General features: G+C 42.5%; 2 protein-coding genes and 1 long non-coding RNA gene across 6 annotated transcripts in view; 1 reads left to right on the forward strand and 2 right to left on the reverse strand.

Annotated features, from left to right (window-relative positions):
* Positions 1-9097: 9097 nt before the first annotated feature.
* LOC122463922 lies at positions 9098-20014 on the forward strand. Its single transcript, XR_006287682.1, has 3 exons — positions 9098-9177; positions 10990-11132; positions 19957-20014. It is a non-coding gene; the product is annotated as an uncharacterized LOC122463922 (long non-coding RNA).
* Positions 20015-41911: 21897 nt separating this feature from the next.
* SOST (sclerostin) lies at positions 41912-47421 on the reverse strand. The gene is made up of 2 exons (XM_007054754.4): positions 47135-47421; positions 41912-42826 (listed from the first exon to the last, which is right to left on the reverse strand). Exons 1-2 carry the CDS (start codon positions 47352-47354, stop codon positions 42405-42407), a joined length of 642 nt encoding a protein of 213 aa, XP_007054816.1. The 5' UTR covers positions 47355-47421; the 3' UTR covers positions 41912-42404.
* A 9990-nt stretch (positions 47422-57411) lies between these two features.
* Positions 57412-72089, reverse strand: part of DUSP3 (dual specificity phosphatase 3) — a 23842-nt gene continuing 9164 nt past the window's right edge. For 2 of the 4 annotated variants that reach the window (XM_037886633.2, XM_043536911.1), the window contains 3 exons: positions 69712-69831; positions 68074-68300; positions 57412-62714 (listed from right to left, as the gene is read on the reverse strand). In XM_037886633.2, the coding sequence (XP_037742561.1) occupies positions 62509-62714; positions 68074-68300; positions 69712-69831 (553 nt within the window). In that variant the 3' untranslated portion in view covers positions 57412-62508. Of the gene's footprint in view, positions 62715-62955; positions 63067-68073; positions 68301-69711; positions 69832-72089 lie in introns of all 4 variants that reach the window. The other 2 variants (XR_006287683.1, XM_007054755.4) reach the window with 2 other exon arrangements.

Genomic DNA, 72089 nt, shown 5'->3' on the forward strand with positions numbered 1-72089 from the left:
CATTGTACAGTGAAAGTGCTGCAAGATTTTAACTCTCTGAGAGAGACATGGGCATCATATTGCTGTTTTTATTACTATTAGATTTTCAGCCTAAAGGATTGGGAGTTTTGGGTAATGGTGGGATAGACACTACTGATAAAATTAATCCTTGCTATAATTTTACTGGACTCAATGGAATCACACTAGACATGAGTTAGGTGACAGTCCCATCTGTAAGAATGAGTCCTTCATTATTACACAAATTAAATTTTATTAATTATTATATGGAGTAAATTACCAAATATTTGCAAAGTCACCTCCATTTGGTCATTTTCTGGTACCTCTGGAGAAGAACAAGAGAGTATCTGTCATTAAAAAGAGGAACAAAGAGTCAGCCTAACTTCAATACATGGAAAGATACTGGAACAAATTATTAAATAATCAATTTGTAAGCACCTGGAGAATGATAGAGTTATAAGGAATAGCCAACATGGGTTTGTCAAGAACAAATCAGGCCAAACAACTTAATTTCCTTCTTTGACAGGGTTACTGGCCTAGTGGATGGGAGGAAGCAGCAGATGTGATATATGTTGATTTTAGTCAGGCTTCTGAAACAGTCCCACATGACATTCTCATAAGCAAACTAGGGACCTGTGCTCTAGATGAAATTATTATAAAATCAAATGCACATTCACAAAATGGGGGATATCTGGCCAGGTGGTAGTACTGCTAAAAAGGATCTGGGGGTTATAATGGATCACAAACTGAATATGAGTCAAGAATGTGATGCAGCTGCAAAAAAGATACTAATATCATATCAGGGTGTGTGTGTGTGTATTAACAGGAATGTCATATGTAAGGCACAGGAGGTAATTCTCCCACTCTACTCGGCACTGGTGAGCCTCTGCTGGAGTACTACGTCCAATTTTGGCCCCACATTTTTGGAAAGATGTGGACAAATTGGGGAGAGTCCAGAGGAGAGCAACAGAATGATAAAAGGGTTAGAAAACCTGACCTATGAGGAAAGGTTAAAAAACTGGGCACGTTTAGTCTTGAGAAAAGAAGACTGGGGGGTGGGGCTGCTAACACACTTCAAATATATTCAGGGCTGTTATAAAGAGGACAGTGATCAATTGTTCTCCATGTCTAATGAAGATAGGACAAGAAGTAATGGGCATAATCTGCAAGAAGGGAGATTTAGGTGAGATATTAGGAAAATCTTTCTAACTCTAATGATAGTTAAGCTCTGGAACAGGCTTCCAAGGAAGGTGGTAGAATCCCCATCACTGGAGATTTTTAAGAACAGGTTGGATGAACCTGTCAGGATAGTCTAGGTTTATTTGGCCCCGTCATGGTGCAGAGGGCTGGACTTGACGTCTTGAAGTCCCTTTTAGCCCTAAATTTCTATTATTCTGTGTTACAAATATTAAAATGTGTTGCGGCAAGAATTACCCCAGCTCCTCATAACAAAAACCATTTAATAAGGGATGAAATATGGTGATGACATAAACTCATGGCTCTGGCAGATGGATAAGTGAATAATGCTATTTGGGCTGTGAAAAGGGAGTCTATAGCAGAGAAGCTGGCATCCATGCATTCTTTTTTCCATAATAAAAGTCATTAAGGCAAATTCCCTACACTTACAAATTGACAAAACTCCCTTAAAGTCAGTGGAGCTGCACTAATTTACACTAGAAGAAGATCTGATCCATTACCTGTAAGGCTGGATATGGGTCATTTGGTTAAATTGTGTTTACTGCAGTGTAATTATTCTTAGACTCATGCAATATTCTAGCTGGATCTGCATGCCCTCTGTGCCCTTTCCTTGGCTCTGCTTATAACCACCTGGAGTTGTGCCTGTGCTTTATTTGCCTTTAAAGCTTGCCATTTTCTTCTGTCGTTAAGAAACTAATAGGAACACAAGAGAGAAAGTACGTTACCCCTGGCTTCAGATCCAGTGACTGCAGGAAGCAATTGTGTTCAACAGCATCAGTGGCTGGGAGCTAAGGGAACAAAGATCTCTGCTTACAAGTCTAGACACCATTTCTCACATTTTAACTTTGTCTCTATTATTTCAATTTCCTTTTGGATTTAAGGCCTACTACCTTGTAAAGATTAGGAATCCCCTTCCCCTGGAAGGCCATAATAGCAAGCCAAGTCTTGGTTTCACCTTTATTCTTAGAAGCAGGAGACCATTTGACAAACACATTTTATTGCAGCATATTGCAATCTACATTTACATTGTTTGTGCCAATAGAGACTGAGATTAAGAGCTGAACATCACTGAATATGGGTCCTGGTCAGGAGGCTCCTGAGTCTGTGTAGCAACAGGCACATTTTTAGGATCAGCAGATGAGGAGTTAAGCATTTACGGTGGGCAAATTTATTAAAAAATACAAAATTAGCTCAGCTTTTGGCAGATTTTAGTGCTCATCTGCTGTTTGCATCAGACCACACTAAAGAAACAGGAACCACAGCATCCCCAAGGAGCAGCTGGGAACAGAATGTTCAACCTCTTCAAGCCACTTTTTGTAGATTAACAAATCTACATCTATTTACACACATACAATACACACATATTTTGGGAAAGGGGGTGGCCATGCATTGCATGTGCATTTTGTGTGTATCTGCATGCAAAGAGAATGAAGCATCTTGGGGAAAAACGGGAAAAAATCAGTTTAGAGAAAAATCTGCCAACTGATGATCTCCTTGTCCTGTTTCATCCCCTCTTTTTTTAGTGCTAGAGATATTTGTATTTAATCAAGATCTGTATTTAAGAGCTCATCTGCTGCCATTATCCAACATAATCCTGTCTGCAGGAACTGGTTGAACTAAATGCAAATAAACATACATCCAGTAGGGATTTCCAGAGGAGCTAAAATTCAGCCTTTGCTGAGGGCTAAAAGAAGGAATATACACCACTGAAGTCCCTTAGACTTTGTGCTGCCCATCTGTATAATGGTGAATTTCACTCAAAATAATTAGTATATATTATTTCTCCAGAGTCACAAATGTGCCCCCAGGATCTTACATTTGAAGTAGAAATAAGAGGCACAAGGACTGTGGACAGCCACTGGAGCAGTGTTGCCATCTCATTTTATCATGAGTCTCACAATATTTGGTAGGTTTCAGAGTAACAGCCGTGTTAGTCTGTATTCGCAAAAAGAAAAGGAGTTCTTGTGGCACCTTAGAGACTAACCAATTTATTTGAGCATGAGCTTTCGTGAGCTACCGCTCACTTCATCGGATGCATAATGTCTTCTGCAGTTTCCACAGTATGCATCCGATGAAGTGAGCTGTAGCTCACGAAAGCTCATGCTCAAATAAATTGGTTAGTCTCTAAGGTGCCACAAGTACTCCATTTCTTTTTACAATATTTGGTGTTTTTCTTAAAGCCCAACCTCCTGGAGCCATACTAAATGATAATCTTGGCTTTCATTAAAAAAGTGTCGAGCCTTCATGGTTGCAGAGAAAAGCTGGAAAAAGTGACCCCCTAAAAGCTCAACAACCAGAAGGCAAATTAAAAGAAATAAAAATGAATTATTTTAAAAAATCTCATGATTTTTGTACTGTTGGGGTTGGCGATAGTATTGGGGTTAGCAGTACACCACTGAACTCCAAGCTCTGAGGCCAGCCCATATTTTGTATGTGTCATTGCTCTAAGAAACTCTGCTGAGAACACAAAGCTCATTTAATCTAAGAGCCACAGAGCCAGAGCAATAAGAATATAGTTCGGTCCTTTTACACCTACTTCTCCAGTGTTGCTGTAAAGGAACTGTGGTTTGTTAATAGAGAATTTACTCCCTCTACTGGCAGCATGTAGGAGTTCAATATCAGCGCGGTCCACACTGGTGGGCTCCATTCTACTAAAAATCAGAGAAACAATATTATCGGTAAAGTTGTAAAATGTCTCTCAACAAAACCAAACTAGCACTTGTAGCATAAGGGCTTTAATGCTGCTGCTGCTAAAGGATTTTATTCAAATAAAAAGGAGTAAAATCTCTGTTAGTTCTGTGTTTAAAATTGAAGGTCTTTGTTGTAATTTATAAACAGCTGATGCTCACATTCACAGCAGATGGGGCCAATTCAGGGATATTTGAGCTCACAACATACAATTTTTGTGATGTAGCATATAGTAATTTGGCTGAGACCTCCTGACCCATCTCTCTCTATCTGACACTCACATTCATACTCTTTCTCACACATTTCACAGACAAGGGTCCACTGAATGGACTCAATGGGGCACCTGGGGAATTCCATTCCCAGCCTCTTGGATCAAATTGCAAGGTGCTTGTTAGCAATAATAGCAGCCATGCAGCAAGTCAGGGGCTCGGAGGTGAGTTAAAGACTAGTGCTGCCAGCGAAGAAGAATGACTTTGGCCTGTCAGTGCCCCTCAAGCCAAAGAGCAGGCACAGCTCTCCTAGATAATATTTAGTCCTGCCTTGAGTGCAGGGCTCTGGACTAGAAGACCTCTAGAGGTCCCTTCCAGTCCTATGATTCTATGAATCTGTTGGCTGTGAACATTATTCCATTACTGTAAGAGCAGATGTTATTATGCACTGGTATCATGCTTGGATTGTTTTTTCAGGAGTTATAAGGCCATGCCATTATTAGCTATTATTGTGCCCTCAGTGAGGCTAGGTTCAGGTCAGCCTTCTAAACAAGTGAATTCTGGAGGAAACTTCCCATTTAGAAATTGTTCTTTTTTTTTTAAAGGGGATAAGAGTTGGATGAAAGTAGGGGAGATATTGTTATGGGCCCTCTTTTCCCCATCCCATTGTTGCATGGTGAGTTTATATGACAAAAGGACAGAAGATTGAGCAAGGTGGATTGAAAGAACCACGGAAACTAGAATTTTAAAGTCTTAGGTGTGAAATGGATCTTAATCCAAGAAAAAAAAAATCCTCGTGCACAAGGAGATAAGACCAGGTGAAATGAAGAAGAAATCTTTACACCATAAAACTAAATCTGATTAATGAGACATACGGGTCACTTACATTAAAGCTGCAACTGGCGATAAATCATTTTTGAAATGAAGATCTGAAATATTCGTGTATTCCTGGCAAAATAGGCAGATGGAATGAAATGTATAATACTAACCCATGAAGATTATTTATACAGCCACCTCTCATATAAATCTGCTTCACCTTGGCCCTCAACCCCACTGAAAATTATAACTATTATCAAGGGCCTCATTAGAACACAGCAGAAAGTGGCCAGAGGATGAGTGGATTTGAAAGGCTCTTTGCTGTTGTACGTGCTGTAGGAGCCTTGCTATACCAAGATTATGGATTCAGTATTTAACAGAGCAGATTCTAGAGGTAGGGTATGCAGGAAATGCCAACAGTCTTGTTGGTATTCCCCCAGCCAAGCATTCCCTTTGTGGGGTTAAGTGCCGCTGTGCTTTTTAACTCAAAATGAAGTTTGTCGTTAGAGCCAGGCCAGAATTTGAGTTATGGTGGCATCTTGCTAAGTGGCAAATTAAATTTTTTCAACTTTTTATTGGAAAACAAACAAACAGAAGCTGACAAATTTTTAACTGAAATTTTTCAGTTGCTGAAAAAAATTTGATTTTTGATGAAAACCTGAAAATTCTGGTGGAAAATTTTGTTGAAAAGATTTTTATTGAAATTTTCTATGGAAACAAAAGCCATTACCCAAGCAGCTCTAATAACTAGTACAGAAACTTGATAAAGATGGTAAGGTGTGAACCAAACAGTACAGTGACATGGTCAGATCAGCGAGCAAGGAAGGTAATTTTGTCAGGGCGTCTCTGGATGGTCTAGAGGGGGAGGGATAACGGATTTCAGAGAAGGCAAACTGGTCACAAACAAGGAGAGTTTGATGTTATCAGCATACCATCATGGAGGTTTATTCACAACACAAACACAGGGAATAGCAGAAGAGGCTGTAGTTGGGATTGAGGGGTATCAGCAGAGCTGTATGTAGGACCCCAAGGACTGGCTAGCAGTACCTAGCACAATGGAATCTTGGTTCAGCTACCTAAACTTTCCCCTGCAAGTTCAACCAGATACAGGATTCTTCTTCACCTTCTGTTCTAAATTATTGTGAGGTGTTACTATGCAGTATGCATTATTTAACAGCTTCTACCAGAGGTGGCTGCATTTCAGCAGTCAGACACATAATTCCTACATATACGGGCCTTGCTCCTAATTGTTTTGTGCAGGGATACCCTGGTGTCTGCATGGAGCCCCCAGTTCAGCACTGGGACCAAAGTTTGTAAATCAATTGGTAAAGTGCTTTGTGTCCTTCTGGATGCTGTAGCAGGGCTGGAAGTGGGGATTGAGCAGCATTGGCAGAGCCATATTTGGGAAGCTTGTGTGGCATCATGCCGAGTCTATCTAGACCTACTAGTCTCCTAAAACGTGCTCTGTTCAGAATTGTGCAAGGAAAATCCTGGTTGTTAGATTTTCCTAATGTTGGGCCAGTGATGTCTGTATTTTTGTTAAGGGTTAAAAAGCTCACATGGATCAATAAAAGCAATTAATAAATGTTGGTACCTAGAGGGTTGCAGATAAATCCATCCTATTCAATAAGTTCAGTGCCATAAAACAGCTTTTCTCTTTTAATTCTAGAGTTAGTTTGATAGAAAATGTGAAGAAATTAAAAAAAGGTGACTTACTAATTGCCTGTAAAATAAAAAGCAGATGGATTCTTTATTGCAGTTGAAGGAAGTTGGTAATATTAAGGTAAAATGTCAAATAACAATTGATTTTTCTCACACATAAAGGGGCGATTTATAGCTTCCTAGTTACTACAGGAGAAATTATCTGAAGTTCTAAAAAGTATAAGGCTAAATAAAGATGAAATCATAGGAATTTTTCTTCTGCAACTACAGGATGTGACTTACATACCATCAGGAGCAGCCTGTGCTCTACACTAGGACCCTCTGGATATGTCTACAAGCATTTTGCAGTGAGAGGGAACGAGTGTCCCAGCCCAGGTCAACAGACTTGAGGTAGTGGGCTCATGATAGCGCCCTAAAAATAGCTGTGTAGACAGTGATTAGAAGTTGTGGTTTAGGCTGGGATTCTGAAGCCTACGGCGCGAGGGTGGGTTTACATAGTAGGATACATAAAACCAGCTATTAAACAGTAAAAACAGTATAAAGGAGAAGTTACACATTCATTTGTAGATTCATTCCCCACAATCTCCAGCAGTTTTGATACTTAGCTTTACCAGCCAAATTCCAGTATCTTAAGATGAGCACTCAGATACAGCCTAGGGTTGCCAGGCATCTGGTTTTCGACCAGAACGCCCGGTCGAAAAGGGACTCTGGCGGCTCCGGTTGGCGGTAAACATCCAGTCGGCAGGCAGCAGGGACCAGGGGCTAAGGCAGACACCATGCCTTCCCTGGCTCTATGTGGCTCCCAGAAGCTGCCGCCAGGTCCCTGCAGCCCCTAGGTGCAAGGGAGGCACCGCGTACTGCCTGCACCCCAAGTGCCGGCTAAGTAGCTCCCACTGGCCAGGAACAGTGACCAATGGGAGCTGTGGAGGCGGCACTGTGGGTGCGAGGGCAGCGCATGGAGCCTCCCTGGCCACCCATGCTCCTAGGGGCTACAGGGACCTGGTGGTTGCTTCCTGGGAGCCATGGTAAGTGCTGCTGGGACCCTGCACCCCCTGCCGTACCCCAACCCCCTGACCCAGCCCAGAGTCCCCTCCCACACTCCAACCCCCGCTACAGCCTGGAGTCCCCTCCTGCACCCAAACTCTCTCCCAGAGCCCGCACCCTGCAACCCCCTCACACCCCAACCCCCTGCCCCAACCCAGAGCCCTCTCCCATACCCCAAACCCCTCATCCCCAGCCTCCTGCTAGAGCCCTCACACCCAGCTGGATCCCTCACCCATCTCCAGCACCCCAACCCCCTGCCCCAGCCCTGTGAAAGTGAGTGAGGGTGGGGAAGAGTGAGCAATGGAGGGAGGTGGGATGGAGTGAGCAGTGGCTGGGGTATCAGAGAAGGGGCAGGGCAGAAGCAGGGCCTTGGGAAAGGGTGGGGAAGGGTGTTTGATTTTGTGCAATTAGAAAGTTGGCAACCCTAATAGAGCCGTGTGTAAATTCAAAAGCGTGTCTCTTTCATGAACAGAAGTTGGTCCAATAAAAGATATTATCTCACCCATCTTGTCTCACTTAGGTACTGTGGTAGATGTCTTAGATCCAATAGATCAGAACTCGGAACTCTGGGCAGCCCCTAGGAAGGGTGATGTTAGCCTGTCTTGTCCTGTGGCCTTATGACAACAAATGACTGAATTGGTGCAGTGCCAGGCCACTTTCAGGAACAGATCTGACTAATAAGAAAGAGATTCAAATACATCATCATTCTAACGCACTTGATAGCATTTTGGATACACAAACCTTATCCTGAGCAAAATACTGTATTTGGCATCTACAATTTCACTTAACAAAACTGACAGTAATATTTACTACACAAAATAGATGGTAAATAGCAAGGATGTTGCCCTGGAAATGATACATTTGAAACATTAATGATAAGGGCACACAAAAGAAGCTTCCCTGTTCATACACTATCTGGGTAGCGAGCTCCTGGAGTGAGTGTGTGTGTGTCACCCTCTGATTTGCGTTTGATTAAAAAGCTCTGTTCTATATTGTCAGAGTCAGATTTATGATTCCACTTTTCTACATTTTCAGGGTTTGTCTGAGCAGAATTTTCAATGAGGCCACTAGGTTCAGCTGAGCTTTTCTGTGCCTGTCAAGTGAATCATGTATTTCTGGTTAAAATGACTGTAAAGTTAAACTCAGGCTCTTTTCTAAATAAGTGAGCAACAGGTACATGTAAAATGTACTGAGGATGGAACAGTATGCTCTCGGTAGTTTTATGAGTAAGTTTCTAGTAAATTCAGTGGAGATGCCCCAGGGGCTGGGAGTTCTGTACAGTTCTGACTGGCTAAGCTAGTGCGGCGGGGGCAGGAGATAGAAGTTCACAGGAACACGGAGATCTGGGTGAAGGGTCGGAATGTGGGGGGAACACATGGCTTGGATCAGGGTTACACAAAACCTGGTGCCCCAGTCACAAGACAGCAGTTAATAACCTTTGATACCAGTGGCTACTGTTAAAACATATCCTATCTGTCCTGGCTGAGAGCACCAAGTGTTACAATAAGTTATACCTGGATAGATTGCTACAGCTGAGAGTGTTGGAGAATCTGTCTCCTGACTGGTAAGTGTGATTCCTGGATTTTGTAGGATATCATAGATACAGCTGCTGACAATGTGTGTGGGCTGGAGTGTTAAGAAATTAAAAATCATGATGTTTTAAAAGCAGATATTTTGCTCAGATTTCCAAAGGAGATTTATTTAGAGACTGGGGACTTTGAACCAAACTTCACACTCTTATACAGCCTGATTTCTACTAGCTTTATGCAAAGAGCCACAAGAATGATTAAAGAATTGGAAAAGATGCCTTATAGTGAAAGACCCAAGGAGCTCAGTCTAGTTAGCTTAACGAAAACAAGGCTGAGGGGTGACTTGATCAGTCTACAAATAACTACATGAGAAACAGAAATTTGTTAATAGAGGGCTCTTCAAGCTAACTGACAAAGATGTAAAAAGATCCAACGGTTGGAAGCTGAAGCTAGGCAAATTCACCCTAGAAAGAAGTACAAATTTTTAACAGCAAGGGTAATGAATCATTGGAACAATTTACTAAGGATTAACCACCACTGGACATTTTTAAATCAAGATTGGATGCTTTGCTAAAAGATCTGTTCTAGTTCAAAAGGAAATAATTTAGGAAAGTCCAATGTCCTGTATTACACAGGAGGTCAGACTAAATGGTCACAGTGGTTCCTTCTGGCCTTATAATCTATTGATCTCAATGGTCAGAAGAGACCAAATTATAACTCACATTCATTTGACATTTGATGAAATGAGAACAATTTTTCCAAGTCCCATCTCTGTTATATCACAGAATGTTGAAGACTTGATGTTTCGTTAGGATTTCATGTGGAGTAGCATGGTAGGCATAGTGGCTGCATGCTCAATGCCGAGGCTAGCTCAAATTTTTTAGTATTTCTTTGCCATTAGTTCTCCATGTTCATGGCAACAAATGACAGAACAATCTTGTTATTTCAAGCCCCCTCCATCCAAAGTCTGGTTCTGTCACTCTGTCAGTGTGCACCTCTTACTGCAATGGCATTCATCCCACACTCCATCTATTCAAAGGTTTGATCCTGGCTATGTATATCTCAGATGGATGCTTACTTCTATGTGCATGTTTTTCAAAGCTTTTTGTCAGTAAGATATTTTTTTTTGTCTGAGATATTGTCTGTTACTAGTGTTCATTCCCTGCCCTCGTGACCATGGAGAGAACAGAAGTTCTGCATTGCCCCCAGCATACTCATAACACTTGTAGCTCTGCATTCAGACAAGGACTATAATCAAATCTCAGCTGGTCACCTACTGGAGTCAGAAAGGAATTTTTTTACTCAGTGCACAATTGGCCAGATGTATTCTGGGTTTCTTTCACCTTCCTCTGATGTATCAGTGATTGGCAAGAACTGGAGGTAGGACACTAGACAGGAGCTGGTTTGAAGTGGTACCAAGAATTCCCTTTCTTAGATCCCTGGCTGCTGTGTCTTGCTCATATGCTCAGGTCATAATGATTGCTAGATTTGAGGTTGGGAAGGAATTTTCCCTTAGATCAGATTGGGAGGAACCTTGGAGGTTTTTCACCTTCCTCTGCAGCCTGGAGCACAGATCAGCTGCCAGGTATATCTCACCTAAACAATCCCCTGTCGTTGCATGGGCCTTAAGCATTGGTGGCACCTCAGTCTCTCCTGTTCTCTGCCTGTAGCACACAACAGTTCCGTTTCAACACAGCTAATGTGGTGAAATTTAATGGCCTGTGATACACAGGAGTTCAGACTAGATGATATAATGAAAAGGGACAGAAGGTGGCTGAAATTTGAGAAGTGAATGGTTGAAAATGGCAGAATTTTGTGTGATCTGAAAGTTATCTTTGAAATGAAAGGGCCTGTGGCTATTGGATTATCCTTCTGAAGGAGATTCCATGATGAAGCAGTATTTCCCTGCTGTGAAACTGAAGGAGAGCACTTCACCCACCACCCTACACTGGAAGTAAAAATGAACTTTTCTTGTCTTTGTGTACTGCAAGTAAGTAAGAAAGCCCCTCCACTTTCTGCTGTGGCATTGGCGTAGAAGGGTAAAAGTATGTAGCTTGGAATAGAATAGAAGATGCTAGAGATTATTTATTATATCAAATTACATAGAATTATCCTAAATGATTATTGTGGAAGAAATAATGTTGTTAAAGTACAGAAACGTTTTAAACCAGTTTCTTGTATGTTTGGATGTTTGGTGTTATGAGGATATGGAGTGTGGGGGACTGGGCTTTGTGACAAACCATTTTTTGAAAATTCCCTTTTCCTCACAATATCTTCCTCCAGATGTGAACAAAGATCCACCCTCTACAGTTCATTGGAAACTAATTGTAAATAAGATAATAATGTGTTGCTGCTCTTGCAATGAATGTTCCCTTTAAGCACTCCTACTCATCACCACTAGATGGCAATATACACCAACAATTCCTGGTTAGAAGACAAAAAGAAAAGGAGTACTTGTGGCACCTTAGAGACTAACAAATTTATTTGAGCATAAGCTTTCGTGAGCTACAGCTCACTTGAACAGTGACATTACCAGCAGGGATTTATGCACATAAAGGGCCAGATTTTAAAAAACGGGCCTTCCGTTTTTTGCACTTGCATATAATTGTGGGTACAATTTTCATTTTCAAAGAGCTTTAACTTCTTGCATTATGTTTCACACTAAAAACATTTGTTGGGGTCCCCTGGCCTGGTACCCAGGATTTTTGTGCATGTCTTTCTCAAAGAGCACTGGTTATTTTTCCATGTAAACCAGAAGTGAGCTCCCCTTGGCCAAACTGGAAGGAGCTGTGCTAAGCAGGGTTCAGCTGACAATTGTGCTTTGCACCTTACCTAGGGAATCCGACCAGTCTGTGGGCCTAAGGCATGCCCTGGGTGAGCTGGCACCTCAGCTGTTAATATATTACCAACTCTTCTCTCTTCTCCGTTGGGGACTGGAGCTGAGAAGAGAGCCCCAGTGCAGACTCTCAAAGGAAGAAGGGTCAGGCCCCAGTAATGACAATCTGAAGCTCCCCTCAATGAAAGGGACCAACCACAGGAGCTGCACTGAGGAAAGACCAAGGCATGAGTTTGAAATGGATAGTAATAAATTCCTCATGGTCTAATCACTGTTAAGGGTAAAGCACTGCCCTTTACTAAGCCAGCAAGGGAAAACATGAAACTCTAGCCAGACTCCCTGCACTGGATCTAATCCCCAAGTTTTGAGGGGAATTATGAACTTGAACAGCCACAGCAACATGGTGTCCCTCAGCCTGAAAATTGTCCTGAGCTGCTTGAAAGAGGAGGGAGAAAAGAGGAGGGAGAAAAGATCATTTCAAATAGATAATACTTGGGCTACTCCAGCAAGCTGTAACCTTCTTGGTAACAAGATGGCTCAGTTTTAGCCCTTCCAGAGCCTAGCAGGATGAGGGTCACCCAGGAGCAGGCAAAGGGCGCAAAAATTTCCCCAAGACAAACTCTCTTCCTGTCACATTTACCTGAAAGACAGCGCAGGCCCCTCCACAGGACCAGTCACAGGTCCTTCTGCAGGCCTGTCAGCCATCGCTTCTAGAACACCAGACTGTCCACAGATCTGCGAAGCGCATGCTCCCTGTCCAGAGCTCCTTCCCTCCCCTCAAGGCTGCTGCCTCATTTGTTTTTGATTTCATGTTTACAGCTTATACATTCCAAGCTCCTTTCAGCAAATTACAAGTGTGTTCGCCAGCTTGTTGTCTGGGCCCAAGGGAAGAAGCTATTTATTCTCATTGCTGGACCCCTGCCATCATGGGACCAGCATGTCTGAAGGGCAGAAGCCTTCACAAGAAGCTGACAGGGACAGTTACTCCTGTGGTTCATGGCTCGAGGACAGCAAGGCACCACGGTTCCTGCTGTGACTCAGGACTCATTTGAAAATAGCGGAGATGCAAAGGTTAAGGTAGAAAAATGGAGCCGTCTCATTCTCAGGCCCAATCTCACTTGCCGTTTTTGTTTCCATATAAAAATAAAGGATTATAATGGATCCCTTCATGTCAGGGTACTGGGCAACTGCTTACTGAAGAGTCTTGTGGCTTTTAAGGTCAGGGCAACAGCATATGTTAACTGGTTTTACCTCAATCTAAACTCTCATGCACAGGGACTAGTGGGCCCTTCCCTCAGCGTTTGGAACCAGCTCCCTTGCCTTGTGAGGACTGTTGGTGGCTGGGAGAGGCACATTCAGTGCTGCTGCTCAGGGAAGCCAAGCTAAGGCCCAGTCAGGAGCAGTGACTGGGCATGTGCAGGTTTTGAGAGGCTGTGGAATAGATGGAAGAACCGGTACTAGGCCAATATAGGGCCTCCCCACAATAGTGGTCTTTGGGACAGAACAAAGAGAGACCTATGAGTAAGAGAGAATGGGACAATCAGCCATCAGTGCAAGGAGCCAGGAACCGAACCTTAGCTGTGGCAGAGTGAGGAGAGGCCCAGCTGACAGCATAGGGATCAGGCTCAAAATAATTCAGCAATTCCCAAACTTCTGAAGGTGTGAGCCTCGCTTCAGGAAAGTGAAACTAGTCACTGCCCCTCCCAAAGAGGCCTCGTCATCCCAATGTATACACCTTCACGCTCCTTGGCTAGTCTTCCACACACGGCATCCTGTACAGGGGAAATTCTGAGTTAGGCTTTGGGACCTGGGGAGGCTGCTGGATGGATGGAGAATTGGGGTGAAGCAAGTTAAAAGAGCCAAGATCCTAGTTTCTTATTGTTTGGGTAACATGGCAGCCATTGTATCATACTTTTGCAAGCAGATTTCATTGGCCGCTCCGAGGAAAGCACTGTGCGGGGCAGGTTTGCAATGAGACATTGGGCTTAGCCAGAGGCGAGGAATCATTCAGGTGATGGTAACTCTGTTTGTGTTTCTGGGGAGACTTGTGTCCTCTCCTGCCCACCTTCCCTGCACTGTCCCCTGGAGTTTGCAGAATTTTGTTCTGTGATCAAATCCCAGAACCAGGGGACCAGGAAATGGGACTTCCCCCTCCTGATTTAATCAGTTATGACTGTGACAATGCTCACCACCTGGAATGTGGTGAGGGGAGCCCCCGCCAGCCTCATCACGGTCTCCAGGCAGCCATGTCCCCCTTGGGAAATGCAGGTGCTAGGGGAATATATGTAGTTTGCCCACCGGGCCTGGCAGAAGGTTAATGATGCAGACTCACCTGCCCCATGTTTCATCTGCATCTGAGAGAGAAATAACTTTACCTAATTTGAGGGAAGTTGGTGCATCAGGAGGAGTGAAATGCTGTGTGTTTATGAGTGAAAGATGCGTGTTTTTCCATTCCAAAATGGCCTCATTTGAGAGCTGAGGAGAGGCCTTGCCAAGAGGCCTCTTTGCTTGCTCCACCCTCTAGGACAACATGCTTGGAATTTGGAGGAGCTACTTACAGAGCATTCAGAGTTAGGGTTTTTCCCACAGTGTCACTGACATTTGTTTTCAGCAAAAGTACAAAAATCACAGGGGCTGCAGATCTTTCCCCCGGTGCACAGGCCCTGTCAGCGGTAGTGAAGCCTGCCAGCCTCTATGAGCCTTAACCTGTTACCTCTTGGCTGAGACTGCCAACAAGAGGGCTAATGGCAGTGTTTATAGGGTTGTGATGTTAACAGCTTCCCACAAGGAACCAGGCTGAGACCAGCCAACCCATTTCCCACAGGTTGGTCAACAGCCGTTAGACAATAATCAGATCAGCTGCTACCAGCAGGAGCACTGAACCAGGTATCAAACCCATGAACCATCCACTTCTCTGACACTGAGCTTAGTAGCTCCCAATGTTTAAACTTAATTTTCTGTGCAGCATGAACCTGCTGTGCAGAATGAAGGCGGTCATGGGATGACAGCCACAACTAGAAATCCCAGCAACAAAAGGTTACACAACCCAGGCTGGTGCACTGAAAGCATTCCCTAATACAATGCGATGGATTCATGGGCAGGTCCCTTTCCCTCCATCCAGGAGGTTGAACCAGCAGCACTAACAATTAAAATCTGCAGGAAGGAAATCTGGGATGATAACAAGATGTGCTCGCAGCCTGTACTAGTGGAGAATGAAAATGCATCTGGTAGAAAGAGCTAAAGAGGGAACTTTTTTGAAATCTTACAGTGGAAATGGCTTGGTTTTATTTTCCTTAGAATTTTCCACAAACTGCATCAGATGTTGACAGAGTGCTCTCAGTTTAATACCATACGTAATGGTCCCTCAAGATGTGTCTTTGTTGGCAGCCATACACTTCTTGGGAAATCTCAGTTTGTTCTAATGCCAACTGCATTAGCATGGCCTTAAAGAGATGCAACATTAATGGCAGGGCCGTGCCTTTTGCCAGCAGGAGTTCTTGTAGGCCAATAATAGGCAAAAGACAGTCAGTCTGCTTCAAAAAGATGAGGTAGTCTTCATCCATGTGGAACTGGGCTGCTTATTTGTTCTTTGCCAATTGTTGGCAGCAGTCCTTTTCAGTCTCTATAACATGATCAGATATCAAGGGGATGGACATTAACATAAATAAATGAAATACCGTCTAAGGGGTAAGGGGAAAAAATCTCACTCTGCAGCCTTTTCAGGGCAATAAGGGACTTGCAGGAAGCCCATTCTCCCACATACAGTCTTCTGAAAATGGGCCTCTGCCATTTACTCTGCTGCTGTATGAAGACAACATGGGCCCTTTGGCCGTGTCTGTACTGGGCCTCTGCTAGTGATTGGCAGCCATGTTAAAACCCAGTTTCTAATGCTGTTGGGCTAGCCTGTGTAGACGGAGATAAATTATCTTAAAACAGTGTTCAAAACCATGCTCTATACCATAAGAACATAAGAACGGCCATACTGGGTCAGACCAAAGGTCCATCCAGCCCAGTATCCTGTCTGCCGACAGTGGCCAATGCCAGGTGCCCGAGCGGGACTTAACCTAACAGGTAATGAATAAGAACGTAAGAGAGGCCATACTGGGTCAAATCCCTAGGCATAAGAGCAATGCTTTCCTAAGAGTCCTGCTAGGCAACATCAACATTTTCAACTCCATTACCAAATCTGACCTCATATTCAAACAGTTTCCAAGCCTCCAAAAAGGGTTGTGTGTCCAGATGATCCATGGCTTTTACATTCAGATTATGGAACATTCATCAACCTGGTTTGTTTGATTCTTCAGAAATGTGTTTTGGAATTTGATCATCAACTGAGCAGCTCTTTCCTGAAGGACCAAGAGCAGAATCTGACCCCATGTATCTTTTTTTTTTTAAGTGTCCTGAAGGCAGTGATGCAGGCAGTGGGCACACGACCACAGAACTCTGCTTATGGTTTGATTGTGCAGGTGGTAGTGTGTGAAGTGGCCTAAGCAAGACAAATGTGTCCAAAACAGGGGAACTTCTCAGCATTGGTTCATGGAGAAGTGGTAGATGATTTTACTTGTACACACACCTCACTCTGGGCCCCTGCAGTGTCTATCAGAGCAGCTCCAGAAAGAGGATTTTCCAGAGGTACATCATCCATGAGCTTAAATGAACTTTGACCTCTGTGTTTCAGGGGATAATTTTTATAATAGTTACAAAAGAGGTGGGAGGGGGATATGGTCTCAGAAGTGATGAGCAGGAGATGTGGGGTGGGAATTTTCATCTGGTGAAGACATAAGAAACCTGAATGCACACACACAAAGCCAGTGGTCAGAAGCTGATTTGATAAGACCCTAATTCAGATCAGATCCTGGGGGTACATTTTCAGTAAGGTACATGACATTCTGTGAATGCCAGCAAGGCATTGGCTAAAACCACCACACGTGCACCTCGTTGCTGTTAGAGGAGCGTAGCAAGGCGCACTCATCCCTTTGAGGGATTCTCCTTCCCAAAGGACAAACCCAGGATGGGATTGGGCTGACCTGCTATATACACATGTGTTAGCAGAGGCACTAAGAAAACAGTTTGTAGGAGAATTAATGAAGGCATTTCCAGGTAAAGGAAAGCAGCAGATAGTGACTCCAGAAAGAACCATTCCCAGCAGTACCTGCCAGTAGTGACATCTGTACCCAGATTGCTTTTTCAGGAAATCTCCTCTTGTCCAGGTGCTTCTCTTCCAGAGAATGAATAGCTACAGTTGTCACTGCCTGCCTGTTGCCCTTGCCCTAGAATTCCCTCCAAGAGACTGTATCTCCTACAGTCTTCAGCACAATGGAAATGGGATCAGGCACGCTCAGTCAACAGGCTTTCTCTTACTCTGAAGCAGTTTTCTCCTTTTGGAATGGTCTCTGTGGTTGCCATGACAGTGGCCAGCTGGGTAGTAAGACAAAGGTGGGGAGCCTGTAGGTTTAAGGGAGACCCCTTTGTGGTGTTTGATTGACTGACTGAATCAGTGAGTTGTATCTGGGTAAGAAAGTATAGGAGCAGACCCCCTTTCTTCCCCTCACTGGGTTCCCAGGGCCCTGAGCCCTCCTGTAAATAAGGGAAGCATTTGCCCTGGGACTATGGGTACAGACACTCATGTAAAAAGGGAGATTCCTTGGTTTTATTTGTTAGGTCTCGAATGGTGGAATGAAAGAACTTAAAATGGGAGTAACTGGAACTGCCAATCTGCCCACTCCAAATCGTTCATTTTATTGAGAATATCCGCAGCTTGGAGTAAATATCATCACTGGCCACTGTGCCCTTTACCATACCCTCTGGCCCACTCTAACACTTGGCATTCCCTGTCCTTGCCATCTGCTTTAAGAAGCTCATGATGCAGAGGACAGTCTTAAACAGCTGCCTGAGGAGTGTGTTAGTAAGTTACAATAGGCTCCAGAGCAGATCAAGAACACACTTATTGAGCTGTGGTGGGAAGGGTGACTGTCCATGGTCAGGGAAAGGGAGTCTTGCAATTAAATGTCACTTTCCTTATTCATCCTAAGAGTAAACAGAGCTCCAGTTTGATGCCACAAGATAAAACTTTATCTGTAGCCTTTTAATTACTTAAATACTGGATGTTATTTCCATGCCTTGCATTGCTTCCTCCCTCACTCTGTTCTTCAGGGAACTGCTGAAATTGAAAGGTAATTGTGAACTTGCTGTAATTAGCAGTATTTGCTCCCAGTCATACATTGCACCTGAAAGGAAAAGCAAGTTCTACTAATTAGAAATGAAACTCTTAAATTAATCTATTATAATCTTGATAATGCAGTATAAATCTCAAATTAACTGAACAAATACATCATCCAAAAGTGACCCCTCTAGTGCATATTTCTAATGTACAATTTCCATACCAAATTATTGGAGTTTCTGGGCAAAAAGGAGGAAGAAAAGTTGGAAGAAAATGTTTATATAGCTTTCTTCAGTGCTTGCTAGAATATAGTTTTATCCTTGCAAATGGATTATCTAGAATTTAGGCCAGCAAACAGTGAGGAAAGAGGATTGTGGAAAATGGGTGAATATCATGTCTGTGATTAAATACATACAGTGTATATAACTACACTCATGGTATCAGCATCACCAGCACAGCACCTCTGTTGTACTTCATGTTAATCACAAATCATGGCTTCATAGCCGTGAATGGATGCACAAACAATGAAACCTGCAATTTTTGGTTTGGGAGGGAGTGTGGTTTGGTCATGAATGAATAGAGCAGGGGACTGGATGTCAGGAGTCTATTTTCAGCTCTGCTGTGGACTAGCTGTGTGGCCTTGGAAAATTCATTTAAGGCCAGATTTTCAAATGCTCAGTATCCACAATTGGGGCCAGATTTTCAAAAGAACTCAGCACCCAACATGCACTCAATGTGCTGAGCTTTTTTGAAAATTCTGGCCTAGGAGTTACTGAGTCTCATCTGAGACTGTTTTTTCCACAGGCTAATAGGCGAAGAATGCCTGGGGCCTGCCATGGAATGGAATAGCATAGACAAACTTTCACATTTAAAATAGTTTCCATCTTAAAATAATGTGAACCAGACTCAATTAGCAATTATCCCTTATTTATTATGAGCAAACAGAATTCTAATTAGCCTGATTCGTGCCTCAAACACCTCCTCAGATTGGCTTGGAAATTAAGATATCAGTTGTACTAGTAATTATGGTTTACCATCAAATTACCTCCCCCCAAAAAACTATTAAATTGGCCATGGCTGGGTTTATATTTGTCTCAAAACCATGTCCAATGAGGACTGTGCAAGTAAATACAAACAACCAGGAAACAACTCAGAATCCTGTGCCAAAACAGCAATTAGGGTTTGAGAGCTAAGAAGTTTTAGCTGGAGCTGAAGGGACCAGCTCACTGTGCAGGTGAAGTTTAATGTGCATTGAGTGGACACCTTGAAGTCGATGGGCATAATTCACTGTCCTGTGGCACAGCTGGTGCAAATGGACCAGGCAGGCAGGGGATCTGCCTCCCTCCCCGGAGATGCTTCTGATATAAGGGCTTCCCTGGCCGGGGCAGGACTGATACAGCAACCCTATTCCATCCCCTACAGGGAACACGGTCCAGGTGCGAGGGACTAGCAGTGTGCATGGAACACTGCTGGCTAGTCCCAGCAGTTGCAATGGCCCCTTGGGGCCATAGGCTGTTGGGCACAAGCTAGGCCAGCCCTAAGCTGATCTAACCTGTTCCAGGGGACAAAGTAGACCCAGCTGGACCAGGGAAGCAGAAAGGAGGTTAAGGATAACAAATAAATGTTGTTCCTAAACCAGTCCCTCCAATAGCTCTACCTTGTCCACTCTATGATGTATAAACTTCTGTCCTCACTTTCAACTTCCTGCCCCCACAGCCCCAATCTCAATCAGTCTAGTGACTATCCAAAGCTAATATTAATGCCTCCTGTATATTAAGTTACTAACTTCCAACCCTTTTTTGCTTTCTTTCCTTTCAGAACTGCATAAGAGCAACCAGCTCTTGGTCTAACAACAGAGATTGAGCACCATGGTACAATTAAACAATGATTTGTTCTTCAAAATGTTCTCTTAATTGCAGCACACTGATCCCTTCAGGCACCTGAACAGGAGGAATTAATTGTGAAAAAAATTGTTAAAATAAGACCAACACAATCCAGAATTCATATTTCCTTCATTGAAGCATAATTACCTTTTTCTGTAAATCGATTCTGTCTCAGTTTGGGTGGGCCTTTCCCGACAGAACTGGCTAGCCAAAATAGCCATTCCCTTTGTGTTAGGGGTACAAATACTACAAAGGAGAGAGAGTGTAACTTCCTTGAGATGCTATGTACAAATAAGTATGAGAAAGGCCTTATGAAAATGTATGCTCTAAAAAGCCTTTAATGGCTGTCCTAATGAGCATGCAAAGACAAGAAATACAAAAATAAAACTTTCCCCCTACAGCCTTAGCTCTGCCCCTTGTGTGTATGAATCACTACAATACAGTCTTTAAGGCTGTAGTTATATAAATTATTTGCATAATACATATGAGGTAATATAACTGCTCAGACACACAGGTCAACTTTCTTAGGTGTAATGCAGGGGCTGTTACAGTTAATTACAAAGTTAATTTAACTGCTGTGTATATGGGAAAGCTAACCAATTTCACTATTATACTTAATGTTCGGCTGCTGTTCCAATACAGTTTACTTCATGTACGATTAGTATAGAATTATGTACTGTATTGTAGTGCACACATACACACAGGGAGCACACGATTCTATATTTGCTTGACTTTTGAATCAGCAGCCCTGCCTCGCCCAGTGCACAAAGTCACTAAATATTTTATTATGTAGCTGATTTAGCCATCCATGCATGCACAGTGCAGCTGAATTTCCTTTGGGAGAGCATAGGTAAAGAGCAATGTGTTTTGTTGCTGTCTTTTGCAGGGAGGCTGTGATAAAATGTAACATTATTTGTGGTGCAGCTAGTAAGCAATTGCTGTGAGGTGATGACCTATCAGAATATACAGTTAGATATTATTTGCAAAGTAAAGCAACCCAAAAAGGTAAAAGAAAACACTGCCAAGACATTCTCCCTTGGCTGTCTGTCTCTGGAACATGCTTCCTTCCTTCTGAGGATTAGAAATTCACTAGAGACCACATCTAATATTGCACACAAATGTTTAGATCTCACAGTGGGATAAGCAGGTTCTGTTTCAAATAGACACCACACAATTGTGTCTTTAGATCCAGCATACAGACTGATTCAGACGTCACAATCCTAAAGTTTTATAGGTTTGAAAAACAAACAAAATGCTGGAAAAAATAAAATTCTTGTCTACCTTTTCTGACTCTGAATTAAAATCAGCACCAGCAAGAGAGGGGCCAGCTGTCTCCAGGCTGATCCGTCTCCTTTCTTTATGTTGATTGTGGAGCCTGGAGCCCAGCTCAGGAGGGGAAGTAATGGTGCAAAGGAAGCCTCTGTGTCCTCCTGAGGCTGAGATAGTCATGTGCCCGTCTGGTTCCTGGGCATAATTTAGATGTACATTTTGGAAAAATAAACATTTTTAAAAAGAAAAAAATGGCATTTTGTTGTACACATGTGCTTGAATGTAAAGAATTATCTGGGTGAATTTCTAGAGTGGAATCTTCCTAACGCAGATCGTTCTCAACATTCCAGATCCCCCTATACACAAATACACTGTTGGTCTCTCTACCTATTTCCCAGCAAAGATTTAATAGTAAGGACAGTACTATAGTGAGGAATTATAATACCAGCTTCAGTACCATTAAAGGATAGCTTGCCGAACATGTACTAGTACATTCTGAAGAGGTATCATCAATAATTAAAATTAAACTATAATTGTTAATAGGTATGACCACCATAAAACAGGAAGAGATTAAAGACAATAATAAATCAGCTTCATCAGACTTCCAGAATACATAATCCAAAATGTAATAGCCAAAAGGCAATTGTCAGTATAATAGCTTGTCCCACTGTCTGTAAAATGCATTGTGGTATTTCTTCCATTTCAGTAAGAAGAATCTAGGACACAGACAGCACAGAATAGAACATTTGTATTATAATAATTCAAACTACCTGTTTAAGTCTGTCACATGAAAAAATAGCTTTCCAGCCCCCACATTGTGGCCTGGCACAGGACCTCAGCCAAAGCAGCATTCAGTTGATGAGATTAAGTTGTTAGGCCCTCACTTATCACCTGCAGACTGAGGCTTTGTACATTATGAGATCATTTCCTGGTGCATGTACAACATGCTATTTCAGCTTGGCTCCATTCAAACAGGACAATTTACTGAGACCAAAAGGGGTCACAGTTACAATCATATCATAGAAAAATACCCGCCTAGCCAGGTCACCCATCTGACCCTTTGTATTGACTCTTTCAAAGGAACCAGTCAGAGAAGGTTGTAGCAGATATGGGGGGGAGAGGCTTTTTTGTTCAATTTCTATCCCATGCCCGTCACCATGGTCTGCAAGCTCTCCTTTAATGGTATTGTTGGGCTCAGGATAAGAACCTGCGAGGTCACAGGATCAGCATTTTCTTGTTTGCACTTACCCATGAATTGGAGCCTGTTCAGCCTCACTCTGCTCTTTATGTGGCCACAAGACACACTTTGGCTGTGGGAAAAAGTTACTGCTTTGCTAGAGGGCACAACTAGTATTCAGACCAGTCACTGAGCCCATCACAAAATAACTCTTCCCTCCTCCAAGGGCAACACCCCCATTGAAATACTGGAAGAAGGAGCAAAGCTTGGACATTGGATATGGCCACATTGTTTTGCCACGGCATTCTCAAACACATTTCCCAAGGAGAGGGAGGCTTGGGAGAGCAGGTCCATGGCTCTCGAGGAATGGTTTCGTGAGTAGAGACTTAACAAATGCTTCCTTAACGACAACCAGACCCCTACTTGAAGGAGGACCCTGACAGTCTTCACTGGGAACTGATCCAGTCCTTTCTGTTCCCTCCAGGAAGGATACAGCTTCTCCAGAAACTTAGTGAAGGACACCAGCCAAAACTGTAGCAAAGAAACCCCGTCATTTGTCTCTTGCAGACACTGCTCTGCTATCATAGGCATAGACAACACTTTCTGCATTCACAAATTAACACAAAAATTCCTCACACAGAGAAAAACTTGGCCGTTCGAGGGCCGAGACAGCCTGCATTAGCCAAGGTGGCCGCCACTGTGAGGGTATTTACACAGATTATGACAGAAGTGGCAGAAAGTTTCACTTAGGCCCAATCCAAAAACCCATCAAGATCAGTAGAAGTTTTTCCACTGAGCATAACAGACTTTGGATCAGGCCTTTGTACACTGTGTGCTGAGACCACTGCCATATCATGCTCCCTAGTCTGTCTATTGCCACCTGTTAGCTCTAGTCTTTTACTTGAATTGTAACCTCTTTGGGGCAGGAACTGTCTTTTTGACTGTATTTATACAATGCCTAGCACAATAGGGCCCTTACCTCTGAATGGTGTTCCTAGGTAATACTGAAATATAAATAATAATAATACATTAATATAATTAATAAAAATATTAAATTAATTAATAATGAAGAGTTTAAGGTCTTCTGGCAGAGTCCATCTGATTTGGAAGGAGACTTCCGTCACTGTTGCTCTAGCCTGTCCCCTCTCATGTCATCAGGTATTGGCCTTTTCTATAAAATATTCCTGCAAACCAGGGTTCAGAAGTTATGAGGGGAGTTTTACTTCTCAGTCATTAAAAAGTGAAAGTCACATAGGTATCTCAATTCCTTGGGGATTTGCGTATGAAAAAGTCAAAAGGGGATCTCAGGTTCAAACAAAGATGAAAAACATCATGTACGGTGAGCCACTGACATATACAGACAGATGATATAAAACAAGGGATTGACCTATAGCCATTAAAATCAGTGGAAAGGCTCCTGTCTACTTGACTTCAATGACCACTAGATTGGGCCTTTGTTGTTCAAGCAGCATTTTCCTGATATCTCAAGGATCTGTCCTATACATTTCTAAGCCCCAGAAACCTTCCTCCTTGATGGCTCATCAGCACATTTAAAATTTGACGGTAAACGGGCTTATGAAGTTGGTGAATATTATTACAGGGAGGCTTCATTTTTAATAACTATTCACCATGCTTTTATGGGTTTTTTTATTTCACGTTATACAAATAGCTGCCCAGCCCTGAGAATGAGATAAGGTCAGAGAATTGAATTGCAGGAAGAGCAAAGCTGGCTGATCGACAGCGAACCTGTAAGATTGATTGAGACAACTTCAATTTATTTGTACAGCATGCATTTGGAAGGGTCCCCACCTCCTGTTTTGCTAATGATAGATGATGAGATGTAGACAGTTATTAATTAAATTGCCTGCAGTAGCAATGTACCCAGCAATAAGGCCTAAGGAAGCGAAATATGTAGCATTCCTTCTACCCCGTTATGGGAATGGGGCCCCTACTCTGTTCTCTGGCACAGTGGGGATTAGACTAAAAGCATCAATATTCCTGCACAAGCTGGCTACCTAGTAACTGTCTGAACACAGGGCCCTAAAAATTGAAACCCTCCCACATGGGATGTGCAGTAATTAAACTTCAGCATTCTTTCTGCAGGAAATGTTTCTCTTGTGTTGTTCCCACAGATTGTGCTACAACAACAGTTTTAACCTCATGAACTATTAGCCGATTATGAAGGGATTTTCACAGTCAGCTTTAACTGTGGATCAAAAGCAAAAATGTCTCTGCATTGCCAGATATTTATAATTTAGGATGCAAAACATCAAGTATACACAGGCTTGAGAAACTCTGAGCAAGCAAAGCAGAAATCAGAACCAAACTGGGCCTGTAGGGCACTTTCCGTCTCTTTCACTTGTCTCACCAATAACCCCTCTGCTTCTCCTACTTGTAAATCTCCTCACCCGACACATGATATGCAGTTATCTTAATCCACTTTCTCTTGTATTTTTCATATCTTTATTTTCTTGCCTGGAGCTACCATCATCCTTGATTATTCAAAATCCACCACTTCCCATAATCTACCAGTGGATGGCCCACCAACCTGCCCACACCATCCTCAAAATCTAAACACATTTTTAAAAAGAGAGAGCACTTGCCTGGTGTGAAAAGAAAAAGCCTCCTGTGCTTACTATATGCAAATCTCCCTCATACCTTTGGTTGTTGTCATCTCCCCCTGTGATTTCTCACATAGATTGTAATGATTTTGTCTCCACTTGTTGTACAAAGCACTATGCACACAGATGGTGCCTCACATATTTGTTAACAATACACTACTGCTCTCCTTACAATGATATAATATTATAATCAGGAACTGCTGTTCCAAGATGAGCACTGTGGCCACTTGGAATTTCAGGTCTTCCTGCTCCATCATCATTGCTCCTGGCCACTTGAGAATGGAGAGTCTCCATTAGCGGTTCGCAGGATGGAGACTGTGACACACAGGCACACAATTCTGATTCCATCCAAGAGATAACGGTGATGACACAGACATGCCAGCCAGAAAATTACAAAGTGTTGACCCCAGGATAACTAACACCTAAAGTCATTTTTCCCAGGTGGTTGGAGAGAACGTGGCAACAGGAGCAGGATCCTTGGCATTCAGGCCTGTGACCATCCCATCTGGAGAGCAGGGAGTGGCATGGCTCTTGGTACTTGGATACAGGATTGGCATGCATCACTACCAAGAGCAGGTGCCTGGGAAGAGATGCACTGATTGGACTCATGCCCATCTCTACTGAAGGGCAGGGCAGAGAGGGTCACAGCTTCTGGTCTAAGGATCTGTGTTTATCTGTGAAAAACGAGACTGGAGGGGTAAAGTTCTTGGCATTTGGTCCTGGTAGGTCTCTCCACTGCCAGGGCAGGTGACTTCTAGCACTTGAATCTACACCCATCCCAGTCAGAGAGCTAGTGGTTGGAGATGAGATCAGGGATGCCCAGCTCCTGACACTCACAGCTTCATCTATCCCTGCTAGAGAGGGACTCTTAAATACCATGGGGTGCATTAGTAATACAGAAACAGGTGACACTTCCTTTCAGATGGTCAAAAAATTTTAGCAAAGCATTTTTTCAGTGAAAAATAGGGGCACACTGTTAACATTCTCAGGCAGGATGCATGCCTCTCCGTACGCTTCTCCAGGTGTGGCAAATGCTGTGAATTCTTGTCATGCCAAGGAAATATTTTCCTCTAACTGATTTGTTTTGGGGGACCACACATGCACAGAGCTGCCCTTGGCCTGGCTTTTGTGGCCACAAAGAAATATTCCAAACTAGAGGCATGTACATTTTAAATTGTTACATAACTAATTTTAGGCTTTCTGCAAACTATATGTTGAACCCAATTTTAGCTTATGAGAACTTTTTTTTTATATAAACTGAAGTTATAGGTAGAAAAGGCTGGCTGGTTCATTAGCTTTGTGGAGCATACAATTTACAGTCTCCTGGGATATTATTTAAGCTTATTTTTACATTCAAAACTCTGTCACCAGCCATTTACTGGGTTTGTTTTTAAGGCATGGGTGGGATTCACAAAGCCATTGAACCTGTTACCACGGGGAGTGACGGGGGCGGGGGGGGGGGTCTCCTTAAAAGCATGTGATTAGAGGCTTTAATATTGTAAGCCGTCGGGGACTAAGAATGTCCCTGATGATGAAGCACCCTAAGAGCCAAGCTGCCTTTTCGGAAGATTTGGTAAAGGAGCCTCTTTCTGGATTTACCCAGATTAACTCCCATGGAGTCTAAAACAAACCCAGGTCACAAGCATTATTCAGCACTGTGCAGCTCCTGCCCAGGTGTTTGGCACTGGCAGCAGCCCCCTAGCCAGTGCTAAACATGGTGTGGTTCTCAGATAGACTCCTTTGAGAGAGGGTTGATATCCCCTTACAATGACCGATCCCTGCCCATCTCCGCCAGTCACCCTGAGTGGAAACACACATTTCCCAGCCTGCATTCTGGGAAACACTCTTCTTTCTGGGTGTCCAAAACAAACTAAACTAAAAACTTAATAGTACATGCCTACAACACAGGTGCACACACACAAAGTGTGTCATGTGTGTTTGATGACTTTCACCTTTGGAGAGGGGTGCCTCACTGAGAGCAGTTTTAAGGGTCATTAACTGACTCTGAATGTACAATGGCAGAATGAAGAGCAGAATTTGGGCTGTAAAGTTTAGGAAACATTCTAACCAATGACCTGGCACTTGGAAACGGGATTGTGTCGGGTGCCAGCAGAGTTGGTGTGAGGTAGTTCCTAGAAGTCAGTTTGTACGTCCTATTCCCTCAGCACTTCCTCCTGCAGCACTTGGGCTTGGTGGTATGCTTTCCTGCATGATGCAGGCCACACGGAGGGTTAGCTCTTCTTCCTCCCCTAGTAAGGCAGGCGCTGCCAGCAAAAAATATTTTCTAAATTAACATTGGCGCTGCAGAGACTCTTCTTTTCCATAAACATATAGCAGCTATGAAATAAACCACATAGATCGCTGCGGTCTGAGGCAGCAGCCAGGAAACACAGGAGGAGCCACTTGTGGGGAAGCCTCAAAGCAGTTACCAAGAAGATTGTGCCGGAACATTTTCAAAGAGCCACGATGGAGTTAGCACCTCGAAGCACGCATTTCCAGTAGGAATAACGCACTGATTGTGAATGGAGGTTTGGAATCACTGTCACTGTACAGGGCGGGCTGTAAAATAAAACAAGATCTATTATAAATAGTACACAAAAATGTCAGGACAGCTAAGGCGCAGAGCAAGATGAGAGTGGCAGCTAAGAAATAAAGGGTGATTGTCTTCCCAGGCAGTCGCAATCTTTCCAAATCCACAATGCCTTTTGTCTCAATGGACTATGGGATTCATTAGAAATACAGAAGCAGATGACTCTTCCTTTCAGATGATCAAAAATGTTATCAAAACATTTTTTCAATTAAAATTGTTTGGATTTTTGGATGAAAAACTGGAAGCTGAAATTCATGGGAAATTTAAATATACACCAAAACAAACACAAAATAATTTGATGTTTGCCAATCATTTTTTTGCTGGATTGTCCAACCAGCTCTACTCTCCCTCCAGTCGCAGTCTCCTGGTTTGTAATTCATGCTACAATTAAAAGTGATAAAGCCCGAGTGCTGCAGCCAGCACATAAATAGCCTCAGTAAGGACCTTAGGTGCTTTTCATATTCTGAGACTTAGAAACTCCAGACTATTTAACCCGCTTAATTATTATTTTATTGTGGTGGTGCCTAAACACCCTTAGCTGGGTTGGGGCCCCATTGTGCAGGCACTGTACTAACATATAGTGAATGACAGGCCCTGCCCCCGAAAGTTTACAGTCTAAAAGGTTTTAGCTCTAACCTGCCCTTACCTGTCTTTATTTATTTTCTCCAAAACTTCCTCCTGGCTTTTAACTTCCTCTTTCGCTGGAATTTCCTTCAAGGTAGAAAGAAGAACTTTGCAAAGAGGAAAGGGAATGAGGAACAACCATATGTTACCTCCCCACCACCACAAAAAGAGGGGACTCCCAGCAGGAGGGGAATCTAAGGAGAGAACTTAATGCAGAAACTGTGTTGGGTTTAGAACCTTAATTCTTGCTTCTGTTTGTTTGTTTATTTATTGTAATTTTAACTGTGCAACTTCAATGTCTCTTTAATGTGAGGTACCTACTGAGAAGTTAAAGTTCTGCAAAGCTACAGTTCTCTACAGACGAATGCTGTGGGATCCATGATTCATAATCCATAATATGTCACAAATGGCTTCAGATTTATCAGATTTATTTTTCTTCTCAGAGTTAAAATGAACACATTGGCAGGAAGCAACATTTTGGTGGCCTGAATTACAAGAGGAGATTGCAAAAAAGTGATGAACAAACTATTCTAATTTTATATATACATATGGCCTAGCCTGCAGGTAACTCCTGTTGCTGTACTTGTTTATTCATTAAAGTGCATTTATTCAGGAAAATGGATTGAGACCTAAATTCTTGTTCACCCAAGCTCCCTGAAAGCAGTAGCAGAATATATGCATCTCAACCAAAACATTACCAAGTGACATGATCTAATGCTTGGAAATAGCCAAGTGAACCGAGCCACTGAGTTCAAACAGATTTTTGCAATAAGAAAACACAGCTCTATTTTATGGTTGTTGATACACAGCCTAACTTCCCCACATCCTCCCTGATTCTCACTGCTGGCATGAGAAGGTGCTATAAATTTCTTCCTGTGGGTTACAAGTGGAGAATGTGTCAGACAGCGGTCTGCAATATTTTTCTCTAGCAGAAAATGTAAAGTGTTAAGTGTTATACAATTATTAGTAAATAGGAAGATCAAACAAACAGTTCCTTCCTGCCTTGTTCCTACACATTAACATACACATTGAGAAACCCTGAAAGGGGACAGTAGTCTGGAAAGGTTGAGCACCACGGATGCAGAGAGTGGCCAAAAGGATGGCTGGATCTTCTCTTTTACAGTATATATCCTGGGTCAAATGTTCATCTGGTATGACTCCACTGAAGTCAAAGGAGCTTCATTGATTTAAACCAGCTGAAGAGCTCAAGAGCTGACCTCTTCTCAAGTGACCCATGTACAGGTTTCTACAGAGGGAACTAAATACATCCAGGTTTAATGCTTAACCTTGGCTCCTACTTGTCTGTCAAAATTCTTTTAAGACAAGAAATGTCACTGAGCATTCTCCCTTCTGGGCTCTTGGGACAGACTGACAATTGTTCTTGGAAAAGTGATGGAATGAAAGCAACTCTGATGTTTCAGGATGAGGGAAAGAATTAGTAATTCCGTGTCCAGTGAAATAGACACGCAGACCTTTCCAAAGAGAACACCACACAGCCAGGCCCACCTGACTCTAATGCAGACTTCCCTGTGTCCTTGAAATAATGGACATTGTAGATTTAATCCAGGCATTTTACTTTGGGGACTAGGCCATTAATAGCATTTCTCAATGCACTGTACAAGCTATACATATGCAAGAATTACTTCACTAAAAAGCAGCCACCTGCAGAGCAAAGGACAACAACTAGCAAGACAATCAGAAACAGGAGGAAGGCAGGACATTTTAGCCAAGGGAAACCCCAGCCTTGTGAAAAGTTCCACGTCATCTTTAATGTCTGCACAAAACAGATAGGACCCTGGATTTTAAATTCTCCCCTTAAAGATCCACAAACTACACTGCACAGAATTCCATCTACCTGACTTGGAAGGATAGACAACTGAGTGGAGAGGGCTGTGATGGAAGGCCAGAAGATCTTAGGAAAGCTGAGTTTAAAATGTGAGTCCACATCATAATTCTCATGTGGGTGGGGAAGGCATCATGCTGCTGAGAATCACTGTCACAGAATAAAAAGGGTTAAATCCAATTGCAATAGGAAACTGTTCTTTCTGACAACACCAGCATAGTAATGGCTTAGGAAGTTCCTCATTTCCTAAATATGCTGTAGGATTTTGGAATTTTCCTTGGGACCCTGTGATAATTACATGGGGTTTGAGTCCCATGGGACACTCCAGAAGCTCCTAGTTGAACATAGGTGTTTGGTATTTGGTTTGGTATTATAGCCAATGCTCATAGTTTATGCTGAAGTGGCAAGAGCTGCAGAGGTGACGAATCACTTGTGTTTATCACTGTGGGCCACTGTCTTTTAATATTTCATCTGATTGGCTACTCCCTCCTGCAGTGTCTTCTTCTCCTTTGGAATGAGACGCTGAAGCTGCAGATGTGGAGTACTAGACAGTACTTCTGCAAAATAAGTTGCTACAGCTCCGATGTCAAGCTCTAGGATAGTTTTATCCATAAATCTCATGCTCTCTATGCACTCCAGCCTCCTATCTGTGTCTTGGGAACTCTTTTGGAGCCACATATGGGTCAGAATCAGCTCCTCTGACTCCAGCTTGGCTGCAGTTTTCTCCTGGACACCATTTTCTATTTACAGTACTTAGATTTGGTTCCAGAGAATCTGTTTCCTGAACCAGCTCCTCATGAGACCCATGTGTGAGGTCTCTCTGAAGAGGCTGCTTCAAATATGTTTTAGTATAATCCTTAATGTTGCCCCAACGACCACCCACAAACATCCTATCTAAAGTCATGGGCCTCTTACATTAACTTTATTAGTCAAATATTGTCTCTACAGTTCTTGGGCTTTTATGAATCTTCCAGATCTGGTAACATTTTACATATAGTAAATTTTAGACATTTTCATTGTTGTTTGCAGGTACAAACAAATCGATACAGTGATTAAGATAATTTCTCTTAATAGTGTATTTCTGTAAACACATATATGGAGCACAATTCTCAAATGTCTCCTGCCTGTTTCAGTGAGGATTTTCATACAAGATACCATACCTGAATAACTTCTGCCAGTAGACTTTACCCCATGAAATCTGTTTTCATCAACATGCAAAGCTCTGTGTTTCTGGCACACACTCTAGAAGTGCAAGTCTAAAGAGGGGTGAAGGATGAGGAAATGGGAATGGAATGAGCAAAGAAATTACAGTTCATGTTTGGAAAACTTGGAGCAGAGGGTGGGTGGCAGCTTCAACACTGAATAAGAAACTGACTCTTTCCTACTATAATATCTTGACATGGGGAATCTCCACAGAAAATTCAGCTCTTCTTAAATATTTTCTCCAGTGTAATAAGTACAGAGATATTTTAATGCCAAACATGCTGCTTCTTCCACCTGTTTTCTCTGAACGAACATACTTATTACAACAAGTGGCATTTGTGTTTGATTTCTAGAAGGTTAACATAGAAATTAGGTCAGACCGTCTGCTACACTTACAGCATCTCTTGCTTTTATTATTTCAGATACCTAGAGCAGCTGGTTATGGTTAGTGACCTTATTAATGACTTTATGTTAGGAGCTAAAAATCTAGGGCATCTCTTGTCCCAGAGCAGCAGAGGCTGGAGAGGAAGCATCAACTTTAGTGACATAACAAGAGCAGACACTGCTGGAGTTGCTCATCCATTGGTTCTTGCCCATATGCAGTGATGAACCTCTAATCTTTGTTTCCACAGTAAGTGTCTAAAGACACGGGGACACCATACAGAAAGCATTCTATTCACAAGCAATTCTCCTTCAGGGTTCTGATATGTCAAAGAAGCTGCCAGATGAGCTAAGGAACAAGAACTCTGTAATCCCCATCTCTTAAATAATCACAGACAGGGAAATGCAGAAAATATATTTCAATAGAGGCACATTTCTTTTTGAACTGGTTTAATTTTTTTGCACAGGTTACGTCAGGTACATATTTGCCTCTGCCTTTTTTTTTAGGGTGATTGCACTAGTATGCGGCCAATGCTGGGAAGCAGCACATGTGCAGTGGATGAGCCTTGTTAGGGGGTGCAGAGAAAGGAGGTGGCTCTAAGGGGGTTGATGGAGATGGGTGAGCTAACAGCAATCCTTCCCATTCAGCTTTGCCGGAATATTTCACTGCTAATTAATCTTCATGGCTTTTTCAAAATAATGGATGCAACAAAATGCTCCCTATTCTGCAGCATCTTTCAAAGTATTCTGTGAGTCAGTGGAAACGTAAGTCTTGGGTTGACCCTTTTTAAACAGGAGGCATATCTTCCCTTTAACAATACAATCAATTCACAGGATTGAGGTTGGACAAACACATGGACATGGATTTTTGGAGGTTGCTTCTGTTGCCTACTGTACACCTGGTGCACCTGCCCTGTGCTGTGCAGGGAGAACACACGTGGGGACGAGTCCAGAAGATAGACCTGCCTTAGGTGTGAGTGCAGAACGTGTATCCAGAAAAGCAAGTGTGCGTGCCCTTTTACTAGTGCGGATGGTCAGCTGGGAGGAAAGTGGGTCCTTTTCTGATCTTCAAAGCTTGGGTTCAGGAACTGAGTGAGGTTTGTCACAATTCTTCTTCCCCTTAGGTTAGGACAGAAAATAACAGGTGGCAGAAACAAAGGGGTGAGAGGTGGAGGATGAGGGAGCAGTAAAACAAGCATGGTGTCAAACTGGTTCTACATCATGCCTGGTGAGATGAGTGGTGAAGGGCTAAGCAGGCAGGTGTCACTTCTGGGTGATGGGATCACTTGGCATGGGCACAGGTGAGCAACAAGGGTAGCATGTACCAGGATACCTTGAAAACAATCAGATATGAGAGATGGAGAGAATGAAAATGATAAACAGAGGCCAACAACTGAAGACCTCAAGTGGGGGAAAGGACTGTCACTGAATGAGCTCACCCTGTGAGAGCCATAGCACCAGGGAGCCAAGTTACCATTTTCACGATGGTTTGTGTAACTCTGTCTTTCTGGTGCTTCAACAGAAAGGGCCAGATTGAAAATCTGTCTTTGCACTAGCCTTTTCCAAATATTGTTCTGCAAAAAAAAAAAGAAAAGAAAAAGAAAGCTGCTACTCCTGGTTCTGCTAAATCTGTAACAAAACAAGCCGGCCAAAGTGCAATGGCAAAAACCTGCTTTATCATTGATAACCCTGTTGGCTCCTGGAGCTGGCTGCCACATTAGGGACATTCACACAACAAACATTGAGCTTAGAAAATGCAGCTTTTAAAAACATTCTGGCCTGCTTTTAGCTCCGGGGAGGACCCTTGAAGCCTGTGAGTTAAAGATGAACTAACTCACAGCACCAGTTTAATTCATAGGCAGCCTTAGACTGTATGCACAGACCTAGCTACATGAGAAGCCTCTGTACTGTCTCTGATCTGTCCCCAAACAACTGAATTCCTGAGAGGAACGTGCTGTCTGCTCAGCCAATTACATATCTTGAGCCTAATCCCTGTTCTGTGTTGCACATGGGAAAGGGGCACCAAGGGGCTCATGCAGCAGCAAGGTTAGACCACCCTTGTAAGCATACTATGTTGAAGCCTCTGTTCAGCACCAGCCACAGGGCCCAGCTGACATGTCCCTAGTATTCCAACACCCTTGGAAGTGTTCTGTTGTCTTGGGGTGTAGCTAGCAGCATGGCCCCCAGGGATATACTCTGTTCCTTTTGAAAGCACAGTTAGACATGCTACAGAGTCACTTCTCCCCTGTGCTAGTAGGGTGGCTCTTGGACTCACCATATGGCCAGCTCACTGCTGCTGCCCCACCTTTTCAAAATCAAACAGAGCCAGGACAGGATTTTGCCTAGGTCAGACCATCAGCAAGAAGGAGAAGAGAGTACATGTATTTTGTATAAATGTCGCTCTCATTTATTGGGATCCACCCCAGTGGGTGAAGCTAATTTTGGAGAAGCCACCAAAAGCTGATTGCCTGAGTTTCCCTTCTTATTCTCCATGCCACACTGCTCTTTCTCATAGCATCACAGCTTTCCAGGGCAGAAGAGGCCATTATGATAATTTAGTCTGACCTCCTCCAAGTCCTAGAATTTCACTGAGCAGTTCCCACCTCAAGCTAATAACACATTACTCATCCTCCTCCATCTGTCCCCCCAAAAAACTGATGGAGGAGGCAAGTTATAGGGCTGTCACTATTGGGGACACTTGTATGGATGTAGCTACACCAGTGCCGATTCCTAGGGTAAGTGCATCATACAAGCCCAAGTCCCATGTAATACATCAGTGTAGCTAAATCAGTACAGGTGTCCCTTGTACAGACTGGTCCATAGTTTCCCTGTTCCATTTAGTATTTGAACTATGATTTGTGAATGAACTCACCCTCTTGTAGTGGGTTACTTAACAAAGTCAGTATTGCTCCTAGATACCTACATATTTTTTTCTGAAAAGCTTCAGACTTTAAGCACCTCCCTGTCTCTGAAGAACAATTTTAGAACAAAACTGTCACTTTTAGAACCAACTTTTCCTGCTAATTTGACTAGAAAAAAAAAGTCCCTGCAAATAGCAAACCCCTCCAAATGGGAGAGTAATTATCTTAAATTGAGCTTTATTTCTGGTTTAAAAAAATACCCACCCAACCTGTAGAGCATGTGATGCAGGCTGGAAGCATTAGAGTTAAATACTGGCCTGTTTTACAGTGAAAGGGAAGGAAATAGACCAGAGGAAGGAAGGAAGGAAGAAGAGATTAGAGAATGTGACAGATGTAAATAGTCTCAGAGGAGCCACTGTGTCCCAGGGCCTCTCCCCAGGGGAGTTTTCACACCAAAGAATCTGGTAGCATGAATGAAGAACGACATCATTTATTTATTCAGCCAGCATTGAGCTGTTTTCTTAAGACATCGAAATAACCTCACACCACAAGCATTAAATTGTTGGCAACATGATAAAGATGTCTGTTTAATTTAGAGGCTTGATAACCCGCTAAGTAAATAAACTTTTATTCCCTGGTTTGTGAGTAGGCCTGAAAGTGCATGGAAGAGCTTGAATGAAAGGGTTTTGCAAGGGTTAGTCCTAAAAGCTGGGCCTGACAGACGTGGGAGTCTTTGAGAGAGGAGGTATATGACTTCTAGGTTTGGCGCTCAGTTGACTAGCTGGGAAGCAAATAGCTGGGGCCACTTCAGTCTGAGATTATTATCTGTAGCCTGGGCTCAGGGCTCCATTGTTCTAGATGTGGTAACAAACACATAACAAAGCCTCAAAGAGAGTTCCTGGCCCAAAGAGTCTGCAACCTAAGAATAAGATGAGAGACAACTGGTGGCTGCAACAAACAGACAAGGGGGAGCACATGGAAACAATGAGCTGCTACTGGTCAGTATGACAAACAGCAGAGACAGCAAACAGGCTGCCTACCCATTGTCGAGATTTTTGTTGACAGTTTTGGCACCCTGGCAGAGCAGAGTTCCAATGGGAGACTGATGCCTTCACTGAATAGCTAACAGAGAGTTTCAGAGTAACAGCCGTGTTAGTCTGTATTCGCAAAAAGAAAAGGAGTACTTGTGGCACCTTAGAGACTAACCAATTTATATGAGCATGAGCTTTCGTGAGCTACAGCTCACTTCATCGGATGCATCCGATGAAGTGAACTGTAGCTCACGGATGCATCCGATGAAGTGAACTGTAGCTCACGAAAGCTCATGCTCAAATAAATTGGTTAGTCTCTAAGGTGCCACAAGTACTCCTTTTCTTTTTGCTAATAGAGAGTGACAGTCATTCACATTACAAAAGTGACCCTCTCATTGTCAGTAGAGCAAAAGACTGTTGTACCAATGGAGACGTGTTAGCACATTCTAGCACCAGGGAAAAGGAAGGGCGGGGGTGGATTAGTGAGCTAGACACAAATGCCTGAAGCAAGCAAATTTTGCCCACAAGAGCCATATGAGATGTATTTCTCATGCCAATCCTGCAGATTTCTTCTTTCTTTCCGTCTGCAACTCCCTGGCCATGCCCAGCCCCAGCCCAGTCATGGCCAATACTTTCAAAAGGGGCTGGAGTGTTTGGGTGCCTCTGTTCTTGGGAGTTCTGTTTGAGCAAGCTTTAAGGGGCTTGATTTTCATGAACTGCTGAGCACCCACAACTGTAGCTGAGTGTGATGGGACTTGCCAGGTGTCTGTAAAGTAACCCAGCCTTGAGATGACGAAGGCATCAGTAACACTGCTGAGGCCCTCATCTGCGAGGAAGGGCCACAACCTTGTTCTGTCCAGCTACAGGTGGGAAAAGACACTAACACTAAAACAGCTGGAACAGCAAAGGAGCCGTTAGGGCTCTGAGTCCATGAAAAGGGTAGGACTGCATCCCCCCAGCCCCATTCCTTACAGGGAGACACAGTCTAGTGGTTTGAGCACAGGACTGGGAGCCAGAAACAATTTAGCTTTAATCCCATCTCAGACAATGCCGTCCCCTCTCCCCTGTGACCTTGGGCAAAGTCACCTGACTTCTCAGTGCCTTGGTTACCCCAGCTGTAAAATAGGGACCTTAATAATACCCCACCTTCTCGAGGGGCTGTGAAGAATAAGTAAAATGTTTTGGTGATTAAAAGAGCTACAAATCCTGGACATTATTATTCTGCTAGATGAATCCTTCTGACCCACCAGTGTGCTTTAATAGTAATGCAGCACCACAGGAGTGCCTGCCACTTTACAGACAAATTACCAACACTGGCTCTTTCCATAGGGTTTACAATGTAATTTACCCATGACATAGAGAGAGACGACATGAGACATGGGGGAGTGGAAAAGGCAAGTTAACACCCTGACATTCCTATGATGGTAATAATTTATATTGTTATTTTAATATGTAGCATGTTTCGTGCTTATGCGTTTTATCTTGACTCTGATCTTATTTTTTTAGTTTTGTTTTTTTCTTCATTTTATTATCGTTAATTGGCAGACGTGTGGGGTCATGGTGCACAAGATCAGGGCAGGTCATTCCAGGCATAGAGGGGGCCGCATTACTTCCTTCCCATGGGGGCTCAATTCCTGACCATTCACTCTGTTCCTTGGTGAACCCAAACCAAAGCTCGGCTCCAAGAATGCAGAGAAACGGCAGACTCTAGGGTCAGTGAAAAGGAGACAGAGCAGAGTGTCAGACCAAGCCATGGCACAGACTCCCCTAGCAGCTGCACAAAAGGCAGGACAAGGCGGAATCATGCAGCTTTCTGCATTTGCGAGCCCTTGGCCAGGAATTATGTTGCTCAACATTGCCATCTGAAATTGCTGAGAGACGAGCAGGGCCACCATCCTGTTGTGTCTGTGCACTGTGTACCTGGGTAACATCAGAAGGCTGTATATGCTGGGAGGACAGCAACATGAGCCAACCTTATTTTAAACTGTGGTTTAGTTTTAAAGTAGGAGGCATTACTTGCCTATTAAGGAGAGTCTCCATTTATTCAAATTTCAGGTTACAACTGTGCAACATACTCTATTTAAATTCAAACTACATATAAATATATTCTATGTTAATTTAAGCCTCCGGAGCATGTTCACCATAGAAAAGCTGTTCTAGATTCCTCTATACTGTACTACTTTGAGTGCAACAAGCTAATTATAAGTTGACATCATATTGCTAAAAACAAAATGCATGTTTGTTCCTTCTGCACTTCATGAGTTTTGAAACCTGGTTTGTAGAACTCATTAACGCTGAGCCCACTGGGCTGGGGACTTACTGGATAGAAACTACTGCATGTACTAAAGACGACAGTTTTAAAAAGGTGAATCATGCAAGACTCCTGGCACTGCCAGCAGAATGTTTGTGCCATCTGAATGTTCTTCTTTCACTGAACAATATAGTCACTGGAAAAATCTTACTTTTAATCAGCGCAAGAAATAAAATAGCAATAGTAATTAATGAATGTCAGGCAGAAAAGAGGAATCCAGGACTTTCCAGTGTTGGTGTGTGGGAGAATTCCCTTTGCTTCTGCGCTGCTGTGGATCATTATTTCCACACAAGGAAAAAAATGGGGAAAGTACAAAGTCTCAGGACTAACATCCCTGAAGGGTAACTGCTGCCTGAGTCAGGATTTTTAGACAGTGGCCATGATGTTTCTGTGAATTAGAACATTTTTCTCAAGACCCTTCACTGTGGTAGCACACTCCTTACTTTCCTGACGAGCTTGCCCTCTTAAGGAGATATCGTTTATTACAGCAGCATCCAGAAGCCCCAGTCAAGATCCGGGCCCATTGTACTGTGTAAACATATCTGAAAACGCAGTACTTGCCCCAAGGAGTTTATGGTTGTGAAGCAATAGATAATGCAAGAAAGGGAAGGAAATGGGGATGAGGGTACAATGAAATGTCATGTGGCTATTCAAGTTTCTCGTGCTCAGCAATTTAAATCAAAGAAATAAAATAGATCTTTTTTAGTGTTTAGTTTGACCTTTCACACCTGTATTCAGAGTTTAGCAATGCTATTGCTTTTGGCAATAAGAGGAGGCCATTAGATAGTGACATGAGAAGAGAACTGAAAGGTACCACTGTGCTACAACGAGCTATGCAAGCAATTCTTCCAACCCAAGACAAACCCCAAATCCATGAGTGGAGGGGGGAAGCTCTTTTTACTTAGTGTGCCCCTTTGCACTGCTGGGCTTATCCTGATCTGGGCAAACACTGGCATAGTGGAAGACTCTGTTAGGATAGGAAGCCTCCATAAATCCTCCTTCCTGTTCCAGAGGACTAGGACAGATATAAGAATTATATCCTAATCTCTTGCTTAAGCAGCAGAATGAAGAAATATAAGAGCAATGGCAGGAGGGGTCCCCTGCAAGCAGCTCACCAGGTGAGGTGAGGTGGGGGAGGGGGGAACGTTTTGTCACAGGAATCTGCAGCAGAAGCATCTCTGTAAAGGTCTCCAGTTTCGTCTTTTCCCAGCTGTTCACAAAAACAGTGCCAAGTCCTACCCCCTGTCCTGGTAACATGCCAGATGCCAAGATGTAGGTCAGAAGGAATTGATTCAGAAGCTCACAGGATAGCTGAATGCACCCACAAACTGCGTGCCCATTCCATTTGTCATAAAAAAAACAGCAAGAACTAGCCATGAGCAGGACAGACTGCTAGGAAATAGCATGCAAACAACCAGTTCCGTAAATGTACACAGGACTTGACAAAAAAATGTGCTCGGACACACAAATACAATACCCCAGCTCAGCTGCAGGAAGCCCTGGAGGCATCCTAGCTAAAGAGCTCAATGTGGAAGGTTTAATGAAAGGAGAAGAAAGTTTGGAACACAGGCAGTGAAGAGGCTGGCCCAGGCACAGCAAGTGTCATGAGCATCCCTTTTATTTTGTTTCAGCTTTTATTTGGTCCCATACTTTTAAGATGCATCTTCTGGGCTTTGAATCAGGTATGATGTTTCAGAAGAAATATCACCCAGACCCTGGGAGGCAAGTCTCTTTGCAACAGACTGGCAGGGCAAACATTTTTTAAAATGTCCACTACCTTTGGATGCCTCAGAGTTTGGGTGCCCAGCTTGAGACACCATGGGCCTGGTCTTCATAAGTGCTTAACGCCAGCAAGCTCCCATTGATTTCAGTTGCAATTGTAGGTGCTCATCTCTTCATAAAATTCGGCCTGAAGGGTCTCATGTTGGACACACAACAAATGAGAGACCTAAAATCAAAGATCACTTTTGAAAAATTTGGCTCAAGTATCCAGCAAAATCTGCATCCAGTTTCCATATCGAGGCTTTGAATTAGCAATAAGGAGCGGTATTCACTGGGCTACTGTGAAGGGCTGCCTTACCAGCTGGCTGCCCTAGCGCTGCACAGCACTATCTACTACATTGAAATTCACAGTGAATGGACATGCAAATCAGATGTACTCTAGACCTTCAGTTACCTGGATGCAACTCCCATATTCTTTAAGGGCAGAAGTGAGGGCAGACGTGAGCACACTGTATCCAGAAATATTGGAAAGCCAATTGCTGCTTGGTTACTTAAGCAAAGGGATTTCCCAATTTTCACAATGACAGAGTTTGGAACAACTTGAAAGCTCATGGCCTTACTGTTTTTTTGGTGGCTCTATCAGTTGGTGAATGTTTGAGCAAGGAGACACCATCCAGTTGGAGGGTGGTTGAATTCTGTAGAGCCTTTCCTTCCCTGAGGAGAAAGAGAATTAAAGTAGATTGAAACACCACTGAACTACTTCACTGCCCAGGTTGTGCTTCTCCATGAAATGTATGGTGTACTGGAGACAGCAGCTCAAGGACTCAATTCCTCTAGTGACCTAGGTCATGATGTGTGAGAGCAGAGTCAGGACCCTGATGCTCTAGGGCAGAGAAGTGTGTTCACTGGCTGGAGCCACACCCTATTCTGTGCTGTGAATTGTCAGAGGGAGCTGACTGAGGACTACAATGATAGAGAACTGTGCTGCACTAAATGGAGCACACATCGGCTTTGACACTCTTGGGAACTGAAGAATTTGCTTCTTAGATTGAAGAGTATTTTGGACCGGTAGTTTGTAATGGACTTCACTGCTGCTATGAGAACCAGATCCCAGTAGCTTTGCATCAGACTTTCTTTGCACTGTGACTTAAAAATTAACACAAGTCTTTCCTGTAATTACTCATTGTCACTACTTTATTAACAATATATTTAAAATCTGAAATAACAGACTAACATTTTGCAAGCAGTATTACTTCTCATTCTCTACAAGAAAAAACTTTGCATAAATAATTTACATGAGAAAATAAATATGTAATTTACTCTTTGAAACAATAGCTTTCACATTTAGATTCTGGTTCCACTTAAAATAGTTGCAAAATATACCAAAGTTGTAAACTCACATCTTAGAAGATTTTTACGTCAACTTTACACAGAAAATACGAACAGCAAGGAATTATATTCCATCCAGATTTTGGATTATGTGATACTACGGTTTGCAGTCCTACAGCATATGTACAGCATTTGAATATTAACTTTCCAATAATACTCTTTAATGTAAAAACACAAACACATGTATGAATGGTGTGAAGCTGTTTAAAAGGAAAGACACTGTCAAACTGAACTGCACATAGCCAAGACTTCTCAGAAGGAATTCACTGGTTTTCAAATGAGCATAGGCTCACGCCAATGTGGAACCAGCACCTTACCCTCAGAACCTGCCATGCCCAATCCAGCACAACAGAGCATACAGTCAGATGATCCAAACTTTGCAGAACAGAGAACAGAAGAAGCTGACATCTCAGCTTTGATGCTAAAGTCAATTTGCTTTTGGAGGAGTAAGGCAAATACTCAGTATCCTTCCTATTGGCCCTCACTGTAAATTACTGAACTGTGTTAGAAGTAGTTTTAAAAACTCTAGGAAAAATACGTATGGCCCTCCATATATCTGTTTAAAAGATGAACATCATAGAGTTATGGGGTTTGGGAGGGTCCTCCATGTGGCCATCTGCCTCACTCTCCAGCATCTGAGCAGGATTGGTTTCAATATCCCATAGTCATTTCTGATGGTGTCAAATCTCAACCTTAAATCTGTTGAGTCTTGTACTATAAGAGTAAAGATATGGAATGGCTCAGACTCACATTTATACTTGCACTTTGGGATCACAAATTTCATGTTTGACTCATGTTTCTCCTCATTTAAGGAAATTACTTGGGCATGCAGAAATCTGGCAGGACTGTATTCTTTTTCACTGAAACATTTGAATTTCCTTAGTCTGCTATTGCTACTTTCCTAAAATTCAGTCAAAGCTTGTTGACTCTTCTCCTGTTGTTTCCCTACTCTCATTCTTGTCCTGCCTGAAGTGGTTTTGAGAGGGCTTCCAAGATTCTGTTCAGACAAAGTAAGGACAATGACCTCTTGCAAAGTGTAATATATGGAACAGTCACCATAATACCTTTGCTTCCTCTGCCTTTCTCAGTGTGCACACCACAAAACCCTATGCAAATTCCCAGGCTAACTCTCCTTTCACATTGAATTTAGGTGCTGCTCCCACCAGCTCAATTTCTCTCTTTCATCAGACCACAGCTGTTAGAATCCGATAGGTTTTGACTATGCGAGCCCTTGACCTAGTGTTGCAGGAGGAATGGGATTCCACTGCATTCAAAACCTTACTCTGTGGCCTGTCTGTCTGCCATTTGATGAAATGCAAAATATCCAGAGCTGTTGGGCAGTACCTCTCAGAAGGGACCTTCTAATAGGCGTTTTCTAGCTCAGGCTGGTTGGATTTGCTGCCCCTTGCTCTGGAGAGACGAGGCTTTTTGTTTTTCTGAGGCCTGATGGTTTCCTTACCAAAGTCCTTCAGCTCAGACTGGTTGTGGTAGCGAGTGTAGCGCTTGCATTTACATGCGGTGACAGCTCGGATTTTGTAAGTCCGAGTCTCTTCCTGGGGGCAGGCCAGCTGGATGCGCTGAGTGCGAGCGTGCGCGGGAATGCAGCGGTAATCCAGGGCATTCTGGCGCCACCACTTTCCTCTGCCAATAGAGTTAGGGAGGAGGTGGGAGGGGAAACACTGGCCTGAGCAGACCAGCTCCTTTATGGGCTTGAAGCTGCGGCAGGGCCCATCAATGACATACCGGGTGGAGCGCAGCTCTCTGCAGCTGAAATCTGAGGCATCTGCAATGAAAAAACAAACTAGTTACAGGCATCTCCATCCCTTCATGTTCATCATGCCTCTAGCCTCATGCTGCAGCTGAAATCCAGCCCCAGGACCTTTAAACCAGCACATTTTTATCCAAAATTGTACTAATAAAGCCCACAAGGAGATGGTTAAAGTCAAGCAAGCATCACCTGGAAATTTCAGGTAAAGTTCTCTCCTACCCAGGAAGCTGCACACCAGGCAGGAGAAAGGCTGGTATTGGCATAAAGAAGAGTCTGCTTCTCTATCATTCAGAAATTGAACAATAAGAGCTGGCTCTGCACCAAACCCTGCATCCAAACACCCCCATACTGCAGACCATGTTGCAGCTCAGTATTTGTATAAATAAGAGATTAAAACCTGCAGGACCACGTAGGAAAAAGACATATCAGGTGCTACATGGGAAAACACGTGAGCTAAAAAGGAAGCAAATAGGATGTGCAGGAAGCTGAGGCAGGAATCAGAACAGCCCTAAGCATTGACCTCTCTGGGCAGAAATAAAGATGTTTAAGGGTTAAATTTTGCTCATTTCCACCTGCTTGATTCTGGAATAACACCACTGGAGACACTGGGGGTGAGCTGCAGGAGGGCAATGGAGGACCAACAGACTCAGATTCTGCCCCCTTCAAGCCACCTGTGGGCTAAAAACCTTCTCTCATTTACATTAGTTTAACTCAATTGATCTCAGTTGCTCACTTTGGACTTAAGCTGGAATAAGCAAGAGCAAAACTTGGCCCAAAGTTTTGGTGAAAATCAAAATCAAAATTCTTATAGCCAAATTCTGCCTGCACTTCTGCCACTCCACCCTCATTTAGCCGGCCTGCACAGGTGTGAACAAGTGCAGACTTTGTCCCTTCTATTTTCTGTAAAGGGCCACGGATCCCTGCAAAGGCTTCTGACCAGCATCAGACATGTTATAGGTCTCCTTGTTCTGATCTCCAGAGTCCCTTGTAGTGACACGTGACTAATAACAAGAACAATAAGGAAACTGGCAGATGGCAACTGTGACTAAGGATGGAGTTCCCACCTCTTGGAGAACCCATTAATTCACCACTCATTTGGCTTTCCAGCCCTCCCACTCTCTGTTCTAATCCCACATCATCCATGTCATTTCCTTCAGTCAGACAGAGGCATCTTCTGCCGAATTAGAAACCTTACCAGGCTTTTGCTTGTGCTTTAATAGATTGCCAGAGGCAAGGGATACAGTAGAAAATATGAGAGTTTCGCTCTAAGGATTTAGAAAAGCTCTTTTAATAGGCAAAGAACTTTCCATTTAAATAATTGATGCTTCAGATGCATTTATCATCAGAAAGGGGAAGAGCTCTGTCTCCATGAGGGTTTCTTTCTGTCTTTGCTCAATCAATGTCCTTAGCTACACATGTTTGAAATGTATGCAGATTGTGAAGACTGTTTAGCAAATAAGGTCTTGAACTTCATCTATCTGAACACACTTTATTCCTCTTGTCTAAGCAAAAGAAATACATGGAGCACAAACGAGAATTTAATTGTGACAAAAACCTACAAAGGTGGAAAACCAAAGAGAAGGCTGTTGTCATCCATTTTCCTTGCTGTGAAAAAGGCACATCTCTGCTACGGCCACTAAAGGAGACTAGTAGCTTGAATTCTGAATTTCTTAGTGGTATAATGTTTTTTAGACACACGTTTCTCTCAGTGAATTTTTAAGGATTTCCCCCTATGGTACAGAACCAGCATTTTTTTTTTAACCCAGCAGAGATCCGCTTTCTGGATATATGTCTATTCATTCAGACTTAGGCCGCAACCCTGTGAACACTTTGCACAAGATTAACTTTACACTCATGAGTAGTCCCATTGCATTTGGGAGGGGGTTATAGTCATGCAAATATAGATTTTGCCCCTTCATATTTTAGCAATGCTAAAGACTGCACTTACCAGATTAAACATTTTTTGGTCTAGTATTGTGGTTAACATGCTGATACTAAGACCCTGTATGATTTAGCCAGACAGGTTAATCAGATTTTTTATACTCACGCACTTCCTGAGCATTTAAGAAATTGAGTTTTGACTCGGGTAGCCTTAATGGTTCAGACTCTGGCCTTTTATGCCAGCTCAGCAATGGGGCACATACATACTGCTTGCTATATTAGACACCTTGGCACATGCCTCAGACATGTGCTGCTTCTGTTGGCACACATCCTTCCGTGTTACTTGCACGCTGATCCCACATGATACCACACAGGTGCTAGTCTCAGGTAGTTTCATTCCTGCTGGGGACAACATCTATTATACTGTGGCTCTGATTCCTACCCCCAGCCCACTCCACTAAATACACTGATGCAGCTATACAAATGCATGGCATTCCTCGAGAGAGCCCCACGTCTCTTTGAGGGGTCATGGAATAAAAATCCTCCCCCGCCCCGAGTCTTAAGTGTTCCCATAGAGTGGCAGGGAGGCAGATTGCACAACTCTAAGGTAAAAAGAAAAGGAGGACTTGTGGCACCTAAGAGACTAACAAAATTTATTTGAGCATAAGCTTTCGTGAGCTACAGATTCCACTGAATGCATCCGATGAAGTGAGCTGTAGCTCACGAAAGCTTATGCTCAAATAAATTCATTAGTCTCTAAGGTGCGACAAGTCCTCCTTTTCTTTTTGCAGGTACAGACTAACACAGCTGCTACTCTGGAACTCTAAGGTAGTGAGAGACACTCCCAACAATCAAACTTTCTTTCCAACAGCAAGACAGATTCCTCCTTTGAAGATATTGGATCTGCTATGGGGTCTGCTGCTAGGGAGGGCAGCCAATGCTGGGCCTGGGCAGGAGCATTCCATGGGACTGTGGCAGGGATGGGCTGGAAAGAGGGAATTGTGCCCTGTCATGATGCTGGGATGTTATTAAAACCTATGAATTTGACCCCCCTCAGAAAAAGAAAAGGGGTGCTTATGTTTTAAAAAATATTTTTCTGGCCCCATGTTTGTGATAAGTTTGGGGGTCTCAGTCCAGTTCCCAAACCAGCACATACCACCATCCCAGAGAGCCCTCAGAAACAGCATTATTTAGTCCCCTTCCTGAGAGCCTCAGCACAGAGGCCATGGACTGAATTCCCTTCTCACCTTTAATCTCCCCTAGAGGAGGAATCCTTCCAGGTGAGGAAAGTGAGGCACAGTGGGTGTGGGAATTCTGCCCTGCATCTGCTCTGGGACTAAACACATTTCAGTCTGTAGGGTCAATCTGGCATCTTTTGCCAGCATGGAATTCACTTTTAAGCTCTTTTTTTCTTGGCGGTGCTGGTGGCAACTCCCCTGACCATTCTCTTCCCCTTCCTCAGCCCAAGCATATGCGTTTCTGAGCCATTGGTGCTGTCGGATCTTTAGCCAAATGCCCTGGTACCATGCTGAATTTCTTTTGGGATGCCTCCTGATGATGTTGGTTCTATTTAAAGTATCAGTCCAAGCTGCAGCTGTACAGAACAGAGAGCCCCCAGAAGAATAAATGCTCTTCCCACTGATCACATTCAGTTGTGGATTCCCTCTGTGAAAGCTTTAAACTGCTAATAACAGGCTTATGTTGCCTACTGGAGTCTGCCCATGAGACACTAAGCAGCACCTTTCTCAAGCACAGCTCAGTGCAATCAAACATCTGAGCTAACAACCATCCCTGGAGTGTTCCTCTAAGAATATTTAACAATGCTCTCATTATCACCTCCATTCCCCGGCCCTTGCCCTGTTCTGTTCTCAAAGGAAGTCGGGCTCCCCTGGATACCTGCTCACCGTGTTTACAGCATGAGGACAGCACTAAATCATGTCAGTCACTAATATTCCTGGCCGGCCTTGCTATGGTAAAAATATCTTTTGCCCAGGCCAATTCAGTGTCACACACCTCCACATTGCAGCTGCTCTGCTTATAGCTCCTAAGCTATTCAGATGGATTTATTTCTGATCATTTTACAGTGCTAAACTCCACCTACAGTTGTAAAAAAGCCACTATAACTTCTGCAACAGGACAGACACTGAGATACTACTGCAGTGGGCCACATAAGTACCTACAGATAACGAAGTAGATGTGAAACTGTTAGATATAGATAACATCTTATTTCCCTGTTGGGTAATAATCACTATTACTGGTCTCTGTTTAAGAAATGACATGGCAAACGCTGAGAAGGGTAAACAGGAGATTGAATTTGTTATCACTACAGCAGTTTACCCAGTGTTAATTCATCACTATATGCTCATGCACAGTAACAGAAAACCCCACAGGAAATTGTGTTGTTAGGTTCTGAGGCTGTAATATAACATTTATTTTTCTTACCGTTTGGATCCAGAGACTGCTGTGGCTGTCTTCCCCCATGTTTTGCCTGGTTCATTGTGTTGTTGTTGCTGTAAGTCTGCTCCACTGGTGTTTCTGTATTTTCAGGGAGCTCAGGGATGATTTCTGTAGCATCATTTTTAAACACTTGCCACCCTTCTACCGTGTGGACGGCAATTTGGATCAGGACACAGACAGAGCACACAGCCCAAGAGATCTGCATAGTGGCAGCTCAGAGATTAGCCTTTCAGCACTCTCACAGTCTCAAATCCCAGGCAAAGGCAAAATATTCTCCTTTTTTAAATCCCTCTTAGAACCAAGCAGCCAATGACTTCACAAAGTGGGAAGGGCCAGACAACTCATTCATCCCAGATCTGTCACTGTAACATGGGGAGGCGGGGTAGTTTCTCCAAAACATTCTACAACTTTTATCCACACACTTAAAAACTTGTCCCTTGCTTCATTCTTCTGCCAGGCACCAGTGTCGACTGATAGTCATATCTGCCGGGAGACTCATCAGTCTGCAGCTCATCCCAGGCCTAACAAATGTTTTCACAATTAAAAAATGCTTCTCCTTCCATATTTGTTTCTTTGGCTCCTGGTTTTCCAACCATTTTAAGACTAGGTTGCCTAATAACTTCTCCTAGAATAGTGTGTCTGTGATTTTTCTATTTTTTAAGCTATAAAATAAACAAACATTAGGGAGAAGGAGCCAGATGCTACACACTGGGTACAGCTTGATGGGATATTTCTCTCTTGTTGCATTTGCCTTTGGGTTGATTGCACATTTTTAGACGCACTGCCCTTTGTTACTGGTACTTATCACCACGAGAGGGTTGCTGACTTTTAGATACACGAGTGTGGGTAAGCTGTTGTTTAAAAGCCGTGGTTGCTCTGTGTATAAGAGATGATGAATGATCTTCTGGTTAAGGCACTAGACTGAGACACAGGACAACTGTGTTCAAACCCCAGCTCTGGTACAGATTTCTTGTGTGATGTTAGGGGAGTCACATCATCTCTATACCTCAGTTCTCCATCTGCAAGCTGTGGATAATCATACTTCCCTATTGCATGGGGTGTTGTAAGGAGACATATCTTAATGTTTGAGAGGTGCTTAGCTACAGTAATGAGGCACCATGAGCATTTAGAAAGAGCTGTTTGCTTAAAGAGGGCAGCTGAGTGTGGAAGCCTGGTTGTGTTGCACACTGCACTGTTTGTTGCAGAATTTGATCTCGGACCAACTCAGCCTTATGAAACTATTTCATTTATAACAGATGCAAAGAGTATAACTGAACTCCACTCTTTAAATTGTAAAACCTCTATTATCTGACTGCATTACCTTTTGTCCTACCAACTCAACAGCCAAAACAGGTGGGTCTGTCTGTATCTCCCTACCTACTTGGGACTCATCACTTAGGACTTGAATTCCATTCTGACAGTCCTACTAGCCTAACAAGGAAAACAGGTGTGGCTGAAGTTAATACATCAAATATTCGGGACAAATTCATCCCTGGTGTAACCTCACTGAAAATAATGGAGTCATGACAGGATGAATTTGAAAGGAGACACACACACGTATGTACGTGTATAGGTCAGGTTTCACAGTGGTAATAAGGTGGATGGGTTTTAAACAATGGACCCGTGGTACATGATGGTCCATTTCTGATTCAGTGGCATCTACCATATATTGTGGAGCTGTCTCTTTAGTCTCTTTCTCACCCTAAGTTATGTAGTTTTACGTCTCACTCAGAGAATCTTCCTTTCCGAAATATCCCTTTGAGAATCTAAAAGCAATAGTTTCTGATGTTGCATGTAATCTCTCTTCCTTAATATCTCCTTCCCTCTCCCACCATCTCTCTGTTTCCCTTCTGTTTATGTGGAGGGATGCCACATAGTTTTCCTTGTTTCCTTCATGCATGAAGCTTTTTGTGCAGAGTTTATCAGAAAATCATTCATTGATAAGAATTGTCGCCAACCAATTCTATTTGGATGGTTACATAAACATTCCACCACTATTGTTTCCTTTCCCTCTATAAACACACAATCTACTCTGATTCGCTTTCATTAATAACTTCCTCTAATATTCAAAGCAATGACTGCTAAACCCTGAGATTCACATCCACTCCAAACACTGAGCCATTTCAAAGGCAGGTGTTTTTCCAGAAATCATTTTTCCTCAGGACAATGCAGGTTGTAGATGTGCAGGTGCGGATGGATTCTGCACAACAGACAAGTTGGCTACAACTTACTTTAGACATCATAATACCTCCCATTTGTATAGCCCATTGAGTTCTGAAGGATCCCAAAGCACTGCACACACACTGTGTGATAGGTTACTTCACCTACCACCACTGGACTGGAATATTGCAAAAGAATTAGGTAAGTGCATGGAGGATAGGTGCATTGGTGGCTATTAGCCAAGTTGACCAAGGACACAACCCCATGCTCCAGGAGTCCCTAAACCACTGACTGCCAGAATCTGGGATTGGAGGACAGGAGATGGATCACTCGATAAATTACTCTGTTCTGTTCATTCCCTCTGAAGCAACTGGCACCAGCCACTGTCTGAAGACAGGCTACTGGGCTAGATGGATCATTGGTCTGACCCAGTCTGGCCATTCTCATGTTTGAGTGCACTGACCAGCCATGTTACACGCTAGATTAGACTTGTAGGAAAGACAGTTCCTGTATCCAGGGACATTTTACATAAATCTGGTGCCCTGGCAAGATACATTCTACATAACAGCCTACTCTTGCCAAAAGAACCATGTGATTTTTGAATGCTCCATGCGAGAGCAAAGCTTTGGCTTCATATTTCATCTGAAAATTGACACCTTCAGCAGCAATGCGCCCTCTAGCACGAGGCTGGGACACTAATTCAGTATTGACTTAGAGGAAAGAGTGCCACTTAGTTAATTCCCAACCATACTTTCAGCAGTTCCCAGGACGTCTTTGACTGAGTACTAACCCGTCCACCCATACATGGCTTAGGAACTTTGACTGGATCACAGTCATGGCAGCATGTACAAAAGATGGATGGACTGGGCAGGAAGTGTGCAGAGCACCAAAGAGAGTTAATACTGATAATCACAGAGGAGTTTCCACTCACTCACCACTCTATCTAACCGTCTCCAGAATTGCATGTTTCTAAATAATGAAGTTGCCTGTCTGCTAGCTACCTTTCATGGCATGGCAAAGCGTCTGCACAGAGAATATTTCACAGGATCGTACTATCGTTGTCTATGTCAGATCTTTAGTACAAACATCACATTTAAGGAATCTGCTCTTAGGGATGCACAAAGCGCAAAACTTTCTTTTCTCATATATGTATAACTGAAGGAAGAAATATGTTTAAAAGCGTTGTGCTAATGTTTATCTGTGTTGCTCATTGGGGTCCTGGGAGAAATAATGCAAAAATTGGGACACCCAAAATCAGACCACACTTGAAAACTTTGGCTTAAACAACTAGCCCAAGGCCTCAGCCTCTGTGGATGAGACAGGAAAAGAGCTTAAATCTCAGTCTTGAGTCTAGTGCCTTAACTACAAGCAAGCCTACCTCTTTTGGCAGCCCCTTACCTCAGTCCATTCACATCATCTGGCTTCTGCAATGAATGAAGCAGGTGTGCTATGGGTTCCAGCCTCATCCACCGTTCATCCTGCATACCAGATGAAGCAGTGTGGTCCGCTGAAAAAAATAGGTTGTGATTCTGCCTGTCAGTAGACTGTATCATAATGCTTACCCACTAACGGGCAGTATTAAGTATACAAGAGACCCATCTTCAGCACTACAACTCTATTCTGTAAGCTGAAAGAGCAGCCCTGCTAGCTGTGCCATGTGGGGATATGTGTGCTGGTACAGGGAACGAACTGGCATTCCATTCTCTGAGTTTCTGGGTGCTGCTGTCTAGACCTACCACCACATTCTCTGTTAGCCTGAGGTCCTTGATGCTGTTGTCTAGAGGTCCAGTGCTGCATTATGCAGGCACACACATGTAAAAATAGCTTCTGAAAGCAAGCCTGTCATGTGAAACATCTGGTGCTCAGTGGAACCACTGGAGCGGGAGAAATACCTGGGCGAGGGCAGACATTCTGGCCTGTGAGCTATGCGTTTGAGCTCTGCAGTGAATTATGGCTCACAATTTACAAGCTGTCCAGGCTTTCAATTCCACAGAAGATCAAGGGGCAGAATTTCCCTGCTTCTTGAGCTGCTCTTTGCACCTTTGTGGATGCTGCTAAACCAACCCTGCTGGGGCAGCTTTTAGTTCTGGTTCATAAAGCTTCTGCTGAAGAGCAATATGTTGCCTTTTGAATGCATCAGGCTGCACCCAATGACTTGCATTTGTATTTTCAAAACATCGCAGCAGAAGGGAGGGGCTGGAGGTGGTAGGAGAGTAGAATGATCAGCTGTCCTGATTTTATAGGGACAGTGCCAATATTTGGGGCTTTGTCCTATATAGGCATCTATTACCCCCCATCTTGCTGTCTGGTCACTCTAGAGGAGAGACTCCCTAGCTTCCTACTAGAACATCTCTGCCCCTCCTCTTTCACTAATGTCTCAGTTCAGACACTGCAGCCACAAGAGAGTCATGCTACATAACACACATTAGAAAAACTCCAGATTTCCACTGTAAGAGCCCCTGGGGAAGCTGAGTGATGAGGATAGTCTGGAGGCGATCAGGGCAGGCATTACTGTGAGTGTGATGGTAACTTTGAGGTGGGGAGTGTCCCACCCCATAGAAAAAAGGAACTTCAAACTATCTCAATAGCGACATGTCCTGGAACCAAGACTAGCTTTAAAAAGAGGCTTTTAAATCTGTTCATTAATGTATTTAAAGGATGGGAAGTGTCACTGGGCAAGCATGTCAAAGTGGCTTGTCTTTAGCATCACCTAGTGACAAGGGATGGAATTATGGCTCCATTTGGTGAAGAATGATAGGGTTATAGCACCATCTGGTGGGAGTTGCACGGCTAGCTCCCACAAAGTAATGGGATTACAAACAAATCCTTAATTCAAATACCTGAAGAACATCCTGTACCTTAGGGCTTATTTTCAAAGGGAATGAATGAGTGAGTGGTAGAAAGAATAAGCACTTGCGTCAATTGCTGCTTATTCAAGAATTATAGCTACTTAAAATCTAACAACTTACAGGCAATACAGAGCTGCTGAATTTAAAACTAAAATTAGAACAGATATATTGGTGTAACCACTGTGCTCTTGACAAGGATTGTTTCATTTTGCCAGTGTGGTACCTACTAAAGCCGTGGCATATTTTCTCTAAGAGGTGCATGGGTCTCTGCCGATTTAACGTTTGGTATTGCAAACCTACAGGGCTTTAGCCATGTACACTATATTTGTTTAAGTGTAGTGTAATAGAAGGACGCTTGGGTAAATTGATGCTATATAAATAAAATGTTACGATTACTAATCATCTTTGTTAATGGGATCCATTATCCTTTCGGTTTGTGCAGTGTTTCTTAGCTGCTCATTATTCTTTAAGATAGGGGTACTTGCTATATAGCCAATTCTCAGTCTGACGGCTGTGTCTGATTTTTGCCATGTACATTTCAAAAATCTTTTAATGTTTTAGAAGGGAATAGCTGATGCCAAATCCTTTGACACCTCACTATCATGATTCTTGAATGCGTCACTATACAACCTTTATTCCTCTGTCAAAGATAGCCATCCTAGCTAATTAAAATAATTCTCTGTGCAACCAACTTAAATTGCAATGAGACAATGTGGATGAGGTACTATCTTTTATTGGATCAACTTTTGTTGGTGAAAGAGACACACTTTTGAGCTTATACCGAGCTCTTCTTCAGGTGTGGCACAGCTAAATATATGGTGGAACAGACTGAACTGCAATGGGCAATCCTAAGTGAAATGAGTTTAGATACATGAATAAGTCAAGTAAAGCGCCTACTTCTACAATAAGGGCCGTACTTTGCCCTCATTTACGCCCATGTAACTCCACTGATTGAAGGAAGAACAGAGCTATAGATGGTGGCACAACATGGGAACAGCCTAAAGTGTGAGACAGGGAATGTCAGAGATAGATATGTCCATAAATCAGGAATAATCTCATTGAGAGGAAATAGAAAGAAACTCATTGTGATTGGCTAACAGATCATGTAATGCCATCAAACGTCAATCACTTTCAATTTAATTCTTCAATGTAACGTCAAAAAGCCAATCCATAGTTACTTAAGTCATTGATTTCTCTCATAGTAGAGTGAATTCTCCATATCTCTGTACAGATAACTGACATTTAATGCACCCTGGGTTTGGGGGCTCTATTGATCTGAAAAAAGAAATCCAGTAAATGTTTCTTTTATAGGAATGCGGGAAAGGAGAAGCAGATAAAAATTCTTGTTGCCTGGATTTGTGTCTTGTGCTAATATTACAGTGCACTCAGAATTCTTTTTCTTGGTGTGGATATGCCAGATAAGATCAATCTTGGTCTAAGGCTAAGGTATCTCTGCTACAATAGACAGCCACCTCGTAACACCAACTGGGGTCCGCTGTTTGAAACAAACATTACTCTACTCCCTCTCAGTTCACCCCAAGGCAAGGCAGTGGCGCACGTGCACACACACACACAGGAATCAGACACACAAGAAGAGGTTGTGCTCTGTATTTAGAGAAATATCCATAAATGTTGGTGTTAGGAAGAATATGCACCAGTGCTAAGCTATCTACAATAGTCTGCTGTGCCTGTGTCTGTCAGTTCTCCCACAATGTTCCACCAATATCCAGTGCTAGATGAAAATCAGACCTGCTAACATGTTTGCAATCATGTCACCTACTAGTGGCTGGTAGTTCACAGAGGGTAAACTCAATACACCACACAAGCAACAGCATTTCAAAGATTATTGCTTGTCATCTAGTAACCAATGTTCATCCTCCATAAAAGATTCAGAGTGAAATTTACTCATGCGCACAGGTCCGATGCACCACTTAAGCCCTGAGATAGCACTCATTCATGCAGTGTTCTAGAAACACTAACACTAAGAATTAAAACAGCAGGGGATTTGCCCGTGGTTAGAAATGGGAAAGACTTGATGACATAAAATGTGTCTGCATCTGGAAAATGGTTGTTTCAGTAATGGGAGATGGCTTGAAACACTCAGGGCTAAAAGAGATCACAGAGGAACATCCATGGGAGTTCTGTGCTTATCACTTTTGCCATTGTTCTTCCAAACAGAATAAATATGCATTATTAATTATCCCACATATATCTGCGTACAGCTCTGACAGCCAGGAAAGAGAGACCGTTTGTTCAGCCATTATGGATACAACTTTGAGATATCATTTCTGAATTGCAAGCAGTGAGGAGAGAGGATTTGTGGGAGGAGTAAGAAATAAGCAAGCCAAGGCCCTAAAAGAGATGCCATGACACAGGTGAGATTCAGCAGTGAGGAAAGGGGTTACAGCAACTCCATGAAAAAGAGCTCCCTGCTCCACAAAAATGTTCCATCCTTGGTTCTCTCTTCTCCTCCCTTTCTCTCACACACCCAAAAAAGAAAAGAAAAACAACCAACTTTTTGGGGGGTTAAGATTTGTAGATTTTATTTACTTGGAAGATTTCTACAGTAACACCAGGGGAAACCACTGCTTACACTGAGCGCTTTCTACAGCTGTGAGGTGCCCAGAGGCGTATTCTCAGTGCAGATTTAAACCACGACAGCAATGAGACAATGCTTAGACTTGCAGAATAAAAGATCTCAAATGGGTAACCCAAGTTCACAGCCTAGCCCCATCCAGCTGCTTGAAGTTCTGCAGTTTAATCTGTTTGGTGGCAAAGTCTCATTTTTCAGGTTCTCTCTCCCCTTGCCTCCAGTAGAAGCAGAGCCTAAATCCTGTGCTGCAGAAGATATCAATACTGTCCATTCACGCTCTTGGTGTTTCAGAGTAACAGCCGTGTTAGTCTGTATTCGCAAAAAGAAAAGGAGTACTTGTGGCACCTTAGAGACTAACCAATTTATTTGAGCATAAGCTTTCGTGAGCTACAGCTCACTTCGTCGGATGCATACTGTGGAAAGTGTAGAAGATCTTATTATATACACACACAAAGCATGAAAAAATACCTCCTCCCACCCCACTCTCCTGCTCGTAATAGCTTATCTAAAGTGATCACTCTCCTTACAATGTGTATGATAATCAAGGTGGGCCATTTCCAGCACAAATCCCGGTTTTCTCACACCCCCCCTCCCCCCCACAAACTCACTCTCCTGCTGGTAATAGCTTATCTAAAGTGACCACTCTCCTTACAATGTGTATGATAATCAAGGTGGGCCATTTCCAGCACAAATCCAGGGTTTAACAAGAACGTCTTGGGGGAGGGGTAGGAAAAAACAAGGGGAAATAGGCTACCTTGCATAATGACTAAGCCACTCCCAGTCTCTATTCAAGCCTAAGTTAATTGTATCCAATTTGCAAATGAATTCCAATTCAGCAGTTTCTCGCTGGAGTCTGGATATGAAGTTTCTTTGTTGTAAAATAGCGACTTTCATGTCTGTAATCGCGTGACCAGAGAGATTGAAGTGTTCTCCGACTGGTTTATGAATGTTACAATTCTTGACATCTGATTTGTGTCCATTTACTCTTTTATGCAGAGACTGTCCAATTTGACCAATGTACATGGCAGAGGGGCATTGCTGGCACATGATGGCATATATCACATTGGTGGATGTGCAGGTGAACGAGCCTCTGATAGTGTGGCTGATGTTATTAGGCCCTGTGATGGTGTCCCCTGAATAGATATGTGGGCACATACACAATGTAAGGAGAGTGGTCACTTTGGATAAGCTATTACCAGCAGGAGAGTGAATTTGTGTGTGGGGGTGTGTGTGAGAAAACCTGGATTTGTGTTGGAAATGGCCCACCTTGATTATCATACACATTGTAAGGAGAGTGGTCACTTTAGATAAGCTATTACCAGCAGGACAGTGAGTTTGGGGGGGGGGGGGTGAGAAAACCTGGATTTGTGCTAGAAATGGCCCAACTTGATTATCATACACATTGTAAGGAGAGTGATCACTTTAGATAAGCTATTACCAGCAGGAGAGTGGGGTGGGAGGAGGTATTTTTTCATGCTTTGTGTGTGTATATAATAAGCTCTTGGTGTTGCTATTCACAGGTCTTAATAAACTATGTGCAAAAACTCAGCTGCCAGCACACATGCCCACTTAAAGATGCATGGCCTACTCTTCTGAGATTAAGGGTGCTCAGTATTTATATGAACTCAGTGGCAGTGGAGGTGCTCAGCACCTCTGAAAATCAGCTCACTGCAATTCAGAGTCAAAAATCCGTATCTGCTCTGCTCTATTTTTTCACCTTTGATTCTTTTTAAGTGGTAGTTACAGCACATAATGTAACAAGTACGACTTGGAAAGCTTTGTTTGTCACCAGCATCTGAGATGGAAGAAAGGAACTGGTGCACCACAGAAAAGGGGGCAGAGTCCCCTTTTCATGAAATTATAAACATCTTAGCTGTGCCTAAAAACTGACTTTGTGTTTAATAAAGTAGAAAATCGTTCAGTGTTTTGAAAATGTAAGCTACAATCAATGTGGATTTGGGTAATTAACTTACAAACCTTTAATTGCAATTGACAGGTGCTGACATCTAATAGCAATTGGCATAATTTGAGACACTAGCAGGACACACTAAGCTCAGTCCCAAATGCTGCAGCTTTTCAGCAATGTGGGAGGCTTGTGCTGAAATTTTAAAAAGTTTTATTTTTGAACAGTTGATTCCTGGAAAGAACATTTCTGCCCACACTGCAACAAGGGAAAGTAGAGGGAGCTTTAACAGAACTGCCAAATCAGGGCTGTTCCAGCATTTCCAAAATGAGCTACTTTTTTGATTAATAAAAACATTTTCATTTTGTGTTTAGGACAAATCCTCCCCTTTTCTGCCCTTCTGCATTTTTACAGAATGTGCCAATAAGCAGCAGGTAACCTGTGGGGACTGAACCCAGATTGTGTGTGTACAGAACCCAGGTGATTGTGCAAGTTGTTTGAGTATTCTCTTAATGTCCATAGAAATCATATTCTACTGAGAATCTCTCTTCAGGTGTGAGGCAGCTCTTCTCATTTGCTGTAATTATGGCCATCTGTGACATTCCCCTTGAGGACTGCTGCAATTCCCTGCAGATTACACCGTAATGTTCATCATGCCAACTGCACCATACAGACTTTACTGCACATTGCTCAAACATATTTGGGGTTGTTTTTTTTTTTTTTTTTTGCAAAACACCACAACACACTGTACAGAACAAACAATTTAACTCTGGTAATTTATTTTGTCACATCACAAAACATGAGCATTGTACATTTGATTTTTCTCATTGGAGTGATCCCCACATAATGGAATAAAACTCCTCTTACTGAACACCAGGAGTTCCAACCTTCCAACCCAGATAGAGGAAAAGAACCTGCTCGCTACATAACTTTGTGCCCTGTACATTTTCCTCTCTAGTATCCTGTACAGAAAGCTGTTTAGCTATAACCCTTTTTTCCAACTCCAGTAGTACAGGAGCCTTAAAGTGTACATGAAAGGAGATAAGAATGGCTCGTTGACAAACCTGTACAATTGCTAATCCCACTGGATGGAAACAGAGAGCTGAGATATTCAACAGAAAGCCAGTGCAGGTTCTGTTTCTATAGATCAGTACCATTTAGCTAGATCTATAGGTATAGATCAGGATATTTTTTAGAAGTTTGTCGGTTGTACTAACAGCTTCAAAGTTACATTTTAGACTTTCAATTCCAAATTCCCATAGAAAACACTGTAGGGCAGAAGCTGCCCATTTATGTTTAGGGTTGGGATATCACAGAACACGAGGTTTCCAATTTCCAATAATAAATGCATGGAAGTTACCACCTAGGTCTGTTCTATTTTCAGTTTTACACATTGGCAGAGCCCATGACATGGATGCATGAACAAAATTATTTTAGCGCAGTCAAACTAGTAATACTAATTTTAATTAAACTGGAGAAAGTAAAATTCCTGCTGTTTGTACTCATGCCTGCATCAGGGATTTTAACTGGCCCTGACCAAGAGAGAGTTCATCGTAAATATTTAAATGACTATAAAGCATTGCCACTCTCACACCTATTGTAATGATTCCTTCTTGTCAGAAGGAACATACATGTGACAGAAGATTTTCAAGTCAAAGATTGCATAATACTCAGCATTTATATAGTGCTTTTAATCTTCAAAGCACTTTCTAACCATTAATTAATCCTCAACATCCCTGTGAGGTAGGTAGGTATTGTTTCCATTTTATAGGAGAAAGGTGATCAGCCCAGTGTCATACAATGAGTCCAAATAGAATTGGAACACAGTAGTTACTGGCTACTAGTCCTCCATTCAGAGCCTACCTCTCAAATTCTGAACTAGTTTTGCAAAATGTTTGCCATTTACAGGAAACCACTTGTTCACCGTACACAGTTGCAACGGCACCCATTCATGAACTAATTTCTGGCTGTACAATGTGTTGCTGTTGTGTAACATGCAGAACTGTTGCAGTTCTGTTGTAAACAGCTGTGTCTTAGTTGCATGGCCCAAGGATGATGACAACAAAAAAGTACAAAAAGGTTTCTGACTATTAAAGTCCCACACGTCATACTCTTCTCTAAATTATAAACCCTGCCGCTGTAGTAGTGAAATGGCTAGGACATTTTTGGTTCAGTCTAAAGCTTGAGAACAGTCTTTGCAAACAACGATGATATTTTAGAGGACTATTGGAGTTGCTTTTTTAGTAAACAACCAAACACACCCAAAACATTCCTGCAAAGCAAAAAGCAATTGCTTTTGTTCTTGTTATTTTGGATCTGGCATGGCAGATTTACTTGCTCTGTGACAGGTTTGTATCCTGAAGAAACATCCTCCCTTCTCCAAAGCTCTAACTCTATCTACTCTGACAAAAAGCAAAGCGCTGTTATTTAGAGATAAAACTTTTATCAACAAATCCAGAAGAGGCATTCTTAGTTACAGCTAAAAGAGTTTTATCACTGGTACTGCACCATGTTACTACTTACCTACTCTTCTGTGCTTAAAAATCTCTCTCTCAATGGTCACGCCAGTAAGGAACACACAGCAGCAGCTGGCAGCTCCACTCCAGTTTCAGTAAAAAGGCACAGTATTTTTTTGGTACTTTGTCAATTTCATCTTATGATGGAGGAAATCTCTATTTTTTCCCTTTTAATAAGATCTGGCACCTACAGTCAAAGAGATGCACTAAGAAGCGTAACATGATTATGGAATTAAATTTAGAACTAAGAGCTCTTCTCAGACAGCTGCAATCTGCGGAATACTATGCAACATTAAAGGGCTTAAACTGGAAGAACAGATGAAAGACTGGAGGAGCACATGTGACATCACAAGTTATACTCTAACTATACTTTTCAAGTGGCAAAGAGTCTTGCGGCACCTTATAGACTAATAGACGTACTGGAGACGTATTCACACACGAAAGCTTATGCTCCAATACGTCTGTTAGTCTATAAGGTGCCACAGGACTCTTTGCCACTTTTACAGATCCAGACTAACAAGGCTACCCTTCTTACACTTTTCAAGAGTATGAGCAGAACAAGAAACAAGGAATCAGTTTTATGTATGAGTCAAAGTACTCAGTAACTCACTATAGGATATAATGTTTCAGAGCTTGCTTTTGGGTTAATTCATTTCCCACAGGCATCCGTCATTCATCCTCAACAGACACCACATCTGCCAAGTTTGAACACTGAAGACCTGGTTCTGATCTCATTTACACTGGGGTAAATCAGATGTTATGCCACTGAAATTAGTGATATTACACCACTGCAAATGAACTCTGAAAAGGTCCTATAAAAGATGAAAAATATCTCCATATTTTTCTTATCTTTCTTGATTTCCAGTTCATGTTAGTCATATGCCAACAGCGAGCAGCAATCTCTCCACCGGCTTTTAGGTGGTTCATTAAGACAATACAGAGCTGTGCAAATCCTATCATCACCACAAAGCAGATGGACTCTACTATTCCAACAAAAAATACTGAGATCCTTCCTGGATGTTTCTGATCACACTCCCACTAACTAAACAGATCAATCTAGGAGCATCTGTGGAATAAAAAAAATCTAATACCTAATAATAATTTCTTTTTAGATCACTCATTGGGTTGGAGCCCTAGCTTCTAAATACCAAATCAAAGCCAAAGAGACACAGAGAGTGTGTGTGTGTACATATTTTCTATATTATTTGGATTCATATTTGCAATACACTGATGCAGGTAAAGAGATAAAAGCTCTATTCCATCAAGTAGAAAAACAGCTTTATCTGTAAACAAGATTGTAGTATACAAAATGGAGAATGAGTAATGCAGAAAAGATAAGGTAGGTGCTCCTATTCACCAGCTTTCATAATACCAGAAAAATGGGCAACCAAGGAAATTAAAAGGCAATAGATTTAAAAATCTGATCAACAGGAAAGACTTTTACACAAACATAATTAACATGTGGAACTCACTACCACAATACATGGAAGTCAAGGTTTTTTAAAAAATCAGACATTTATATTGATAGTGAAAAGTATCCCCAAATGCATTAGATATGATAAAATTCTATAAAGGATGTAATTCAGGGCAAATGCCGAATCACTAAATGCACAGGATTCAGTAGATGGAATTCAGTACATACTTACCCTATGTGCTGATTGTTCCATAATCATCCATTATGAGGCCATTTTTCTGTGGAAGCATCTGGAACTAGCTGCTGACAGAGACACAGTATGGGGCTAGCTGGACTACTTGTTTGGCTATACCTATCCTATGCAAAGAAACTGAAGCAAGCCCTGTTTTTGACTAGAGAAGTCACATGTGGAGTTATAGGCCAAGTGACCCAACCCACAACTTTCTTGAAACCAAACAGTGTAAAAATATTAAAATAAAAATAGACCAGGAAATAACACACGGTTAAAAAAATCGAATACATAAAAAGAACAACCTAGTGCTGGGCACTCTGTGCATCAATAATACAAGAGCTTTTCTTGTTAATACATAAAAACACACAGAAAAACTGAACAAGTATATGCAGGGTTCTGATAGCATTACCAACAACTCTGCGGGTGCACCGGTGAGGCCCTGAGTACATGTACAGCACTGTGCTAGTCTTTAAAGTTATGTTTGCACACTCAGCCAACATACACATGGTAAACGAAGCAGTTCCCTCTCCAGATACTGCAGTGACTCAATGGGACAGTGTCTAAGAGAGGCCAAAGATATCAACCACTTGGAAGTAAATGTCTGCCATGCCCATGTGATGGACAACAGGGCTCATTTCTGTGTTTAAACACAAACAGTGCAATCCTACTTCAAGCCAGAATGTGCTGTCCCTTACAATGGGCAACTCACAATAAGCAATCAGCGTGTGTGCTTCTTGAAGGGAAAACATTTCAGGGAGGAGAAAGATTTCAGGTTCAAGCTTTCCAGGGGCAATATAAATAATAGTGAGATTTAAAAAAAAAAAAAAAAAAGAACCTGAAATTCACCTAAATCCCTCATGAGCAGCCAATTCACATTGTGTGTGTCTTCTGTTCAGGTTCTTATACCACACCAAGTATCAATATACCTAAGCACTCCCATTCTCTGCTCCTCACTTTCAATTCTGTCCTTTGATACTGGCTCTCTATATTTTACTTTTCCCTCTGAATTTTAAGATGAAAAAATACAGCATTTTTGTTTCTACTTAATAATAAACACAAATAACAGATATACAAACTCTATTTACAAGGGTACTTGTATTAACATCAGACTCTGGATGGCTTTACTGCCACACTCAAGCCCTGTATGCATACTGTATTGTATATATCCATACCACACACAAAGCTATACACACTAATAGGGGAGAGTGCAGACTTTAGGCACCTGTGAGTGTGTGAAATACATTTTTAAAAATACAGTACTTCAATTAAAAGCAAGTGAAGGGAGGTGCGTTTCTGCTCTTGGGCACCCATGTGGCTGAGCTGCACGGATGGGATTCAAGAACATGAAGCTTAAATAAATGACATCCAAAGTCAATGCGAAGCACGTTATGTCATGGGACCTCCAGTGGGCTCTGAAACAAACACATGTGATGACAGCTGATACACTGTTGGAGTTATCCCTCTAAAGAGCTTTCTTTAGTGCAACAACTCCTAGGAGTGATGGAGCTTTGTGCTATTTTAAAGGACAGACCCAGACATGTGGGAGATACTTTCACTAGACAAGGAGAAGGGACTCTGCCTCCCTCACACCACATGACCTAGCCTAGCCATTTGATTTTGGGTATCTAAAGCACCTAACGTGTACCCTTTGACAGTTCAGAGAGCCCTTCTGAGAAAATGCAGCTCCTCGGTTTAGGGCTTCAGTTTGCCCTCCTTCACTAATCTCTCATTGAGTTGGCAGAGCTGTTTCAGGAAGCCATCATTGGGCCCAATCTCCCGCTTCTGCCGGACAGCGCTCACAGCGGACTTGACCTCCATGTTCTGGCGAAGCATCAGATAAGCAATGACCAGTGTCGGGGAGCGGCTGTAGCCTTCACGGCAATGCACAAATACCCGGCCTGTACAGGGAGAACATACAGAAAACAACAAATTATAACTCGGAAGCACTACAGAAACACTTTTGATGGAAGGATGAATGAACAGAGTAACACTGGTCCTTCAGCAACCCAATGACTGAATTTTGAATGGTCTCAGCTAGAAGACAGGTACCGTGTCTCTGTTAGCAGCTACGCTACCATCCAGCAGACTGCAAAACAATTACACATAATAAACACCTGTACAAATTAAAGCAGAAAATACCATATTTGTTTCCAAAGAGAGAGGAATTGGACTCCTTCCATTTGCTAAGTTCCTGCAATCTTTCGGTCTAGAATAAGGGTAGCAGCCTGCAGGACTCCCTAACTTCATCTTCTGCAGAAGAACCAATGTGGTAGAGAAATTAAAAACACAGAATTAAAAGTATGCAAGGCTGCAGATGCATGGTATAAACAGAGACTCAGTTGTTGTGTGGATATAACACATTTCACAAAACAAGATACACATCCTTTACGCTGTAATCCTAGCACTTCCTATGACTCTACCTCAGTTACACCTTCCCCTGCTACTGCCATATCTCTGCTTCTGAAGTCACATTAGCATGTATCAGAGTAGCAGCCCTGTTAGTCTGTATTCGCAAAAAGAAAAGGAGGACTTGTGGCACCTTAGAGACTAACACATTTATTTCATGCATCCGATGAAGTGAGCTGTAGCTCATGAAAGCTTATGCTCAAATAAATTGGTTAGTCTCTAAGGTGCCACTAGTCCTCCTTTTCTATTAGCATGTAAGCACTCTCATTTTAGAGAAGCTGCCTGTTCAGCATACAGGATACAAATGAAGGTGCTGACTATGCAGCACCAATAGCCAGCAGAACCCCGTTACAAAACATACCTGCACCAAGAGCACACAGAATGCAGCCAGCTGACTGATACAGGATTCTGAATGCTATTACTCCAGCTATTTGTGGGGAATGTGCTGTAGATAAATAACCAAAAAGAAATTAAATAAAATATCACCTCCCTTCTCCCTGTTTGAAATCTGGCCCAAGCTGGTTTACTCTCAGGTGTCTTCTCACTGGCCCATGTTTCCAAAGACAGACCCTCTCCCTAAACACAGGGGAGACGGAAGATGCTGACCCCAACAAACCCATTGCAGAAGCAAGAGGACAGAGGAATCACACATTTCTCTCATAAAGAAAAGGAGGACTTGTGGCACTTTAGAGACTAAGAAATTTATTTGAGCATAAGCTTTTGTGAGCTACAGCTCATTTCATCGGATGCATGAAAGCCAGTTTACTTTGAACTGCAGCAGAGAAAAGGCTCTTAGCATATTTGCCTTGGGCTATTGAGATCCTTGAGGGAATTTTTTAGGAACATCAGCATTGCAACCTTTGTGTTAATTTAAAGGCTGATCTCCTAACCACTCTCCTTTATGTCTATAATATTTATTATTGGAACTTGGTGCCACTTCCCTTTCCATCTTTGCTCATCATTGCAGTATTGGAGAAAAGTTATCACTATCCCTATATGAACCTCCAGAGAAAGGGAAGTGCCTAGAAAATGTAAAAGGAAACTTAGTTTGATAGCATTCTGTCTGGCAAGAACTCACTTATCAATAGCTGGGATGTGAAATCCTCACTTCTGTATTGTTTTGTCATTATAGTTCCCACTTTGCTATTGTTTGTCTGTATAATCTCTGTCTGGTTCTGTGATTGTTTCTGTCTGCTGTATAATTAATTTTGCTGGGTGTAAACTAATTAAGGCGGTGGGATAGAATTGAGTAGATAATCATGTTACACTATGTTAGGATTGGTTAGTTAAATTTCAGGAAAATGATTGGTTAAGGTAAGGTAGCTAAGCAGAACTTAAGTTTTACTATATAGTCTGCAGTCAAACAGGAAGTGGGTGTGTGTGTGTGTGGGGAAAATGGTAACAGGGAATGGGGGTGGGGAAATTGGAATCATGTTTTGCTAAAGGGGGAAATGGGAACAGGGAATGGGGGTAAGGAAATTGGAATCATGTTTGGCTAAGGGCAGGAATGGGAACAGGGACACAGGTGTAAGATCTGTGGTGTGGATAGTGACTTGTCTGAAAAAGGAAGGGGGGTGAAGCCAATTAACTCCCTGCTCTACCATACAATACAAATAATTTTAATAATTGATCCATTTAATAACTGGAATGGACCTTTAACCTAGTTAAAAATCTATTAGTTTTTGGATAACAACTAGACAGGTAGGTCAGAAGTTGCTTAACAGCACCTGAGACTTAAGGAGCCCCATCAGAATTAACAAGGGCACTGACAAATGACTGAACATTCAGAGTCATTTTGTCACTGGTATTCACATTTCTGTGAGCACTATCCAAATTGACCAGGTGCAGCAGGACTTCCGTGCCTCTGCTACAGTTTACCCCAACTGCCTGAACCTGCTAAACTCTCCTTGCTGGTGCAGGCCTGTTTCTCTGGCTCACAAACCTACTAGGAAGAGGTAAATTCTTGCTTTTGGAATTAATCAGATTGACCAAACTGTAAACTGTCAATCCCTTAACCGCCTCCCAAAAAATAAAAATATGCCAAAGGCAGATCCCCCTGGACTTCCTAGAAAGACTTCTCTCTCCCCCTCTGCAAAAGACTCTTCAGCTGTTCAGATGTGGGCTGAGAAAGTCATTGGGAGCATGTGAAGAAATATGAAGTAAGTAGAAATAATGATTTGATGAGAAGCACAAGCTGACCTACTGCACTCTGTACTTCTAAGCTTTCAGTACAGAGGAGGCCCATGTTACAAGCTTTGCTTTGCAGCATCGCTAAGCTTATCTCAAGCTTTCCTGGGACTCTGGGGAGCAGCAAGGTATCTAATATTATACCAGAACTTCCATTTGAAAATGTTTAAGATAATTTGGTGCAGCAGAAATTCCAGGGGGCACATATCATAACCAGATAATCCATCTGAAGTGAGAGTTCTCAGAGCTAAAAATCTCATGACTCGGGGATTGTTTCTTTTAACCAAGCAGCAGTCTGTTTATTCAAACCAGACAGCTTTTATCTATGTTCTGATCCTCTGACCAGTGACAGTGTTTGGAACCAGCACGGAAAAGTGTCACCCTTTCCCTCTCTCTTTAATAGAGTCCCAAAGAAGTGTTTAATCTGAGAAGCTGCTACATCAATTCCCAGTTACCATTTCTTCTTGCTCAGAAACACTCTGGCGTTACTACAATACCTTCTGCAGACTCTTTTGGATTACTCAGCACTCAACTTGCTTTATACCTTCAAAGCACTGAACAAACATTAATTAATGCCCTTACAATTTCACTCATACGAAGGACTGTCACATTCAACTCTAGAGTAGATTAACCCTGCTCTCTGTATAAGCACTGGGGCCTTGGTAAAGTCTATAATCTTCTCCTGATGAGGAAATTGTACAGATGGCCCAAATTCATGTCTGTCTAGAGGCCATCTCAATTGGTGTAATTTATACCTTCTTCTGTACCACGCCCTCATGTGTATATTACAGAATCTTAGACTGTGTAATTTACACCCAATCCTACATGCCATCTCCAAATTTAGCCCACTAAGAATAAAAGAGTAAATTGATACACCTCACTTCACATCTGGCCCCATGATGAGTAAAGCAATGAGCAGGGCATTCTAAGGGCATGTATAGGAGACCCTAGAGGAGAAAGAAGCAGCACTGAGTCAGTTGTGTTAAAATATCTAAAAATGTCAGCGATTCCCTTAATATGCATAAAACCTGCTGCCTTCGCAGAATTAACTTTTTTCAAAAAACAACAACTTTTATTGCACGGAAGTCAGCAAAATAAATGGAATACCTTCCTAATATCACTATTCAATGTAGGAAACTGCTGTCGCTGCCACATGGGATGTTATGTGACCACAAATGGGAGAGGAGATGCTTTGTATGATGTGAATGGGAGAGGAGCTGCCCCCAAAACACTCTTTCAAGAGGTTGTCCATACACTGACGGTGTTTATAAAGTTCTGTTTCAAAGGAACAACGATACAGTGCATGCTCAAAGAAAGGTTTGTGAAAACATATTTTAAACCCCTCAGTCCAGGACAGAAGAGTGAACACATGGCATAACAAGTTCCTGAGGCAAAAGGGGGTGGGGGCTGATACATTGGGCTGGGGATATTATCTTATTCCTAGAATTCCTTGCTTCTGGAAAGAACAGAGGGGTAAAAAACAAGGATATTCCCTCTGAGCCTTCTGCAAATAGAGCTGCTGACAGAGGAAACAGCTGCTCAGAATGGACTGGTGGATGAAATCTGTGGATCATAATTTAACTGACTTTAGCTGTATTTGTTTCAAGAGTGTGAAAACTTATGCCCACTGTCAGGATACTGGATAAAGAAAAGGCCATGTTCAGATGCATGGGGGCTTATGATGCAATAATAAAATACCCTTTTTAAAAAAGGGAGAATTCCTTCACAGTCATATAAAATATAATATGCCCACTACCCCTGCTACCAGGAAGAAGAAAAGATCTAGAAATAGGTAAGTGAGCTCCTAACCACAGAGAGAGGGGTTTTTAACAATTTACAAACAATAGGGGGGAGGTATTTAAAGATATTTAGATTCCTAGTGGGGTTTTCAAAAATACATAGGTGCCTAAGGCCTAAGCCAGGGGTAATCAATTATTTTTTATCAAGATCCAAATTTCTTGGTCAAGGTATACTCAATGTTCAGACTCCAGAGAAAAGAATATAAAAATAACAACAACAATGATAACAAGTAAATAAAAAGATTTTGCAGTCCGTTCCAAAACATCTTGTGGTCAAGATTTGGCCTGCAGTCTACCTATCGACTACCTCTGCCCTATGCTAAGAAATTATCCACTCTTGCATGTGTTATTTGCATTTAATCTGCATCTCTAATATTAGCTTGTGACTTGAGTGTTGCATTTTGCAATGTTCATCCTGACTCTGATTTATGATTTTTACTGTCTTGAATTAGTGTTTGGGTCCTGCATTACTTTCCAGATTTTCCATTCTGATCCACTAATATGTTCAGGAAATATTAAAGCCTCTCTTCCTAGCACAGCATTTCCAATATTATTTTCCTTTACACTTTCATTGCTAAGATGCCCCAGCTGTTTTACTTTCCCCAAATCACCCACTGTTGTGGCAGTTTTCCATTGTTTCATACATTGCGGGGCTCTGTTCATAGACAGCAAATTCTTCATTGTATATTCAAGTGCCCTAAACTCCTCACCAAGAGGTCTAAGTCCTAATCTGAATGCTTTGGTTTCTGTTCTACTGAAAAACTGAGGAAAGAAAAAAGGAATATTTCAAACAATGAAACAAATGGCCAGTAAATTCACATACTGGCTAAAAAACAGGGCAGAGAGACTCTTGGAGATGCCTTACCATCCTTCTGGGACAGCGCACTGTCAATAAAGTCAGCTGCCTCCTCAAAATAGCGACTGAGGTTAAATTCTTGAGTGTCATTAGCTTTAATGCCATGGTAGGTGATGCCTGTGCCTTCGTAGAACTCTGCATTAGTGTTCACATGCATGAAGGATTTCCCCTCAGCTGCGTTCAGGATGTGGGTGATGCCCAGGCGCTGAAGTCTCATGATATTCTTGGCTATGAACCTGGAAAGTAAGAAGTATCAAGAAAACAATTGGGGCTCAGCAAATCACATAATCAGAGGCCAAACTCTCAGTATTTTCAAGTGCCCTCAGAATCTATAACAAAGCCCCCTGCTGTCCATAGAATCATAGAAATGTAGGACTGAATGAGTCATCTAGTTCAGTCCCCTGCACTGAAGCAGGGCTCAGCATTACCTAGACCATCCCCGACAGGTGTTTGTGGAATCTCCATCATTGGAAATTTTTAAGAACAGGTTAATCAACCTCCCTTTGTAATTTGTTCCAGTGCTTAACTACTCTTACAGTTAGGAAATTTTTCCTAATGTCTAATCTTAAACTTCCCTTGCTAAATTTAAGATTACTTCTTGTCCTGTCCTCAGTGGTTAAGGAGAATTAATTTATCACCCCCCTCTTTATAACACATGGACTCTTATCACCTTTTTATCTTCTAGGTGCTTACAAATTGATTGATTGATTATTTGCTCCATTATCTTTCCAGATACCGAAGTTAAACTGATTGGTCTATAAGTCCCTGGGTTGCCCGTATTCCCCTGTTTTATAGATAGGTACCATATTGCCCCTTCCCATCCTCCACAAGTTCTCAAGGATATCGCTACTATCTGGTGATAGTTACTCAATGCTCTGCACTCACCAGCGAGTCTCCTACAGATTTTTGTCTCAAAAGTTTATCATATTTTTAGCCTATTCACATCTGTACTGCGAGCTACCATGGTCACCACCTGTGACTAAGCCCTGCCTTCCTTGGCAGTGGGTGAGTAGAGAATATCTGGGACCCCTGAGGCTGTCAGTACCTCCTGTGACAAGGAGAATCCACCATCCCCTCTAAAATATACAAGTCTGAGCAGTACTAAGAAACCATCATGGATGTTATGTAGGAGGACTTGAAAGTCACTGCTGCTTGTTTAGCCTTTTTCTTTTCAAGATAATCAAGAAACAGTTAAAAACAGCCTACAGCACCAGCATCTTGGATCCCCCTGCCAAGTTTCAGGCCAGGGCACAGTACAGAGATAGAACATGTTGCTCTAGTGTAGGGGTGGGGAACCTACGGCCTGTTGCTTAATTTCATGAGGCCTGCGACAAGCCTCAGCACCCTCCCCACCACCCCTGCGGGGCTGAAGCCGCAAGTGCCGGCTCGCCCCACTGCAGGGGGAAGCCTCGGGCAGGTAAGTTGAACGTTTTATATTTCTCTCTCGAAAACCCCCCCCTAAATTAAGTTGCTTTTTACTTGTGTGTGGCCAGTGATCGATTTTTTTATGTGGGTCAATGGCCAGTGATAGAAAAAAAGGTTCCCCACCTCTGCTCTAGTGGATGGCCCACAGGCAAGGGAATTCCATTCACACTCATCCTCTCTGAGGCATCTGATACTGTTGATGGCCAAATACCCTCGACTTACCTCCAAGAGCCTGCAGGGGTGAATGAAAATACCTTGAAATGGCTTAGGTCCTTCCTCTCAGACTGAACAAACTCAGGGAGTTGTTCTGGGTAATTGTTCCTCCACCTCCAAAGGCCTCGCCTACAGAATCACAAAAGGTTCAATCCTTTGCTCCATATTATTCTATATGAAGCTACTGAGAGCTGGTGTGACAACATGTGCTGCAGTGCCAGTATTATACAGCCAGCTCCCTGCTCTCAGTCTCCGCTGAAATCAGCATCTGGCAAAAGATGAACCCAAGCAAAAGGGAGGCTATAATTTTAGGAAAATGGAAACATTTTGAAGTATTTGCCTCATTGTCCATACACGGTAAAAGTCGGTCCACAGCTTATAGGTCCCTTCAGATTCCTCAGTTCTATCAGATACCAAAAAACCCATGGTGGCCAAAAAAAAACCCCAACAACCCCCAAAACAAAAAAACATTTCCATCTGCAACTGGCCAGAAGACTGCACCTCTCGTGTCGGGTACAGACCTGGGCATGATGATACATGTGTTCATGCCCTCCAAGCTTGATTATCACAATGCATTAAATGTAGAAATGAAGACACATGACCTAAAAAAACTCCAGCTGGTACAAATGGCAAAAGCCCATCTGCATAGCAACACGAGTGACCATGAATCTATCACGACAGTGCCCTGCTCTCTGCATTAGAATTTATATTAGGGATAGGCAAAGTAGTTCAAAGGGAAACAGAAACCACCAACATCCTCCATCCCAAATCTTGAACTGCTTTTGGAAACAAAATCAAACCAAACTTTGAGGGTTTTGAACCTTTCAGAGAACTCCCCTACTCACCAGCCCCATTTGTGTACATTCATTTTTCAGAAGTCTCATCCAGGACTGGAACCAGAAGAGCTGAACTATGGTGAAAAATCAGCTTTCACCATATTTCTAGCTGGGTCTGGAAGCACAAATCTCATGGGAAAGCTGCTTCTCTCAAGAGCCCTGGCCCCATTTAGCAGACACAAGAGGTTTTAATAGTGGTTGAGCTTTAGATAAGCATATGTGCTATATATTTTTGGATGGATTTCTAAGTTCTGGCAAGGTGCCCACAGCTTTTAGATGGACACCTTTTTATTAGCAATCTAAATAGATAAATAAAATCTGAATTAGTAAACTGTACCCAAACTGAACCCATACTCTGGATTTTGAGGTTCCCCAGAAATTAGCTCACAGTTACCACATAATAAAATGTTAGATAATGAACATATAAACCTTATCCTTTTCCCCTGTGCCCGTTCCCCTTTTTCAATGAGTGCACATTGCAGATGAATCCTCATGTGTGAGCAAATTTTCTACATGTTCTGCCATATGTACCCAATAATTATGGCAATGGGCCATATCATTTTAAAGACTTTCATCTATTAGCCAAACAAAAGTTGGCTAATTTTCTGGCAGGCAGGATAACAGCTGTGCCAGGGGATGAGCCTCAATGCCAGGGGAATTCTACTTGGAACAGAATAGTAAATGCTATAAAAACAAGGCCAAAAGAAAAAATGTTCATTCTGTAGTGTATGCCTTGTCCTTTCTTCTCATACCTGACATTTGTATTGATGGAAGTCCTTTGGGTTTTGAAGGAATAAGAGAGCTTTAAGGACAGTAGGAACTCCTGTGTCTGAGAACCACAGTCTAGGTTATCAATAACACTAGAGGCTGGTCTCTAATCCTTACACAGTAAATGAGTTTGAGAGTTATACCTAAGGTTCTTATCAGTACACTTAGTAGAAGCACAGAGCAAAGCTTGGCCTCTGCTTATTGTAGAACAAATAATTCCATTTTCAAACAGTCCCAGAAAATCCCACTTCCTACATTTCAGTTTCATTGTATTGCCCTCAAACATTGGCTCCTGAGAAACAGAGCAAGGAGATGGCCTCTGGGAAAGGAAAGCAGGATCAGCTTCTTTTCCCCTAAGAAGCTCATGGAATCTTATCTGCTCTGAATATAGAACTCTCCCCATTCTGGCCCTGTAATATTACAATAGCTGTTACCTGAGTGTGTCTTTCTTCCTACCATAGATCACTTTTACCTTCCACAAAATTCAAGTCCTAAAGGCACATATGGCAGCAGTTAATGAAAACAGTCCTAAGTAAGACTGTAATGCAACATCACTCATGCAGCCAGCCAACCCAACAAATAAAGAGTTATAGTCCAAGCCTTGCTACAAGACAGAATTCACTAATAATTTCTCCATTCTGCCTACCAGTATCCCCAGTGACAGCACAACTCAATTCTTATTGGGATATTCATACACGTCAATTTTCTTTTCATCACCTCTACCAACAGCTTAATCATGTGAGCAACACACCAACAAAAGATTAACTCTGCCCTATAATTAGT

Source organism: Chelonia mydas, chromosome 27 (genome assembly GCF_015237465.2).
Source record: "Chelonia mydas isolate rCheMyd1 chromosome 27, rCheMyd1.pri.v2, whole genome shotgun sequence".
Classification (NCBI taxonomy): domain Eukaryota; kingdom Metazoa; phylum Chordata; order Testudines; family Cheloniidae; genus Chelonia; species Chelonia mydas.

Bases quoted from the DNA above. Each gene is read 5' to 3' on its own strand.
- SOST (XM_007054754.4), bottom strand. From the start codon at position 47,354: ATGCAGATCTCTTGGGCTGTGTGCTCTGTCTGTGTCCTGATCCAAATT. The intron at 42,827-47,134 runs GTAAGAAAAATA...TTTTCATTGCAG, and splicing joins GCAGTCTCTGGATCCAAACG to ATGCCTCAGATTTCAGCTGC.